This window comes from Pholis gunnellus (assembly GCF_910591455.1).
Source record: "Pholis gunnellus genome assembly, chromosome: 2".
NCBI classification, from domain to species: domain Eukaryota; kingdom Metazoa; phylum Chordata; class Actinopteri; order Perciformes; family Pholidae; genus Pholis; species Pholis gunnellus.
The window spans coordinates 18,474,841-18,546,929 of record NC_136536.1 but is presented as its reverse complement, the minus strand read 5'-3'; the positions used below and the strand labels follow the sequence as shown (position 1 = coordinate 18,546,929).

At 41.6% G+C, this 72,089-nt stretch overlaps 4 protein-coding genes across 4 annotated transcripts in view; 3 read left to right on the top strand and 1 right to left on the bottom strand.

Annotated features, from left to right (window-relative positions):
- The window catches only part of sema3h (sema domain, immunoglobulin domain (Ig), short basic domain, secreted, (semaphorin) 3H), a gene marked incomplete at its 3' end in the record, with an annotated part of 127,048 nt that extends 115,375 nt beyond the window's left edge, over positions 1–11,673 (top strand). Inside the window, exons 9-18 of the mRNA XM_079174071.1 lie at positions 3,530–3,599; positions 7,096–7,240; positions 7,398–7,487; positions 7,686–7,815; positions 7,951–8,039; positions 8,888–8,929; positions 9,660–9,817; positions 10,381–10,442; positions 10,723–10,865; positions 11,197–11,673. Coding sequence (XP_079030197.1) covers positions 3,530–3,599; positions 7,096–7,240; positions 7,398–7,487; positions 7,686–7,815; positions 7,951–8,039; positions 8,888–8,929; positions 9,660–9,817; positions 10,381–10,442; positions 10,723–10,865; positions 11,197–11,673 — 1,406 coding nt within the window. The remainder of the gene's footprint in view (positions 1–3,529; positions 3,600–7,095; positions 7,241–7,397; positions 7,488–7,685; positions 7,816–7,950; positions 8,040–8,887; positions 8,930–9,659; positions 9,818–10,380; positions 10,443–10,722; positions 10,866–11,196) is intronic.
- Positions 11,674–18,861: 7,188 nt separating this feature from the next.
- On the top strand, positions 18,862–19,338 carry LOC306709537 (small ribosomal subunit protein uS15-like). The gene has a single exon (XM_079177718.1). It carries the CDS (start codon positions 18,864–18,866, stop codon positions 19,317–19,319), a length of 456 nt encoding a protein of 151 aa, XP_079033844.1. The 5' UTR covers positions 18,862–18,863; the 3' UTR covers positions 19,320–19,338.
- A 3,334-nt stretch (positions 19,339–22,672) lies between these two features.
- On the top strand, positions 22,673–31,799 carry borcs6 (BLOC-1 related complex subunit 6). Its single transcript, XM_079180313.1, has 7 exons — positions 22,673–22,712; positions 23,935–24,569; positions 24,891–25,077; positions 25,314–25,496; positions 28,327–28,490; positions 28,645–28,728; positions 29,349–31,799. Exons 2-7 carry the CDS (start codon positions 23,946–23,948, stop codon positions 29,472–29,474), a joined length of 1,368 nt encoding a protein of 455 aa, XP_079036439.1. The 5' UTR covers positions 22,673–22,712; positions 23,935–23,945; the 3' UTR covers positions 29,475–31,799.
- A 1,234-nt stretch (positions 31,800–33,033) lies between these two features.
- Positions 33,034–38,266, bottom strand: LOC306707281 (hyaluronidase-2; the record flags this gene model as incomplete). The annotated part of the gene is made up of 6 exons (XM_079174675.1): positions 33,034–33,429; positions 34,723–34,917; positions 35,118–35,204; positions 35,537–35,683; positions 36,216–36,464; positions 37,661–38,266. 6 exons carry the CDS (start codon positions 38,264–38,266, stop codon positions 33,034–33,036), a joined length of 1,680 nt encoding a protein of 559 aa, XP_079030801.1.
- Between the last annotated feature and the right edge of the window lie 33,823 nt (positions 38,267–72,089).

Here is a 72,089-nt window from a genome sequence, read left to right as displayed (position 1 = left end):
CAGATTTATCTTTCCCTTGCCAGCAAGTGATGTACAGGTATTTACTTGCCATGCTGGCTGCGTGCATGGCAGTGTCAGTGGGTCGGTTGGTCCACCTTGTTTACATTTATTATACCTGCTGAACATCAGCATTATCACTGTGAGCAGGTTAGCATGCTGACATTTAGCTCAAAGCACCACTGTGCCCAAGTAAATACAGTCTATCATTATATTATATTAAGGTGTCAGGACAATATTCTATTATGTCATGTGCTTGTATTTCATGCTTAGTCTTATCTATAGATTTTGGGGTTTTTATAAACACTTAACTTTATTACTGAACGAGATTCAAGGAGGTTGTACCGGCATCCGGTTCAAAAGTATTTTAGCAGACTAACAGTCGGAGTCTCAAAGCAGCAAACCCCTGTTTCCAGTCATTTTTGTCATTTAGTCATTTTGAAACACCTGGTTTGTTAAAGATTATAGCCTGTTATGTTGTTATTCTACATTGCTCTGTTTAGATATAAAGGAGAAAACAAAATGCAGTGATTCAACTGACAAAATGTGAGTTGACTCTGGGGATTCTCAAATCCCTTCTTGTCTAGAAGTCTTTTTACCTGCAAATGATCAAATCAGGGCTCACTTAGTTGTAATGCACTTCTGGGAAATTAGTGTTCTTTAAATGTAAAGCCGTCTGTCCTGCTCGAATCCTTGTGTGAGCTTAGATCCCAGTTTACTGTAACAAATATATGTCTAAACTGGCTGCAACTTCTTTTCTTGTTTGCTTGTTCGACACCTCTGCACGTTTATTTACCATTCCACAACTCAAACATCATGCAGACACACTGCATCAACAGTTTGTTGTCAATGTGGCCAATTATGGCTCTGACCACCTCTGTAAATGTGATTTGGATGTTTAGACTTACAAATGGATTTTATCAGGGGGGGTTTTCAGACCCTAATCTGATCCCTTGCTACACATGCTGCCACCAGGTTTAACGGGAGTCTGTATTTCATCTGTACAGTAATGGCATCCACCAGGCTGACTGGCTATAAAACTCAGTCCTTATGGCTTTGATGTAAATCTTTCGATGACCTTCTCTTGACTCTGGCTCATCCTTTCCTTAAAAAAACGTTGAGGTGCTTTGGATGAAAGAGTTCACCAAAGAGCATATATATCATCCAGAGTAATAAAGCAAAACTGCCATAAAAAAAACAACCTTTAAGACAAGTAGAAGGAGAAGAAAGAAAATGGAGCGATGACAAAGGTTTTGATTCATGAAAGGAGATGAAGGAGGGGTGATACAGTATAAGTAAAATATGGAGCAAGGAACACAAGTAAAGAGAGAGATAACTGTACAAATGAGAGCTCTGCATGTCATTTAAAAGCAGGAGAAGCGCCAAAGAGAACTTAATAATGAAGGAGTGATACATTAAATAAGGGATGGAGGGAGTGAGCAATGTGTACGCTGCAGGCTGCAGACTACCCATTTATATTCCTCTCTGCTCTGCCCCAAGGGGCCTGCTGATTGTATGTGTGTCCATACGTACAGTATCAGCGTGTGTTCGACTATGTGTTTTGGTCCCTGCAGTTTGGTGTGTGTGTGTGTGTGTGTGTGCGTGTGTGCATGTGTCCATAGGTGCTGGTTTTTCTCTCTGTTTGATGCGTATGTGCTTCCGAATCTTTCGCTGTGTGTAGCAAGTGTGTGTGTGTGTGTGTGTGTGTGTGTGTGTCAGTGTGTGATGAGATGAGATTAGACTTCCTGCAGGGCTGTAGTTCCATGGAGGCCATCTGAAGCAACTAGGAACGTCAGGAATGTGGGAACAGTGATATGCTTTGCTTTCTCTGTCACCACAATAACATATTCGCCTCATCGTAGGAGAGGAAAGGAGAGGAAAGGAGAGGAGAGGAGCGGAAGAGAGGGGAGGAAACAAGGAGTTGAGAATAAAGGCAGAGACATGTCGAGCACATCCACACCTTGCTTTGAACATCCTTTTTCAACCTTTGTCACTGCAAAGGTTGTCAAACTCTTTGTATCTCAACATCAACCTGAGTACTTTCCGGTTAAAACCTTTTTATAGAGTTTCTAAGACTTTTAAAGTTATTTGTCCCACGTTACCCTGAGAGCCGAGTTAAGTCATATATTTATAGAATATCGCAGCATGCCACACAGAAAACAAAGAGCTCTGTTCTTCCACCAAGATGAAGAAAACATTCTCAACTCTTATCTGAGACAAAAGCACAAAATAACAGAACCTGGGATTTATTGTGATTTAAATAAACTGTGAAAGGCGAGACCTTGACTGTGCTGTGACAGCAGACAACTGAATTATACAACGATGAGCAACACTAGAAATAATAGGACAGAAATGTTAATAACAGGATTGACATTTCGAGACCATGCAGTACTGTAGTTTTTGTTTAATTCAGCACAATTTGTCAAAGTGTCTGACATGTCACACTGAGCTGTGCTGCGATTATAGGGCGTCTATTTAACCACTCAGTGTGTATTGTGAGGAAAAATGGATTTATGGACCAGTTTTTATGTCAATTTAACTTGAAGGAAAGGAGTTAGGCCAAAAGTCAGGAATACCGCACTCACACCACATGGAGTTTTGTAAACAAATACAGTTCTATATGTATGCTCGTTTGCAAGTTTGTTAGTTGGAGAGAAGACATTTACTGGTCTCCTGACTTCTGCCATCTGTTTTTTGTGTGTATTCCTGTCAATCTGTTCGTTCATATTTTCATCTATTTCTGACATACTTCATTTCCTCTGTAACTTGGGAAAATGAAAGTGATTAGCTCAAGGAGAGAAACTACAGGATACAGATTTTATGGAGCCGAAATTTGCTTTATTTGTTAAACATAATATCTTCGTCCAGAGTGTTGCTGTTATGCCAAGGTAACGAACTATAACGAGTGTAATTTATCAAAGTTGCATGCAAAGATTCATCATCTCTTTAAATTGGTCAAGATCAGACATTTAGTGTATGATACATCTTATTATGTATAAATATAAATATCAGCCATGGAGCCAATCGGTGTATTTTCTCAAATGTCAGGACACACTTTAAAAATCCATAATGCAAGTGGTGTCTGAAGACCGGCAGATGGAGAAAGCGAAAATCCTCTCTCCACCTGATAACGCTGTGTGAGGCACCGCAGTCGGAGTGAGAAAAATGGACCAAATGTCATTCGCTGTGTTGGAAATGGAGAGTGAAGACTGAGGTGTGGTGTTAGTGTGTGTGACAGCAGGTGATGCTCTCCTGTGGCGCTCTGCTCTCCCATTGTGGCTGGTAATTAATGGCTACAGGTTCATTACAAGCAGCTATAGTCAGCCATGCTGCCAGCATGCCTGACGCTATTAGTCACACAGTCAGACTGATAGATGCACAAACACACATGCAGTTACAACACTAACACAACTTTTCCAATAGCTCAGTCACTGCTATAGTTTTCACTCTGGCTCAAATAATGTGTTACCTTTTTGTTTCCCTCCCCTCCTTTTCCTGATTCCTCCCTCTTTTCCTTGTTCCCTCAATCCAGAAGACATCTTCATCCTCCAGGCGAAAGACAAGAAGAACCCTCTGATCTACGGCCTGTTTACCACCTCTAGGTATGTGCAGAAAACAAGGGAATACACTTTAGTAACTTTAAATGGCAATTTGAAATCTGTGCACACTTGTTTAAGAGTTAAAAGTAGCAGTATGACGATGGGCGGGAGGCACTGGGTGTGTCTTTAGTTTCCACTGGGTGGAGAGTTTTCATTCCTTAAGAGATCGCTCATAGTGTAAATAAATGAGCTGAGTCATTTGTATTGATTAACAACCCCTGCATATAGCAGCTTTTTTATGCAACAGTGCAGTACAGCAAGCACCTTCTTCCTTTGCGTGTAAAAGAAACAACTCTAGATTAAAGAGAAGAGAAGGCGTTTTATCTCCTACTAAAGGCCTCATAGGTTTAAATGTGACAACATTTATACTACATTCATTTTTTTTGTGTTCATTATGTTGAAAATCTATCTACTTGGTTAAAGCTGCATTAGGCAACTTTGCACTTTTGTGCCCCCAAGTAGCAGCGTTGGGTACTGTAGCTGTTTAAATATTGTTGTGTTATGTTATTGCTGTGTGACATCTCCTTCAAACAACTGTGTGTATTCAAGTTTCTTGCTAAAAAATATATTTTACAAGATTACATTTGAATATATCATGATAATGTTGTAATTTACCTTCACTCATTTTTATTGAATAGAACTTGAACACAACATAATGTGCAACCTCCATACATTAGCTCCGCTCTTCTATTAAGCAGGACTGCGCTGGCCACGCTGTTGACAGCCAACATTACGTAACTCTCTTCCTGACGATTTCAACACGGATTTGCCAACAATGTATTATTATCAGGGAAGAGATAGGGTGCACAAGAGTGTTAAACCACAGGTGTGTAGTACTAGTTTGCACATGTGCAGTACCGATCAGGCAGGATGTACGGATCGGGTAGCGAGCTAGCGAGAAACGTGTTGTTGTTTCTATGTAGCGTTAATGAGCTGATTATATTATAATAGAACTGGATGGTGCGTACACTCACGTACTCCCTGATACTCGATCCACCATTTCAGACTGTATCAGAGGCATTTCCAATTCTCTTATTAGAATAACTGGAATACCTTGGAATAACTCTACTAAAACAATTTCAAAGAGTTTTACATATGAAATAGAGAGGCAGTGGTTTTTATTTCCATATAAAACAGATGTATGTTATCATATGGAGAATTATTGCACCCAACAAAGTTGGAAGTTCTTCGAAATGTATCTTTTTCGATGAGACCACAAGAAACTTTGAAATTTAGAAGAAAAAAAAACATGAAGACAATTTGCTAAATCCAAAATGCATTGTCAAACGAGAACAACAGGCAAGAAACGTTATTGAAAAACAAGTCAAAGCATGGAAAACATGAAGCAGCACTGAGAAGGGTTTGAATAGAGTCCATAGACATTATGCATTGTGAGTATCTACAAAATGGTTATTTGCTCGCATGTTGTTGTGAGACAGACCAATGACACAAACAAAAAACTGCACGATAGAAGTCAGACGGACGGATGGATAGAAAAAAGGCTGACACTGAAAAAGAGAGGCTCTCACTAAGACTGACTCACTGAAAGACAGATAACAGGTGGACGGATACAATACATATACTGTAGTGAAATATTTTACTTTCCGATCTGAGGAGCCTGATTTGACTGACAATCTCACAGTCGAATCATCGCAGGGACGTGAAACTGTAGTAATGAAACAAAGGATCATTCATAAATAACATCACAGCTTTGTCAGAGATCTAGATTTATTTTAGATTCATGAACGATTCTCTAAAGTCAGCTGAGGGAGACAGGTAGAAACAGCTGTTTGCAGCTTGAGTCTCTTTCTCCTGTTGATTGTCCCTTTGCTTCCCTGTTGCTTCCCTTCTGGACTGATACAATGAAGAAAATGGATTAGGTACAACGGACTGCGTCTTAACTACACACATACACACACACACACACAGGACAAACCGTGCTGTCCATCATTATTCTGAAACAACAGCTAAGCAATAGTAACGTGTATCTCAGCCAATAATGGGGATCTAATAGCAAGGAAAAAACAATCAGTTGATTCTTTGTCGAGAGCACCAATAATATACTGAAAACTAAGCACGGGCTGTAATAAAGTGGGGGGAAATATAAAGCGAGAAAAAGCCAGAACAAATGACGAGGGAGCGACAAACTGCAGTTTCTCATTTCCTCCAAACTTACCGACGGCACCACACGCTCTTAAAATAACCCAGTTTCTGAGGCGGACGGCAGAGCTCTACAGTAGCAGCAGCTGTATGACGACATTTGGCACGGCGGAGCAGGGAGTTGGTCTCGTTCTGGGTTTTGGAAAGTGTCTGGAATCTCAGCGGGGAACGGACAGAAATCCAAAGCATCACCCAGGGTGGGGTCCCAACCACATAACTGCTGGGGGCAGAAAGGTCATTCCCTCTGAATGGAAACTTCTCTCTCACTGGTTCACTCACGAATCCACACACAGACGTTTTTGTCCCGTGTGATGAGGTCCAGAGTGTAGAATGTGGATCTGTCCGCTACTGTTTGCTTGTATCATTTTGTTTTTCATTTGATCATTTCTTCATTCAATTCATCATCTATCACATGCAATATAGATAAATAGGGAGAACTGCTTTGGTACGGTGCTGTTTTGGAGAAGCTGGTGTTTATTCATTCGTTCATTTGTTAACTTATCTGCTTATTCATTCATACATCCTTTCCGATATATGTTTGTTTGGGTATCTCATCTAAGATATCATAACCGGTCAAATAATTGACGTGAGGAATTGAAATTTAGATTTAACAGCTAAATTCTTTAACTTTTTCTGTCCACACGTTTGGATTCTCACCCATCACTTATGCCATCTCGGACACCAGTGATAATATTTCTTATTTCTTGAATTCGTTTTCTGGTTTCCTGTGTTAATTCACATACATACATACAAATTCGCCAAGGGCACCGGGGGTTTTAAGCTTATGTTGAAAGAATTTGTCCTTTCTGAGGTGCCATTTAGCAACACACTGACCTCCATCCCATCTACAGGTCCTCAGTGTGACCCTTTGACCTTAGTGGAGAAAAGAGAACTTCCCTCCAGAGAAAAATTAGACCAAACATGTGTATGTGTCATTTATCTGCGCTGAAGGAAACCTTTCTATTATTCTGTTTCTAGCCACTCTGCTCGTCAAACACAACTTGAATCTGTAACCCAGATACAGTTAGCCCAAACATGACCATGATCTTAACTGCAGAGGATGGGATGTGTTGTGGTGGGGATTGATGTGCTGAAACCAGCGAATTCATCCAAAGCTGGACTTTGGGTTGGACTACATTCAGTGAATTGATGCGTTCAAGCTGAAAAGCCACAATGACTCACAGCTCTTCATACTGTACATACATACAGCATATCACTTTCTTATTTAATTTACTGCTGTAAGACCATTGTAACTCATAAAAGCTCAGGTTATGTTTTGATTCATGCCTGCTGGAGGATGGAAAGATCAGACTCTCTTTTCTTTCTGGTCTCTCCATAGTGATATCCTGAACGGTTCAGCAGTGTGCGTTTACCGAATGGAAGATGTGGTTCGAGCTTTCAAGGGAAACTTCCTCCATAAGGAGGGACCTCAGTATAAGTGGGCAGAGTTCACCGGCAAGGTGCCCTACCCGCGACCAGGAACTGTGAGTTACTCTGGCAACTGTTTCAAAGTTCAATTACACCACATGTATTGAAAAATAAATTCCCAGTTTCTTCTAGACATTCTGATCCTTTACTTTCCCTCTCTTTCTCTCTCTCCCTCTCTCTCTCTCTCTCTCTCTCTCTCTCTCTCTCTCTCAGTGTCCCAGCAGCACGTATGGAAGTTACAGCTCGACCAGAGAATATCCTGACGACGTCATCTTCTTCAGCAGGACTCACCCGCTGCTGCAGGTTCAGCTGATATTTCAATTACATCAATCTAATTTAATTAGACTGTGGCCTACTTTACAGTGGGGTCAAGCATACTTTACCTCTATTTTTGTCCCAGTTCTTAAGTGAGATAAAGAAATTAAAGTAGCCGACAGTACTAGTGACAATAAAATAAATCACATTGTTCATAAACATGACACAACTGTCCCACTGTTTTAGGAAAATGTGCTGCCGCTGGGAGAGCGCCCCCTCCTGGTCAGAGTTGGTGTTCACTATAAATTCAGCAAACTGCTGGTGGACAGAGTGGAGGCTGTGGACAGCACCTACGATGTCCTGTTCATCGGCACAGGTAGAGTGTGTGCGCTGCACATTTTCACAACGTTTTAAAGGGCTTAGGATTGTGTGCTTTGCATTTTAACACCAATGGGTGTTTTGGGTGGGGGTTTTTCTCGCAATAAACGTTTCGTTTTTTTTAATTCTGTAGACTCAGGCCTCGTGCTGAAGGCCATTCATCTGCCCAGAGAACACGGGCAGAGTCAGGAGGTCACTCTGGAGCAGCTGCAGGTCTTTCAGGTACAGAAAACATTATGTAATCTACATACCAATGATTTTGCATGTTCCACCATATTTATTATATATTATTGACTACTGTGTACTGTGAGTTTCAATGGTCGGCCAACTGTTCAGACAATATGGAAATGAATGGAAACCAATAGCTTAAACAATCTGGAACACTACAGCATGCATTGCTGACATTGCAAATTTTCAGCAAAAATGTCAAGCATGCTATATTTAAAAAGATACATCTCGCAAAAACAACGCATGATCGAATCTCCTATTATACTGTATGTTGTGTTTTCCGAGCCATGAACCTAACACAAATATATATACGGTATACCATTCACTTTAAATGTAGCAAAGACTTTGATCCAAAATGCTCAAACACATTTTGCATAAATTGTACAGCTGCACATAGTTATCATGTCAGACTGTAAAAGACCACAGTTCACAATATTCACAGTTCATCTCAATATTAATTCCACTGGAGGCTCAAGTTCAAGTAAAAACTCTTGACAGATGTGGCTGAGATTTCTTTGTCTGAGCGAAGTTTGAGTTTGTTTTTCTGCTTTCCATTATATATGTATGTGCTTTGTAAAGCCCTATTAAAGTGATATGGATGATTACCAGACTATGAGATCAGTCCTCTAAATTATTTTACACGGTTTAGAATTATTGTGGTTTTCAGCCGCACCCAAAGAGTTTCAGACAAATTCCTTATTTTTTCCTTGGCAATTAATTAAATATGTTAGTTGACCTTTTGTTTTATCTAGCTGTCTGCCTGTGTCTCTATCTAGTGCAACAACTCCTTTTTTTTAGTTTGTCTCCATTTAAACTTGATTTCCTTTCTCTGTTTCTCGCAGCACAAATCACCTGTGACAGCCATGACACTCTCAAAGAAGAAGGTAACAAATGAGAGAGAGAAACAGAAACTCACTTTCAAACTTCCAAACTCTCCTACACACACACACACACACACACACACACACACTCACACGGACGTGCACAACATCACACGTATCACTCATCCCTCCACCTTGTATCTCCAAGGACAGCTTCATCACCAGTTGCTATGGTTACCCTACCTCAGTCGGTGCAGTAATGAAGGGAAGCCACACACACACACACACACACACACACACACACACACACACACACACACACACACACACACACACACACAAACACAGATATACACTTTGCATTATTAAAGTAGTCCAGGTTTCATGAAATAAAAATTTGAAGCTGGTATACACACATCGAGATTACAAAAAGCAAGCATCACTTTGTATCTCTCTCACACACACACACACACACACACACACACACACACACACACACACACACACACACACACACACACACACTCCCTGTAGTCACACAGTGAAATTGTTACAGTGTGAGTTGGATGTGTGAATCAGAGAGTGAAGACATATCTGGTTTAGTGGTTAACTGTCAATGCCTCTCACTGTTTTTCGGGAGCAAATAGAATGCCCTCTTTCTCTTTTGTCTCTCCTTCATTTATCACTCTTCCTCTTCCCCTAACATTCTTCACTCTGCCTCCTTCATCCCCCTGCTTTCTCTTGCATCTCTATTTCTATGTTTCATCCCCCTCCTCATTTCCTCCTCCTCCAGCAGTGGTTGTTTGTGGGCTCCAGGGAGGGTGTGTCCCAGCTGGCGCTATACCAGTGTGAGCTGTACGGTCAGGCCTGCGCTGAGTGCTGCCTGGCCAGAGACCCCTACTGCACCTGGGACGGACACGCCTGCAGCCCCTACATGCCCACCGTACGCAGGTAGGCATGATGAATTGGATCTGTTCATCCAAACAACACTAATCTGGCCGTGTTGGATATCTTTTACGAGTACATCTTTTTTCCCCTCTAAAGACTGAATAGCAAAGGAAAAACACATGGAATCGATCTTCACAAATCAGATCTAAACCACATTTGTTGATACTTTGAAATGTGGCTCAAATTAAATCTGAACTCAAATCAATCTGATTAGATTTTAAGCATTTTTTCCATTAGACCAACACGTGGTTCTTTTGCAAATTAGGACAAATACTAAATTTGCAAATGTTTATGGTGACGCCCTTCCCTTTCCTATAGTACCACCATCGTCACCATCAGCCAAAATGATCACTTTTCACACACAAAATCCAATAATGTGAAAGGCAGATTTGCCGAGCAAATGTATTCTCCCAAGTGGAGTTGACCGTATTATTCACATGTCTGTATTGTCAGTATATTGTTCGTCGAGTCAAACACTTCCACATCACAGGGTGTAATGAGCTTGGGCGAGTAGCAGGTTGCAATTCTTTGTGTCTTACTGTAATTCGATGTCTTCTTCCCCACAGAAGGAACGCTCGTCACTTAGGGGAGAATGAGGATCCACTTACTCAGTGTGTCAGACAAGGAGGTGAGGAGCTATTTATGTTTTAGTATGAGTTCATTCAGCAATACTTACAGATACAGTCACAGTGGTGTAACCTTTGGCAGGCAATTACTGTAACATTTGAGCTTTACAGTAATAATGCCTCAGCTACAGTAAGATACTAGTAACAGAATTTTAGTCAGATTTAATATATGGCCCAACATAACAAATACACAAACACATTGAAATACACAAACACACAGAATTCAAATGGAGCATAAAACAGATGTCTAAGCTGTCATGTCTTTCTTTCGATGTCATTCAGCCGGGCTGCAGGTGGAGGCGGAACAGAGGATGATGATGGTTGCCGAGGGCAACAGCACCTACCTGGAGTGTCTGCCCCGATCCAGACACGCTGCTGTTACCTGGTACAAACAGGCAGGAGAGAACAGTCCTGAACTCAACCAGGTACCCACACACACACACACACACACACACACACACACACACACACACACACACACACACACACACACACACACACACACACACATTTTACTCTAATACTGTTATTTAGTTTCTCATTTTTTGGGGATGAACTTGTCCAGTTTCCAATACCACCCATCTACTTTGATTAAGAATGCATGCACTTTCTTCAAATACAGCGTCTGCTAATAACTGCAAAGACAGAGCAGAGTACTTTGCAAGTGTATAACTTTGGTTTTATGATATTACCCAGACTGCCAAATACACAAAAAGCATTCATCTGCTCTCTCTCTCTCTTTCTCTCTCTCTCCAGGTGGTAACAGGTGACCGGCTAGTGGTGATCGAGCGGGGCGTCCTGATTCGTCAAGCTGAGCTGTCTCACGGCGGCGTCTACCACTGCCAGGTGGAGGAGCACGGCTACCACTGGACCGCCGTCACTGTCCGCCTCGCTGTCTGGAGCCCCTCAGCCAATCGCCTCCTTGCTTCCTGGTCCGCCTCCTCCTATCAGAGCGCCGGATCCCAGCCCTGGTACGAGGACGTGATGGCGCTGATTCACCCCGGAAACCTCGGCCAGCACTGTCGGGCCCTGGGATACCGCCCCCCACGCAACCAGCGTCGCCATGGTGATATCATGGCGGAGCCTAAGAAGGAGAAAGAGAGGGGGGAGAGGCACAAGCACGGGGGAGGAAGAGGAGGAGGGGGAGGAGGAGGAGGAGGAGGAGGAGGAGCAAGAGCAGCGGGGAGGAAGAGCAGGAGCAAGCCGCAGCAGAGGGCCCCGAGGAGCGCTTGAATGTGTCGCGGAACAGGAGGGCAAATTTTCAGTGACTTAAACACACGCACACATTTATGTTACCGTCCACATTAAGACACATACATGTACACGCACACACACTTAACTTATACACCGAGACACACACATACTGTATGTACAGAGACTATGACATGCGCATGCACTTATCTACAAACAAAAAAGGCATCCTTTCATTATAGTGACAAACTTTCAAACTAAGCTACACATAAACAAACTGAAGTATGTACAGGAGGATGTGAACAAAAACGACAAAAGACTTGTGAATAAAAAGGAACACCTCGGGCTGCGTAGTATGTTGAATGAAGGATGAACGGCACGTCCAGATCAGTTTAACTGACTCTGTGTCGTGGCAAGGACATGGGAAAGGATGCTTTGGATTCGTAGTTTCTACAGAGAGAGAGAGAGAGAGAGAGAGAGAGAGAAAAGTCCGAAAGTAGATATTCAGCTTTTGAAAAATCCTCCAACCCCTCTGAAATGAGTGCTGCCTTAAAGGACCATACTGGTGGCTTTGCATGTTTTTGCCCATTGATTCTAAAAACACATACACACTGCCCATTCTTCTCTAAAGCAGAACAGATGTGTTTAGATACATTTTCGTACCTTCCAGGCAGACACTGGTTTCCATTAAATCCAGTACTCTTTGAAAAACATCTTACAGAAACATCTAAAATGCTTCAGAGTTCAGAGTTATGTTATTGCAGTTGCAAGCCGCATTTTCCAAACTACTCTGTGTTGCTTTCAAATTTTAAGGACACCCCATCATTCCCTTTTATAGAATTGACGGTCCACTGCTCAGAAGATTTTGATTGACAAGCAATGTCAGTGGAAAGTCAAAGCATGAAGACAAACAAGCAAAGTTCACTGACTATCTTTGAACACATGAGCAGAGACTGTACTTAAAACAGCATAACAGCTAAACTAAAATGTAAAGTAGAAGGTAAAAGAGAATATTCTCTGTGTGTTCTTTAGAAAATAATCATCAGTGATAGTTAAAGGGTTTTGGGAAGGTAATGTTTACTGTAGGTTGTGAATAGCAGTAAATAGTACTGATGAGTATTGTACATCCTTTTCCCCTAATGGATATAAACCAACACTTCACCAACAGCGTGAGTTTTGCTGGTTTCTTAAGAAATGACTGACCGTGACCACAAAGATGAAAGGGAGAGAAAAGCAGAGCGACAGCTTTGATGAGGTTACAGATCTACTTTTCCCAGGATGCGGCAGATGTTTCCATTATGTTCTCCTCAAGGTTCAGAAATGTTAGCTGGTAATGTACACAGACAAATCTGGAACTGCCAAGCAACAGAGAGCTTAGTATAGGTGTGGGGGAAAGTGAACAGAAATGAAGCCACAGGCGATCTGGTGTGTAAGGTCAGAAAAAATCCTATTGTGAGTGTTGGTTTAGTTTGCCTGAAGTCCTACATAAATACAGTGTATAGATTTAGGTAATAATGTTTACGTATTGTTACGTAGGACAAAACAAACTTCTGCACATCAACTCTAATAAACAAATTTAGTTTTTGCTTCATAAGTTTCTGGGAAAATAAATGTTTAGCTGCTATTAGATGAGGTACAATCCAGTAACTACAAAACCAATTCTTCCTCCTGACATCAATATTGAGACTAAGCGTCATAACCATGGACATCATTACATTACGACATTTTGGCAAAACACAGATATTTGAATTGGTAATGTTTGTGGAGACTGACATGTTAGTGGCTCTGTATCTATTGAACAAACAATTTGTTTTTACTGTAACTTTGGTCATGTCTGTTAAATCAGCATACTGAACCATGTGGAATGTCAAGACGCTTTTAAAAAGATGTTTCCTGAGTGTTTGATAAGACATGGACAAGTATCGAAGTATGAACTGAACCAAGAGACTCTGTACAGATCATGCATGTTTTTCAACCTATGGTTCACCACCCTAAATGGGCCATTGGTGACATTGAGTAGGTTCCAACTCACCTAAAGAAGTGGAGTAATATATCGCTGGTCCCGCAGCTCCAACTGGTCATGAAATCTGGCTGTAAATTATGAAGCAGGCCCGATGTATAATAAAGAAGCCTTTATTCCACAAAGTTGGAACTTGAGAAAGTGCTAAACAGGACCGGTGTCGAGTGGACTCTGGCGTGTGGGATTTTAGCAACTTCAGCGACTTTGCAAGGCAGTAAATTGTGAATTGTTCTTAATGTTAAATCAACACAACTTGTTCCACCTCTATTTGACTTTCTTCTCAGTGGTATTTATTTGTTTAGTCTGGAGTAAAACTGCTTGTTTTAGAGGTTGGGAGGATAGATTTCCAACCTACTCAACCTTGATGTCTCAAAAACTGGATGCTTATTTAACGTTTGTGTTGATCTGTCTTTGTATGTATGTACTGTATGTTTGTGTGCCCTTACATTGAAGTCTGCACAGTACTTTTCCTTTTTTTTTGTTTTTCAAGATTTCCAATTGTTAACATCTGCTTCTGTTGATGCATCTTCCCACTCCCACCTGTTGAAGTTAGGATCAGTCGTGCCAGCCATCATGGTTATTTTTTTTTGAGAATCTGGCTCATTCCACAATTGTTTCGGCTCAAAGGAGCGTTACCTGAAATTTGATGGCTTGTCTTTCTGTTTCTCTGACAGTTTAAGTTGTTTCCCAGAACAACGGATACAAAACAAATGCTGAAACAGAACAGTGCTGTAGTTTACAGAGAGAATGGACAGGGGAAAGCCAGATAGATACACTAAATTAAAACATAGGTTTATTTGATATGGTTTACTAGACGATGCATATACATGCATGGATTAGTCCAATAATAACAGCCTCTCATATTTTCATATATGTAACTTCATCCCACAATGATGTTGCTGAGCATGCAATTCCGGCAATAGTAGAGTAAATATATCCTGCTGGGTCTTGTAGGATCCCAATCTCTTTGCATTGCTGGTTGTATGTATTTCTGCATTTTTGGATGTGTGTGCTTTTACAGTATGCATCTGTGCTGTGTGTGTGTGTGTGTGTGTGTGTGTGTGTGTGTGTGTGTGTGTGTGTGTGTGTGTGTGTGTGTGTGTGTGTGTGTGTGTGTGTGTGTGTTTGATATGAGTGGGATCACAGTGAGAGGAGCTCAGTCTAAGGTTCAGAGGCCAAGCCAGTAAATCTATCAAACGATTAACACAGCAATGGATGGTAGACCCTTTTGATGCTGTTAGAAAAATAAACCAGGCCGACACAGTGCAGAGGGAGCCCGCAGAAAATGAACATGGGCTTGGCTACATGGCTTTGGCCACATGAAAGAGCTAACCAGCACTGAGCTTCTGAATGTGTGTGTTTGAGTAGAGAGAGAGAGAGAGAGAGTTTATATGGGAGTGTGTTGAATGTTGAAAATGTACACATGTTCGGGACAGCCACTCCTCAAAAATGTAAAAGGGTGTGAGGGTGAATGTGACGTTGGCAGTATGATCCAAAGGAAATCAGGATTTGGTGTCTTCTCGAACCGAGTTAGTTTGTGAGCATTCACAAACAATATTGTCTGAGTCGTAGCCACTGACATACTGTCTGGGCTGTTGAATGCTAACACCATGATCATTGTTACATTTTTGTTGCCACATCTTGTTTCTCAAAATTTCAAGTACACAATTAATACACAATTGAGAACAGAGGATTAACGTCCTCCTCAAAACTCCCTCCCTGCTAGCTTCTGCTGCACACTAGCATCTTTAACTCAATGAGTTTCTTCATATCAGCCTTTCTGAAAAACACAATACTGGTGTTTTCTGTTCAAGATAAAAGGCTAGTGTATTTAAACATGAACACTGTGTTACTTTAACCAAGATAATGGCAGTTACTTTGTTACCACTCAAAACAACATATCCTATCAAGTAGCCATTAGCACATTGACAAAGCCTGAGAAAAGCAGTGTAGTAATAATACAATAATACACTAGCTAATGTACCATCCAGTTCAGCTGTAAATACAAATCTAGCCTCAAGGAATAGTTTAACCTTTTGGGAAATATAGTTTAAAAGAAGTAGATTGATGCCATTCTCATGTCAGCGAAGCTAGCACCAGCTGTTGGTTAGCTGAGCTTAGCACAAAGACTGATAACTGGAAATGCAGCTAGCTTGTTGTAACTTTTGAGAAAGACAGATAAAAGAAACCTTCTAGCTATTACATTACAGTGCTAACTGCAGAGGCTAGCAAGGAAAGACAGAGGGATTACTGTTCTCTATATGCGGCCATATGACTGACCAGCTTTCAGGCACCATCCTGTTGGCAAATGAAAAAAGCAGGCTGTGCAAAAATGTTGACACATTCTGCGAGCCAGAATGATCCCCCTCAGGCAAACATAGCCAAATGTGACGCTTGTTTTCGGGCGTAAAAGCAAATTTTGCTTGCGAGAAGATGACAACTTTGATTTCATTTTGAGTATGCTGCTTGAGTAATAGTTGCTAATTTGTCTGGGCTCTCACACAAATATGCATCAAATTCAACAACCTAAAAAATATGAAAATAATAAAGCTTGTAGGGTCTTCGGCTTGTGGATGTTGTGTGTGTATATGAGTGTGCAATGTGTGTATATGTGTGTCCAACACCACACGATTAGGAGGCAGAACTCCTACAAGACATTTTCAATGACGGAGCATTGCGACCATTGTGTTTCCCTCAAAGACATTGGTGCAGAGCTGCTCCTCGTTCATTACAACGGCCTCTTGTGTTTTACTCTTTATTACTGTAATTACATCTCAGTGTCAATATTCGTCCCCTGTGATTATCCTGAACGACTTCTTTGCAGACAGAATGAAATAGTCTTCAACTGATTTCCTCTCATGTGCCGGGACTTTGTTTTTCTCTTTTTGTAGATATGTATAAAGGTCTGCTTTCAATTGAGTATGTTTGTGTTTTGTGGTTTACTGTACCAATAAGAAATATATACAGATACTGAACAACACATAAACACGTATATACAGTAGATATAACATACAGGTGAAGATATACGGCCTATTTTAAGGTAACGGAAACACACTGGTTCTTATTTTCAGGTGTTTGTATACAAAAGAAAACACACTTATTAATGTGATGTTTCATTTCTGCCAATAGTTCTCCCTAAATGCTACAGACTGTTCCTTTAAATCTCGGTTGGATTATTTATGTATTGTCATCAAGGTTGAAAACCCATCAACAAACACCACTTTTTTGCGAACAAGCCTGAAAATGACCCTATGATCCTATCCCCTGAAGTGCTACTCTTTGGACTTTACTATCAGAATTAGTCTAAAAACTACTCAGCCAATATTCACAAATATTTCAATTACCTTTTTCATACATTTTCCTGTTCTGTTCTGTTGAGTCATGAGGCTTTATGCTTTTAAACAATGTAAAGTTTGTCAAGGTTGAACATTCAACTAATTTAATCCCATATAATGTAAACCCTCTCATCCTGTATTCAGGCCCCAAGGCTGCTCTGTTTATAAAAAGGCAACATCAGCAAAGTATACCAGCTCACATATTAAACGTTTATTTTTTAAGCCGCATATGCACAAACAGGTTTGGAAACAAATCCTTGCACAGTTATTTTACAGGGATTCATTCCATTTCAGCGGCGTTATTCCTCAGGCACACGGTCCGTCACTTTGTTCACTCCAAAACGGTAACATACCATACAACACCAAACACCATCCATGCCTGCCAAAGTAACCACATATAGCACTTTCACATTTAATGTTCAACAACTGGTATGTCCTGCTGAGCAATCTTCTGGGAGACAGATGCATTCCAATCGAGCTGGATAACAAACCTTCCCTTCAGTTGTTGAGCTGTTTCCAAACTCTTGTGGCGGTATCGAGGGGGTCAGCAGTACATCATTGTTTTCTGCTGTTTGTTTATAATGCCATCCATGCACGCTATACTTTTGAAACTTGACTGGCTCCGGTCAACTCTGTGCAACTGCGGCTTTCCATTTAATTTACTGCGGGGCTTCACTTTGTAAGCTTTTGAGTCATGGACAGGAATCTCCTTGAGGAAATTATTGGACTGAGCTCCAGTTTGAGAAACAGGATATCACAGCAAAACAGAAAACCATGCATTAAAGAGAAATTAGTGTATTGCAGTGCTGTATTTTGTTAGGAATGAGACATTCTTTCCTCACTGCATCTTACAAGCCTCTACCGTCTGACAAAGTATAGAAGTGATACCATAATTATCGTATCTTGTACAGACTTTCATCTGTATAGCCAAAGGATAACAGCTAGCCTTGCAAACATCCCATTTCAATAAATACACTTTTTAACTAATTGGTGTCAATTTACCCTTTGAGGCCATGATGAATAGGCTAGGAGAGGATTTTTAGAAAATGCTCTTTTTGTTTTGGTATGTGACAATGGAAACTGGTTAGTTGCCATTCATCTTTTCACATGTTTATCACAGACACTTTAACAGGAACATTTAGATGTTTGTGTTTGTACTGAGAGGTCATTTTGGTTTCTCTTCACTGACCCGGCCGCATACATGATCAGTACTGTGATAGTTTGTTTTCCTTCAGAGCTGCTACATTTTTCTTGACTCTAGGAACGGCAGTGTCGGTGGGACAGTTCGCCACCTTGGTCTAGAGTCTGAAATATCTGAACAAATGCTGGATCGATTGCCATGACATTTGGTACAGACATTCATAGTCTCCAGAGGATGAATTATGATGGCATTGGCGATACCTTGACCTTTACCTTTTCCTCCAGCTCCTTCATCAGGTCAACATTTTTCTTTGTCCATTACTTTAGTTTTCAATCAAATACCTTAAAGATCATGGCATTCCCATCAGCCTGTTACCGAATGTTAGCATGCTAGCACGTTAAACTAAGATGAGTAAGTGCTGCTTACTTAGTTAACATGTTAGCATGTTCACAATAGCCTCACAAAGCTGCTAGCGTGGTTGTATCACTTGACACAAGCAGAGCTCATCGTTTTTACAACAGAGGACTATGGTCAAACTGGGCAGAAATTGTTCCCAATCAGAATAAATCCTATCTACGTTATTATTAATCCTGCTGGGCCAGTCACACACGTGGTAAAAGTCTGAGGTAGGGGTGTTGCGATATACTGGTATTGACAATAACTGATTATTAAAAGTAAAATATTGAAAAATACCATTTTCTGTCGCGTGTGCGGCCTCTCTTCCTCTACCGCCATCATGGGTCTCATGCACACTCCCGGAAAGGGCTTGTCCCAGTCAGCTCTGCCTTACAGGTGCAGTGTTCCCACTTGGCTGAAGCTCACATCTGATGATGTCAAAGAGCAGATCTTCAAGCCGGCCAAAAAAGGCCTGACCCCCTCTCAGATCGGTGTGATTCTGAGGGACTCCCATGGTGTGGCCCAAGTACGTTTCGTCACTGGCAACAAGATCCTGAGGATCCTTAAGTCCAAGGGTCTGGCCCCGGACCTGCCCGAGGATCTCTACCACCTCATCAAGAAGGCTGTGGCAGTCAGGAAGCATCTGGAGAGAAAAAGAAAGGACAAGGATGCCAAGTTCCGCCTGATTCTCAGTGAGAGCAGGATCCACAGGCTGGCCCGCTATGACAAGACCAAGAGAGTACTGGCCCCCAACTGGAAGTATGAGTCCTCTACAGCTTCTGCTCTGGTGGCATAATCGCTACACTTTTTTTGATTAATAAAAAGATTTAAATTGAAAAAAAAAAAGTATTGATACCATGTTAATAATACACATGATAATATCCCTCACTACACTGCTATATTGAATGTAATGCATTGGCCAAAAAATAAACTAAATGCACAATAAACGAAAGATGAATTTGACTGACAGCATTATTATATTTTTTCAAATTTTCTATAGATATCACAATAATATCATCATTGTGAATTATTTTGGCCATGATGATCACGTAGTGATTACAGCCCTACTCTGACGACAGCCGCGGGGCATTAGGGCATACATGTAGCTGGGAACAATTACAAAGCAAAGCTTGTTCAACATTTCGACACCAATCTTGCACCTCATGAAAATGGTGAAGCAGTCATTCAAACCACAAATTGCTATAGCAAAAAAAACCAAGAGAGGTCTGGCAGTGTCAGTGATGATTTGACGGCAATCCACACCCACAGTTGCCTCCAGATGTGTATTCCTGTGACAAAATGATAGATTCACAACAACTAGATGTTACAGGCGCGGTGACTCAGAATTGATTTATATTTATTGGCTTTTTCCGTTCCCTCCAAGGGACTGAATAATAACCTACTGCATGGTTGGAATATGCACCAAACAACACTTCATCATAGGAAATAAGCAGTCAGGAGGAGACGCTTTTGGCATTTGTCACACAGAGTGACTCATTTACCCATATGACTTGTTTCCTCATTGCTCAGACGACCAGAAAGTCTCTTTTTCACCATTTTGCTCATAAAAGTGCTCTTTTGGTGTAATGAGAGTTGTGTGCACTTCACCACAGTATCCCTTTCAGTGTAGTTATCATGCTGGATGAAAGTGTCAGCTCATGCTTAAGATTTAATTTTACAGCTAACTGCCTCTGACGTTTTTCTGTGAATCTCAAACTAATTCCAGTGAACATTTAAGGACTTGGGTCCAGGAAATGGGCTGAATTTTTCCACAGACGTCTCTATTTGATGATGTCCTTTCCTCTGACTTGTAATCAATCTTCTGATTGAGCGTTCTTGATACATTTTCTCTTACACCAGCCCCGTCAACCTTTCAAAAAGTCATTGAAATTTCTTTTGAAAACCCACAATTTACCCCATGACACAATAATAATAAAATGTAATTATCTTAAAATATAAATGCTGAAGATTTTCGTGATTTTGGAAACCCCTGTGGTACACTGTCCTAGTGCTTACACCACGTAAATGTTCATGACACAGATCCCTGAGTGAAATTTTACCACCGATACTTTGTGTGACGAAAGCAAGTCACGCTGAAATGTTAACCTGTTGCATTTAAAACAAAAAAGATTGCTTTGGAGTTCAGAGTGGGGTCGCTTCTTTTTGCGTTATAACCCTTTGTCTGCAGTTTGAGGGAAACGTTCTGGTGTCACCAGTTAATGAGTAGCATGTGAATGCAGCACTAGTCCTGGTCTCGGTGAGGTTAATCTGTCTCATTTGGGGGGGGGGGGGGGGGGGGGGGGCAGGTTAATCTCAGGTTCATCTCCCCTGAATGGGGATACATTTAATATTTTCAATTTTCAGGAATATGATTTATGGGCCCTCACTGTCATTTAGGTTGCAAATGTGCAACATGCAGGGTCCAGCTTTCATTATGGAAAAAACACTCTGTTTGAAGACACGTGCTTTCAATTTGCTTTGTATGCCTCATTTTCCTAAATGTTGCCTTTCTTGTGGCAGTTACTTGTCAGTGATCTCTCATGAAGGTCATGGTGGTTATTGGGTGTTCTATTGGGGAGCTCTGGAAGCCATTGGCTTATTTCAGAGGTCTTAGGTAAATGTCTCAAGCTTTGAGGTTTGGCACAAAAGGAGAGGGAACAAATGGGATAAAACAGCCAAATCACCACCGAGACAGAGGGAACAGCTGGCCTGGATGGATGGGGCTGATTAGAAATGTTACAGGATCTTTAGATGTGGTGACAGTGTAGTCTCGAATCGTCTCTCCTCCTGTGTACCAGTGTTTGTCATTTCTGGCCACACTCAAGGGTTTAAATAGCCACAGATGCTGGCCCGACTTCCATTGTGGAGGGAAACAGGCGAAACCGAGGTCTTCTCATTATTTAAACCACCTCTCCAGTTTGTTCACCATCAATTTCAATAATTACAAACACATTTCTTAAATTCATTAATGGTTTATGAGGCAAAACAAGAAGCAGTTTTTCAGCTAACTCGAACAGACATTTGCCCTGATTGTCCTTTTGCAAACAGGAAACTTATTTTAATGAGGACTGGAAGTAATAAGACACTTGTAAGATGATACTGTGAGCATGATGTCACAAGAAGGGATAACAAGAACACCATTATGATTCCTAAAATAAAAAATTCTGAGAAATTGTTTGCTGCTAACAGAAATAATGTACGAGTCGTTCTATGCAGCTTTTGCTTTAAATTTAAATTCTGTTATCAGTGCATTTTTATTTTGAATGGTCATCATACATCCTAAAAATCATGTACCCGATCACTAAGCATTGGAGTTGAGCACAAGACTGCTATGTGTAGTGATATACCATATCATTAGTGAAACAATTAGTTGTCTGAGAAAGTGCTATACAGTATGCAATCAACACGTTGCTCTCTTGGTTTTACTACAAATTTACTACAAATGCAAAATGACTGTTGGTGGCCAGTAACTGCATATCACATAAGCACAAAGCAGGACACGCTGATTCTTGGGTATTATGACATGCTTTAAAAGCTTTACAAAAGATACAGCTTCTACTCAAATTGTGCTATATATCCTAAAGAGACACAGACTATCTCATCACGATCGACAAGCATTCATATTTCATTTTTTGTTTGAGAAAATGAATGTGTTGATTGTTTACTGCCCTCACCGGGAGGTCAGAGGTCAGACCATCAGGACGCTCTGCTTCGATACATTTTTTATTTTGAAATCACCAATATACTACTTCTGATCTTGAGGAAGGAATTTCCTGAGGGTTTGTGGTGTTTGTCTCCATCTGTAGGAGAACGGAAATACGTGCAGGATGAAGCGTGATGGTATGGATAGAGATAAACTCACAGCTACAACATACGGGAGTTAAATGTTGCTCAGCTTCACTGCTCCGGGAAAATTTTGGTCTTTTTTTACATACGAATTAACAACAATTTATTTATTTGACTTATTTCAATAAATATTTTAATCCGTGACATATACTGCTGTGTCAATCGAACAGCGCTGTCATCATTAACATCCAAAGAAGAAGATTGTATCTCTATTAGATTATCATTATTTTGATTGAAACGCTTTTATTTTTGCAAGGCGGAACTCTTCTGTTGAGATTCGTGGGGAAGGATTTTCTTATCGGACTCGGTTGTTACTTACATTTTTTGAACAGGAACTACACTGGTGAGTGTTTTCTTCATTAAATTAAGCTATGCAGTACTATTGTCTAGCTTTATCAATAGATAAGTAAATAAAATGTACATTCAATGACCATTTGTCGTGTAACAGTGCGAGACAATAAAAGACGAGCTGTGAAAGCATTGTGATTTAAAGGCCTGGACAGCTAACGTTAGCCGTGCTGCGCTAACGTCATTCAACAACATTACGTTAACAGCGAGCTAGCTGTGAGGCTAATGACTCGAGGACATCAACTTCCTCAACGTTGTCAGGCAGTTATTTGTGTCTTCATCATTTCTTTGTTCCTGTCTGTCTGTTATTCAACGTAGTAATTGTCCATTGACGTCTGATCAACCTCCACAGGCGTTGTTTGCTTAAAGTCACGAGAATGCTATGCAAGCTAGCACTAACACTAAGTTAGTTAAGTGTACTAGCTAATGCTAAGCAACCTAATATTACGTCATTTCACATTGAACCACATAGTGGGCCCAAATAACAGCTGCTGTTATGAATAAATACTCTTGGCCACGATTTAAATAATAGGATACAAAGGTGTATGATGATTACCGTCTTCACATAAACACAGCAAAGGCTGGGGTTAAGATATCTAGATAGCTTCCAGATATCTCTGGATGTCTGGCAGGATAAACCAGTGGCATGTCAAATCTTGCACTGCGGCATTTAAATGTTCAATCTGTTTAGCTCCCAGTCCTCACCTCAGTCCCTCCTCTGAATGTGTATTTATTATATTTAACACTTCCATTGCTACATGCAGGAGACCAAGAGACTTTGAATATAATTATGCGTCTGTAAGCAGAGGGGCTGGGAAGGCTTTATGATTAAACTGAGAGGTAATTAATGTCAACCATCATGTGGTAGCACTCCCTTTTTACATCTCTGATTGCATTTTCAGACCATAGTTTGCTATGTTGAAAATCAGAATCAGAAAATCAAAATGTGTCCGTACCATTTGAAGAATGAAAACTGTTCTGATCGGACTATATTTTATTTTGGTAAAGTCCTTATGTTAACACCTAAGCATCCTATTCCCCAATCAAAGGTATAAAAAAAAAAACATTGTATCGGTATTAAAATATGATATCGACACTGGTTAGTAATAATAATACCTATCCACAGCAAGTCATAATACATGATAGAACCCTGTAATTGAATCATAAATTAAATATGAATTTTAAAAAGTCTCTAACATCCTTTCTTTCTTCTTCAGCAGGTGGAGGGATGAGTCTCTCCCCTGTGATTGGCACAGAAGTGCCAGAAACAGCTAACGGGGTTGTGCCACCCGTCTCTTCAGTGAACCGCCCTTACGCTCCGGTCTCTGTGAAATGTGGGGGGAGCAGAGTGCCCTGTCCTGGGGCGGCATCGGAGGATAGAGCCCTTGGACACAGAGAGAACCACGTAGATGGGGAAAACAGAATTTACGATGGCGACGGCCACTTGGACACAGAGGCGTACAATAACGGGAGAACATCTACTAGTTTATCGCTGCGCACCTCTCGTGTGACAGGTGCCTCACTCCCCGCTGCCTCCTGCACGGGAGACTCTGAAGAGTGGGAATCGGGCTCCAAAGACACAGACATTCACGAGGCCTCTAACAATGTTGAGCCTGCTGATGCAGCTCTGTTGTGGGACCCAGCGCAGCAAGCACACTCCAAAGAGTCATCTCGGCGAGGAGGCCCTGCCGCTACAGGCAGACAGCAGACGGAGACAGAGACTTTAGACGGAGACACTGACAGTCGAGACGAGGAGGAAGATGGAGAGAAGGAGAAACAGGATGAGGAGGACGATGAGAAAAATGAAAAAAAGTGGATTAATCAGCGTGCAGGAGGGAGAACAGAGGTGGCGGTGAGTGGGCTGTAGGATTATATTCATCTTTATTTGATTATGTGTGATTATGCTTTTAAATAGACTCAACGCTGAGACTTCAGTGTGCTTCAAATGAACTACAACCAAACTTTTTCCAAATGGCCAAATTTGAGTGTGAGACGAGAAGTTAATCAATTAGGAGAGCGAGCCAATGAACAGGAAGACAAGTGTGTAGCTCTTGGGCTGGTTTCATAATGATTTTTGCCAGCGTGATTTTGATAAGCAGTAATTTAACTTCTCTTATTCACTTCCTCTTTTCTCCATTCTCTGTTCACTGCCTCACCCTTCTTTTTTTTTTAGTCTTCACGACACTACTCCTCCTCAGCCCCCGGTCCCAGCACCTCATCCTCTTCCTCTCCTCCACCTCCTCTTCTTCCCTCAGACGATATCCCCTGCCCTCCCCACGTCATGGCCCAGGTCTGGGTACGCAACGTCCGGGGGATGCAGGACAGCAAGAGCCTGGATGAAATCAGCCAAGCTTGTGGAGGTAGATATCCGTCCAACAGGTTTGATTTCATGTTCACTGCAGTTTGGCTCGTTCCCGATCTCTTCACTTGTATGTACGCATAAAGCTTGTTTGTCACTTGTATGTACGCAATAAACGAGCAGAGATATAGTGGAAATTGTGACGACATTAAGTAGGGCTTCCGTCTCTTGATGAGTCAGTAATTACTGGGAATACTTTATAACTTTATTCAGCTGATTTTGGTGGATTCTCCACAGGTGGTTCGGGGGCCCGGCTAGGGGGCAGAGGTGGCCAGTCAGAGGGCCGGAGGGCCACAATCTCCTCAGCTCTGGAGCTAGATGGGACAGTCAGCCAGGAGGGTGACCTGACTCACTTCATCACCAAGAACCTGGAGCAGAAAATCAAAATGAGCTCCAAGCCCAGTCTGGACTGCAGTGACTGTGAGTATGGAGCCGAAGCAACCGTCACAAGATTCTTATCAAACTGATAAAGGGAATTCTCCTCATTATTGTAATTCATAACCCAGTTCCACTTCAAGGAGCAGTATAAAACATTCAGAGCATTAATAGAGCAGCAAACCACTATAATCTATGTAACGATATAGTAGAGTAATGTCCGCCTGAGCAGACAATCTGAGCTGTTGACATGGCCAGGCCGCGTGCTTTTAGTGTACGTTCATGCATGTGTGTGCGCACCACTGGCTAGCTCACTGCTCTCATACGGCGGTTACAGCTGATTTGTAAGCATCAGAGAAAGTGTGACTATATTTCATATACAGTATGTCTGTGTTTATCTATCTATCTATCAGAAGAAACGTGTGCATACAGTGTATGTTCACATGTAGAGGCAACCCAGTGGCCCGACATTTTTTTTTGCATTGTATGCTTCTGGGAGATACATTGAATTTTGACGTTTCTGAACCAAAAACATGTTTCATAAATACGTTTCGTCATCGGTCTTGTATGAGATAGACCTTTCTCGAAAGTCCTGTGTTTATTTGACCCATCCACCACCCCCCCTCCCCCACTACCTTGTCACACTTGTTTTCATATCTAGCTTTCAATCGTCACTTGCTCCGCCCGAATTCAGCGTACTTCTTGGTTCGAGTCCAATGCCAACAGTTTTTCCTGCCGACTGGGCTGATAGAGGAAGTGCGTAGTGCAGGTTACTTTCATAACTGCGACGTGTGTGAGGGTCAGGAGGCCCTAACAGAGGATGTGTTTGTGTTTTCCTCTGCACAGAGAGGTGTCAGAAATTGCATTTCAGCAGGTTAATAACATTTTTACGAGCAGCGGTGCTGGTGCTGGATGTCTGACTTGAAGTCAGATTCACGGCCAGCTTTTCCCCCGCACAGGCTAACAGGCGCAGTCAGCCCCCGCTCATCATTTATGCATCACTCTGGTCATGTCTAAACCATAATAAGTAATGGAGAATCGATGCACTGTCTTAAGCAAATGAATTGCTGTATCTGATGTCTTATGATGGCGGTTTACATGAAGCTGTGTTATGTTACCTTGTTCTGGGCAAATTGTACTTATTTAGTGATTTGAGACTGATATGTCTCATTTTGTAGCAATCCATCCTATTTCTGTTTTTTTTTTTTCATTTAACAGCTGATATTCTTGATCATACAGTGCAGGGTTTCCTATTAATTACCTGGACTGGCAGGCTTTATTTTGCTCCAACCGTGGCTCATGGTAGCATGCGGAAGCTCCTAAAACATGACTACGTATAACGTGTGTAATTGTGGTACAACTACAAGTCAAGTTTAGCATTTATGCGTCAGTTAATTATTTGATGTGCTGGCTGATGAAATTCAAGAAAAATGACTGTGAAAGTGTTAAGACTGAGATGTGTCTATTCTACAAAGCGTTCCGCTGTCAACTCGGGACAGCTTTGTTTGAAGAATAGTGAAGAAAAGTGTTGACATTGCAGAAACTGCACAGGTGCAATACTCCCGTCTTTATCAGTCAATATCTTAAGGTTTCTTGTTCAGAGAGAGAAGTCGGCTTGTTGGTTAGACTGGTTGAAAAATGTAATTATGACCGTTGTGAAATGGGGTTTCGTGGTGAGAGTGTGAACTTAATGCAACCAATAATTTCAACACTAGTAAATAGTGAATATAGGACACACATGGCATGTAAACACCTTTTTGCTATCTGCAAAAGCATCACAATGTTGCAACGTGTTCAATAGCTATCAGACGGGTCGTCACGCCATGTTTGTACATTGTGACGGTCATTTTTCAATGCAGCTGGTTGTCCTGTGTACAATTGGTGAGAGAGACATTCTCTCAGGTTTGAATCCCAGCCAGCTTTATCATTTTTCGATTTCTCTCGAGTACAATGTGACGGACACTCGCTCTGTCCTTTTCCTTACTTGTAAATCAGCCTCGCCGCGTGTTTTAACGAGCAGCAGAGACTCAACCCCACAGAGATTGAAACGGATAGTTTTCCAAATGGTCACTCAGAAATGAAATCATCTCTATAACATCGGCAGGTTGACAAAGTCAAGCCTGTCCATTAGCGGCCGTCTGTCTTGTCAAATCTTCCAGGAAAAAGAGGCGTGAACCGCTGCCCTTCACCCGGAGGGAAAAACCCATCTGTATTCGAGTGTCTGCTGAACTGGCCACTCAATTTAAACACGGGAACACAGTCGATACGCCCTCGGTGGCAGCTCATTCCCTCTACCTGCTGATTCAATTAGGATAGATGACTCAGACTTCGTTTAGACTGGAGGGATTTATAACTGAGGTCCTGCTGCAGCCTGACAGGAATCAATTTCAGAGATGGAAACCTGCTCATTTGTTTTACTTCACGATTCAGAGCGTACGTGTTCTTTTAATTATGTGCCGCGATGTGTCTGAATCTGTGCTGGCAGTCTTTTTGTAAGAGCGACTGTTCCGTCAAATGACAATAATTCTTCAGTTGCTCTTGCGTGTAATTTGTGTGATGTTTTGTCTTATTTTTCGCTTGGGAAACGATTTCCTTCAGGTCGTCGTTATTAGCTTGTGCGTTATTAGTTTGCATCACTCGCTGCCTTTCTCTGACTGCGTGTTTGTCCTGAAAGAAAAGTAATATAAAAAATGTTTACAATCAATGAATCATTTATTAAGCAAAAATGTTAACATTAGCTGGCTCCAGCTTCTCAAATGGGAGGATCTTTTTTATTCGATTATACTATTTATCGAAAAATCAAATGAACACAAGCATTAGTTACAGCCCTACTTGTGTATATTATTCATCACATTTCATAATTCTTTCTTACCAGCGGACTGCTCGGGTCCCATCTACCGCAGCCGGGGTTTGTCACGTAGACCAGCAGACATCCCGCCCATTGATCCAGCCGTCCTATTGGACCTTCAGAGACACACCCAGGAAGTGGCGCACAGTGTGGAGATGATGATGCGGAGCCTCAACGGAACAATCCAGAATGTGAGTCTGACACTCTGTCCGTTCATGGTGCATAGTGTGTTTAGCTCCGTCATTCTGTTTCATGCTCTGGTATCGCCTCTCACACTCACATACTGTATGTTTCTCATATCTGTTTTTGTCATTGATTGGTCTCTCTTTTCCATGATTCTTCCAGATGACAGCTCTGAGTGTGGGCTACATCCAGACCTACAGAGACTCAGTTGACAGCTTGGGAGAGTCTGTGGATATGAGTATAAAGGTGACAGTGTGTGTGTGTGTGTGTGTGTGTGTGTGTGTGTGTGTGTGTGTGTGTGTGTGTGTGTGTCTGTATCTTTGTGTGTGTGTGTGTGTGTGTGTGTGTGTGTGTGTGTGTGTGTGTGTGTGTGTGTGTGTTACTTTGACAGAAACATGTTCTCTGGGAGTTGTTGTAATTCTGGGAAATGTAGGAAATTATAAGTTAAGGGTCCACCAGAATGTGAATTGCAAATGTTCACTACAAAAGGAGTTATAGATTGATGATAGCTGAGTTTTTTTCTTTCACCAAATTTGAATTGTGCTGTCTTTTCTACACCCTCTTGGACACGTACAGTATATTACCTTCATTTGTTGGATAACCTGTCAAAATAATCAATGTCATTTAAGAGGAGCAATGTAGTTTGTTGTCTTGAAACCTGACTGTTAAACTTTGTAGGAAAAAAAAGCATTTTTCAGTGACAAAAGCAAATCAGCTTTGTTATAAAAAGAAGCGACAGTGTGCAGCGCTATCATAGTTTTTATTCTTTTCACGTTCCCCTCATTTTCTCCACTTCTGATTCGGCTGAGGTTTGTATTAAAGCATCAGCTTTTTCATTGGCTGTCTTGTGTTTTTTGCTCCCACAGGGCATGTACACACTGATGGCTCGCTGCGAGGAGTTGGATCGTTCCATGCAGCCCATACACACCCTGGCGGCCCAGATCCGTGACATCAAACGCACCCTCGACGCTCTGGAGGCGATCTGCAAGTAGGCCCCCCCCCCACCTGTCCGATATGAATACACGCCTCCCAGCTGCAAAGATCCGACATCAAGCACATCCTGAACGAGGCTGTCTGCAAGTAAACCCACCTTTCTGCAGGTAGCGCACACACACTGCAGCCAAGATTAAGTGCACCTCTGGATTCCAGGAACCATTGCTACTAGGCATGCTGGAGGATTGGCTGTCATAGTCCCGCCGCTTGTTCATAATTTGAAGATGATGTTTGTTTTGTGAGATTCCAAATGAATTTGCGATTGATTTGCTCTCGGGGTCGAGCTTTCTCTTATCTTCTTTTTTGTTTTTTTAAAGCCTCTAATGAAGTTGTCGTGAAACGAAATCTCAGAAATGAACCCGTTTTGGAGACACTCGGTCAAGTGCCCTGAACACACACACACACACACACACACACATGTGCGCACACACACACACACACACACACATGTGCGCACACACACACATACAAACAGATCCTTGAAGATGTGTTTACAGCGTGAGGAGGAATATTGTGTCACTATCCGTCCAGCCCGCTTTGTTCAGATTGCACTAACCTTTCCTCTCCACATGGGGGCGATGTTTCTCTCTCTGTGTGTCTCTTCGCTGATGGAGAGGCCAGTATGAACTGCTCAGAAGACAGTGACTTTTGCACAGGAACAGAATACTTTTTAATCTTATGCAACAAAGATCCGATTCTTTTCACTGCAGGCTTAATGAGGGGAGGGGAGCATCATTTCTCATGTCTCTCTGTCTGTCTGTCTGTCTGTCTGTCTGTCTTATTTTAATGTTTATTTATTAAGTGTTCTCAGCATGCTTGCTTATTCGACTACACTGCTACTCGGTGTCACTGGGAACTAACCAGTACAGCCAGAGTTTTGTCCCACTGAACGGTCCCTCTGGAGCATTTGGAGTTTGAGCTCAAGTGCTGCTTGAGGGTAGTTGCCCAAGGTAATGAAAGTGTTTCACTTTTTCTACTCAGATTATGTCATGTTGTTTATCAATTAAAAACTTGCAAACTTTATAAATCACAGGTCTGCTTCTGTAATTTAAAGCCACCCCCTGCCAGGTGTCCTACAACCTCACTTTCCTCCTCCTTTAGTGCAATCCAAGATGTTTTCGTGCATATCACAACATTCCCGATGGCATTGCATATTTTAAAGGCTTTGTACTTATTTGACTTTTAAATGTCATCAAACAGAAGAAACATTTGATACATATTGCCAACCTGAAGACTTTCATGAAATCTGAACCTATTGAAAATGTCATTTAAATTCCAGACATGCAAGTAGCCAACAAACTGCTGAGTGTCATTGGTTCTGTAAATTAAATTCAAACCAGTTATGGTTTGCTTCTGCCCGTACTGACCAATCACGAAGAAGAAGAAGCAGCTACGTTTCTGCGCAGCACGTCCTCGCTTTTGTTTTCTTCAACATTGAAAGGATTGGACAACTTGTTTCAACAAAGAGTCAACGTCACTGGAGTCGGGATTCAGTCTTCGCATGTGAACTAACGTGGACTTGTGTCACATTTAATAGAAGTGAGTATGTATTAATTTACTCAAAGATGAAAGCTACTGAACGAGTGCAGTGTCGCTTGGACTGTTACTTTACCGACCTAAAGCCATTTGCTCTCACGGAGCGTTATACTTGATTTAATGAAGAGACTGTGGTACGTCTGTCATTGCACTGGTGGGTGGCCTTGTAGTAGATCATTGTACTATTACTTTTACATATACCCGTTACTGATGGCAGCAAACATGTCATTTGGTGGATTTTGGGATATTCATCTAACAACTCTTATCAAAGCAATATTGGAAGCAAAGTAGGTACTTATTTTAGCCGTGGTTCTGCATCGTAACCTGTTCATGTTAACCACAAAAAGCTCAGACTGCATTCTTTGTAAAATCTTTGTCTCATTGTCGCTTTCCTCAACCTTGTTGGCAAAGAGCTTCAAAAAGCTTACATTAAAGAATGTAATGATCCTGCTTCCCCTGATTATACTGAAATGTACTCCAACATGTCTGTGGTTGTAAAGATGTTGATGCTCTTTTGCAGATGAAGGTTAATGTCCAGAGAGTGGACATTTGGGAGTCTTAGTAGATTTCCAGGGTGAGAAAGGATCCTTGAAATGGGAAATATGAGAGAAAATGCCCTTGTTCATAATGTAAATGTATGATTAATTCATTTTCTGTTGTACAATCAGATGATGCACCTGTGTAGATATGATCTCTTTCTGTAACTAAAAAAAAACAATTTAGATACCCTTTCGTCTTGAGTGTATATTTTAATGAAAAATAACAAATAAATTTACATGAGCTGCAAGAACAAATGTTTCCATCTTTTTCAAAGTGTACTGCCTCAAGGAGCACTGAATGTATGTGAAAGAAACGGATACAAACAACTCTGTCTTGAGTTAACAGTTACTGCATTTACAACATTCTAACCACATTAAGAGTTAAAAAGGCCTGAACTACATGCTGGGGAGACCAATAGGTGTTTTTCCACTGCAGATATTTTGACTTGTCACAGCGGCATTAATAACGGTAACGACGGCTCTGTTTTGTTGTCACTAAGCTGTGACAGTGAGCCAGCATGCTCAATACCAGGACCCTGAAACGTAAGCAGCTAAATGGGATTCAGCCATCATTCATTTTATTATTCATACTTGTGCTTTTCCCCTCTGTGATATTTGAAAAAGGCCCGTGTTACATGTTGCAGAGTTTTGCCAGAACTGAGGCAGAGGATGCTATAGAGCTGCAGTTCAGCAGATGCGCCTCTTGAAGACGTCAACAATCCACAGCGTGAAACCTGGATGTTTGAAGGCCAACGTTGACACATTCTGTTTTGTCTGAAATTGCATTAAACATGTGACTCTCAAACTGCTGCTTAACAAACTACTAAAAGATTTATGAAAATGACAATCTCTGTCAGGCAGATTAAATGACGGGTTCACTCAATTTACAAAACACACAAAAGGTCTCCCTGACCTTTCTACTATCCAGCACAGCAGATTGTTTCGGTTTCATTTGAAGGATTTAAAATATTAGCCTCTCACCTTTCTGCTGTCACTCCAGCAACTCAAGAGTTTTAATTATTTCGGGTGAACCGGCCTTTTAACCCAGCACGTCTACTTGATGGAAAGAGAAACTCATAATCACCATTTAACACAGGACTTAAATGTATCAACAAAATGTGCAAAGAAAATGAAACCTTGCGCAGGTTTTACAGACAGCTTTGATGTATCGGTGGTGACGGTGTAACGACTGTCTGGCTGATTTTGATCGGACAATAAGTCTATCTTGTATGTCGCATCACTTTTCTCCTGAAAGGTTTAAATTCAGCCTGTATGAACGGGAAAAAAAGTGACATGTTTGTACCACTACTGTCTCTTGGCACATTCAGTGATAGGTTTGAAGTTCCAGCTGTGAACATCGTTTAAACAAAGCAGCACTCCTGCAGCTAGCAGAGAATCAGTGTTTTGCTCAAGGGCACTTTAGAAGGGCTCATGTTGCAGTTATAGCCCGGACTTTCCAGGTGAAGGATGGTTTGTTCTTGTTTTAAGGTTCCAGGCAAAGACTTCCAGCCACCAGCAACAGCAGAACAGTCAGGTTTGGGGCACTCAGTGAATTTGTTCCACCGTCTGTAGTTACTTCCAGTGAAGGCGTTGGGCTTCCGGTTCCAGGTGGACTGCTTCCTCTCAACTCAATCACAGAGGCACCTTTTGTTGTAGAAGCTACAGTAGAAGTTGCTGTAATCCCCAATGCATCTCCAGTATTTTGTTTTACTGTACCCCCAACAGATGCTCCGTCTTTGGGGGACTGCTGGTCTGAGACGTCTCCGTCCACAGTCTTGTACCACTGGCATTGGAAGTCCTTCTTCCAGATCTCGGCTGGGTCAGGTTCTGCTGCTTTGGTGTTAGTCTCCGGCTGAGCCGTGGCTTTTGCTGCCTCTTCCTGGTGGATAGAAAAATAATGTCAAGATTAGCAAACGTTGCTGCTGTGATATTCACAGGGAACAGTGAAGGCTTTATGATATCAGTCTGAAAACTAAAGATTAAAAGAGTACGGCTCAAATTCAGATGGAAATAACAAACTTTTCATAATGTTCTGCAGTCGCAGCAATGTTCACACTTGTGTCTTACATTTGATGACAACTGAATAGTGATGAGTGCTCCCAGAGAACACAATGTTCTTGTGTTCAGTGTTCCAGCATATCTTTCTCTGTTGTGTCTCAGCTCTTGTATCCCCCTCTGCTTTCTTACTGTCTAAAGACAGAAGATCCTCAGGCAACCGGACTCCCTGCTGTTGTCTTGGTTATCTTTATCAGTCGTGACTCAAAATCAGTTGTTCGGCTTCCAGCTCCACACAGAAAGAACATAAGTTGAGAAGTTGTGTCTCTTTTGACAATTGCCTTTCAACATGTGCGCACAGGCTTCAGTGAATCAACTCTTGAGGGTCAGCAAAGGGAGGAAGTCAAAGAGGCAATCAGAGCTTTGTTTTTAGGAGCTTTCATCTTTTGAAGACATTGTAGTAGAATCTTATATCTCACCATCACGTGTGTTTGTTAACCTTTCTACGGGCATGATTTGCTCAAATAGCAAAGTAAGTAAGACACGCTGTACTTTACGCCCGGTTGTTTATTGCAGACAGATATCAATGCTTCGTGTTAACACGCGTATCAACCAACGACAACATCAAGATGCATGACTTTGCACATGGTATCACGTGATTTCATGTGTCACTTCTCAAATGTGTTTTTCGCGACAAAACGTGGTTTGGACCAGACATACTCATCGGGGATTCCTCCTGGTGAAGGATCTTGTAGCGTTTGACTGTCGCCGGTCAGTCATGTAGTGTGGAAAACACAACGACTTCCAGACTCCAAATTACAAGTCAACAAGCTGTGTAGTGAGGACAGTTCGGGGGATGCTGACAACTTTGAGAGTTGTGTCGTGTGAACTTTGCTTCAGGCTGCAGTAGTTCTAGCTTTGTGTAGCTAATTAACTGGAAACTGAACCAGCTTCATCTGTCATAAGTCCATAAGGTCACCAGGAACGGAACAAGTCTGTTTTACATCTGAACAATATGTCTCATGTCATCATCTATTTTTGGCTCATTGTAGGAGTGGGATTCAAGCTTGTGCTTGTGAACAGGATTAATGACATCTGGAGCACAATACATGAACGGAGCTTTATAAATCCAGCACAGATACGTCTTGGAAAGCTGCTTCAAATGACATTCCCTTACCTTTTCCGTCACCTTCTCCACCACTTCGGTCGGCAGTGGGAGGTGGAGGTAGACGGAGCTCTCTGGATTTTGACGGACGCATCGGCCCTTTCCCTGGCACAGAGAGGCTGAGCAGAGTCGAGTTGCAGCGGTTACGTTGACGGAGTAGGGTCCCAGCACCTTGCGGACAAACTCTGCCAGGTCTTGACACTCTCTCTGTGAGTAGACAGGTTTGGGAAGAAAATGTTTGCCAACACAAAAGCCCTCTTTGAAGTTTTCATTAGTGAGATGGAAAAGGTTAAATGGTAAAAATGTGTGTTTATAAACTGAACTCTTGAAATGTAGAAGTGTCTGTGTATAAATGTGCAGACATATTCGTGGGTGGATGCACTTTATGTAAATGAATGGCCGTATACCTCCGTCTTCGTCTCACTCTTCCCCCAGATGACAACTCCAGCTGTTCCCATGGCAGCACTCTCTCCTATGGTGCTAACCAGGTCTGCCTGTTAACAAGACATTATACAAAGAGGGTTTTCTTTTTGTCTTTGTACCCGTCATAGTACGATACATTATAAACACCATTATACTTGTCATATGAGGCCTCTGTTTATTTGAACAAATCCAACACCTGATGATAAAAGTGTGGACCAAATACACCTTTTAGCTTTCTAATTATTCTCTTTTTCATACAATACTGTCAGACTTCAGAAGCAGGAAATAACTGGTGCTTTGATTCAACATGAATCTACTTCTGTCCTCCGTCTCCATTTGTTCTGCTTTATCATTGATGCCTTTGCAAGGCGCTTGGATCAATCACCAGACGTTGACATCTCACCTGTGACAGGAAAGTGTTAGTTGATGCATAGACACTCTTGACCAATGGGAATACAGGAAGATCAGACACAGTCCCAGTCAGAGATGATACTCGTAGTGCTTCTCTGATTTGACTGGACAAGTGAAGCCTGGCTCCAGAGGTCCCACACTATTAAAAAAAAAAAAGGGGGACAGGTTGTACACATTTTTACCTGTAAACCAGCTACATCACATGTATTCATTATTTGCATTATATCAATACTCAGATTGGTTTGTAGTGAAGTGCCTTCTCTGGGCTCACAGAAATGTTGCTATGCACTGGTTTTGACAAGGAGAGGTTTTTTTAAGTTTTTACAAAACCTCTCTGATACAACAGACATTTTTCATTTCATTTATTTTTTGGGTGTTACACTGGGAGTTGTCTTTCTGTAGTTGAACAGACATCATTATCTGCTCATGGGATAAGCTTGAGTAGTTTTCACAACTTTGTGTGACTGGATCTCTCTCTCCTCCCCACTGTGTTGTTGCTGTTTGTATCCTGCCAAGTTGAAGTAATTATGTGAACGTAGGCTGTGAAAAATACATTTTATCTCAGAGTTAAGATTTGGTTTAGTTTACCTGCAATCATGATTGTAATCTGTCTCAATCTCCCCAAAAATTTGAAAAGATACGCAAAAGTACAACACCGTAGTGTTACCCACCTGCAGCTTCTCCAGGGTGAGGAGAGGGTAGAGGGCGGAGCATCGTTTCCATAGCCACAGAAGCTCGTCGTTGAGGGCCATCTCCGTAGCAGGGCACTGGCCGGTGTAGTTGGCCAACATGGTTTGGGCGGGATCGCCATTGTAGCAGCTGGGGTAAGGAGAGACGCCCCATAATGCTTTGGGCCTTAACCTTTTGACCTCCCGTAGAGTTTCCATCATTACTGACTGGGCTGCTGCCTCGAAGTCCACCTGTGACAAGATCAATACATCCTCTCTCAGTCTCTTCCAGACATTTTCTATTTTTCTGGGTTTTTGTGAATAGTGAATATGAAATGCCAAATCATCAAACCTAACCAAAAGCGGTGTGGGATGTATAACCGTATTTACCGTGAGATGATAAAAATGTGTCAACTGTTATTGCAGCTATCAGTTAATCATTTAAATAATTCTGGACAATTTGCAAATCAGTAAGCAGAACAGCTGTATGGCAGTGTTGGCCTGCCATCATTTTGCGGATATTAAAAGGAACAGTTTGACGCTGTAGAAAAACACACTTTTTTGCTTTCTTGTTAAGAGTTAGATGTGAAGATCGATAACCACTCTCATGTCTTTCAATTAGATTTGAAGCTGGAGGCCGCTGGGGACAGTTCTCGTCGATTAGCATTTTTGAGGCTCACTAATTTCTACTCTTCATCTTGTTTGTTTAATCCGTCACCGTCGGTTGCCTGGCAACGTCACGGTGAATAGAAGACTCCCTGTATTTTTTTACGGATTAAACAAATATATACCATGTTAATTAGCTTAACTTTGGTTACCTTTTAGTCTGGATTTGGCTTATAGTGGCCGCTACTTTAGTATAAAATGTTCCAGTCAAACCTCAAATCAACAGCCTCTGTCTACCTTCTTATCACATGATTTCCAATTCGGCTTTATTCACATTTACTCAGGGCTTTTGTTTGCATACTATTCTAATCTTTCCAAACAGACTGAATGTAGTTCACAGAATCAGAGTTAAGTTGTTTTTACCCTTCATTGTAACTTTGTCAGGTCATCACAGCAAGTAATTACATACTGAAACTCTTCTTCCATCTCTTCCTCACTCGCTGCTGTGGTGCTCCATTATCCGCTCCGTCCTCCCTGCGCCCTCTTTAAAATGTGCTCGCATCGTAACACCATAATAAAATATAATTGCTAACATGATAGCAATACCAAATACCAAATGGTGCCATAATGATGTTGTTAGTGTTCAAGGCCCACTGAATATTTACATTAAAGATTTCTTTACTACAGAAGAAACACTTTTGGAAGCATTCCTCCCCATCAGTATCTTGCACTCTCCAACATCTGCCAACCACTTTGAAAGTTTCCTCTCCACTTCCACTCATGATCCCTGATCCATTTTCTTATCAGTTATCACCCTTTCCTCAATCTTTATCTTTTCTTACCTGCGACCACTTTTCCACCTCCTCCGGGGTCCAGTTAGGAAAGAAGTTCTTCAGCAGGTTTCTCGATGCCTCCAGATACATCGCCTGTCTCTCTTGGTTCCTTGACCACTGGGGGACCCACTCTGCCCAGCGCAGCACCCCCAGCCCAAGGTACCTCGGGGCAGGTAAAGCTGCCTCCAAGTCCTGCTGTGTCTTCTGGAGGTGGTTGTCCAGCCGTGTGTGCTGTGGTAGCCCCCCATTGACCGGTGTGTCTTTGTCTATAAAATAAGGGTAGTTCCCCAGCGTGTCCTCATAAAAGACGGCCACACGGCCCTCCCGTTCCATCCCGAAAGATCTAGGATCTGGTCGACCGGAGCAGGAAGAGTCAGGGATGCCCCAGAAGATGATGAAAGGTTGTCCAGACAGGAGAGGGGGGCAAGCTGGCTGCGGTGGACCAGCAATACCCAGGTCAGCAAAGGCAGCAAGCAGAAGAAGGAGGGGCAGTAAAACTGGAGGCTGAACTTGAAGGATAGCTGATGAAAAAGTGTCCCGAGTCTTTAGATTGTGAGGTGTGTGTTTTGGTTCAGGCTTTGGGTCTGGACGGGACCGTGGCTCGGCCCACGCCATTGGAGCATCCACCTCTCAGGCCGTCACCCCTTCAGGCCCTCACAGCCAATCATGTTCCTGTTAAACACAAAGCAGAAGTCAAACCTTCTTCAGTCTGTCGGCTGATATGGTTATGATCAAATAACGAGCAGAAGGCGATGAAGGACAGCAGAATTATTCCTGCATGACTTTATTTTTATCATCACATATATATACTATAAAATTCGACCTCTACATTCAACCCATCCTAAGCATTTAGGAGCAGTCGACTACTTTGAAGCGCCTGGGGAGCAACTTGGGGTTCAGAGTCAGAACCTTCACATAACCGAAGGAGCCGGGGATCATAACGGCAACCCAAAGACGACCCGCTCAACCCCCCTGAGCCACAGCTGCCCCAAAACTCTTAACAATGTAAACAAAGTTAACATTAAGAGATCCGCACATACAAATCACAAAAAAACACATATTCTATCCTGCGTAATTGGGAGATTGTATCTTGACAGACAGACACACAGACGGCCCAGGATTTTGTCTGCTATTGCTTTACCATAATCATGCCTAGAATCTCCAGAAATTTCTTTTGATCTATTTAGCTGCACTCTATTTTGACATTTATGTCTTATTTTAAAGGCTTAAATTGTCCCTGTTCTTATATTCTGTTCTTATATTCTCTAAACTGTTCTTATATTCTCTACCATCCTACATTTCCCCCATTTCAAGTAGGTGTAGTAAACTTTGTGACAGATTATAATATCCTCATGGGCTCGCTCAGTCACACATGTCATGGAGAAAGCTGTTGTATTTAATATTTCATACACTCAGTGATGCAGTCGCTACACACTCAGTTGGGGTCCAGATTTTAAAACGGTTACAGATTTTGTGCAAGGCTGTGCACAAAAGTAAAGAAGGAGAAACGCTGTCCTTACATCTAACGCAGATACACATTGTTTCATACGTTGCCAAAGAAAGAAAAGTTCCTACAGCAACTCATCTATATTCTCCACCTTGATTTTTTTGTTTTCACACTGATCTGCTGAGACACCAGTGACTGCCTTGCAATTTTTCATGTTGCCCAAAACCATAGTGAGACAATGAAGAAATTACCACTTTAATCAGAATTATTTATTTTTTTGCCTCAGACAGCTGAAATACAAAATCTATGCTTGCAGAAAACACAGTACAAAAACATGCACCATACTTAAATTATTAAGTATAAAACTGAGATTTTAAATGTGAATAATGAAAGAATCATGCTCAGCATTTGGCCCATCACACGTGTGATTACAAGACACAAAACCTGAGGAAAAAGGGGATACTGATTAATTTAGAAACTATTATTGTTCTGGATTAATGTACGACATAAAAAATGCTCGGTTGCTGCTGATATTTGCCATTATTCTACCATTTAAAGTCAGTGGCTGGATAGAATAGTTTTGGCTTGACAAGCCCCCATGTGAGGATAGTCCCACGCTTGCGAAGTCAAGTACTCAGAGTGTTGGAAATGTGTCCCCATAAACAATGTGGATTATCTTCTCCATCATGAATTTCAAAGTCTGCGTTTTGGGGAAAAATGTCAGATTAAACACGTCGGCGCCTATCAACCGTGTGATGTTGTTATTGACCAAAACCCTGGTAAAAATAAGCAGATTTAGGATCATCAAACATGAAAGCGGCAGGACAACATGCTGTATTATCCAGGTGTCTTTTTAACATATAACATTATAGGAGAAAAGAAGGTGACAATTTCATCTCTTGTAGCCTCTTGTTAAATCGGAAAAACTTGAAACCGTTTTTTTCCAGGATGCAAGCTTTCTTGCCTGTCTTGTGATGTGGCTTGATATTTTGCTGTCAAATTAAACAATGTAACAGTAGAAGTGTTATATGAAATATAGTTCTGCTAATGCAACAGACGGGCATTGGAGGAATCCCTTCCATATAACAGACAGGTAGTTGTCAATAATGGGCCTGATTAGCGAAACATTTGGCCAACTGTGAGAAATATAGTGTGTTGTTCCACTGAAGGCTCTTGTTCAACAGGCAGCACAAGATATAAGATAATGAGAACTGGAAGCAGCACGAAACATTACTCTTTTTAAATGATATCTGGCAGAGTGGCAGCTTTGCGTAGGCAGTATAATCCAAAAAAAAGTGTGAAAGATAACAACAGCGAGGCATATTTAACCAACGAACAGTGTCCCAATTTGGTGTAAAATCGTATAACCTTGTGCAACATGTATAACTTATCCTGCTGTACGTGTGTCACACACACATAGACACAATCTACTGGTATAAGTTATGAAATTGAGACAACTGACTTTTGGAACTAGTTAACTAAATGTGTGGGCCGTGGATATGAACAGGAACTGTACTGTAATGTTGCCATGGATTCAGTTGGGTACACTGTGTACAACTTGTGCCCCGTTTTTTTTTAGCCTACATTTGTTGTCAGTTTGACAAATTGGCACCATTAAGTTCCCTCTGGAGCGGGTGGTATGAGGATGGAAGGCTGGGTCACCGTTAATATATCACAAATATATATATATATATATATAACTGACTGATAAGCCCCCACAAAAGAACAGGCCCCCTCCTCAAATGATCTGGGGGCGTCCCAAAGCTGGACCGATCAGTCTTTTAAAAAAAACAAGCAACAAAAACAATAAATAAATAAAATAATTAAATTATATTTAACTGACTGATCCTACTGTCCTGTTCCTGGTCGTTGTTTGCTGCCAGTGGACGTGGGCGATACTGCCCCTGACTTTGTTTACGTTAAAAGCATTTTTTAAGACGTTATTTTGTAATTTATGTAATTTGCTCTCATTTATGTACTTTCTTATGTTTTTTTCTTTCATATCAAAAGGCTCAGACACACACACACACACACACACACACACACACACACACACACACACACACACCGTTCTCCCATACACTGACTACTGTATCTGATGTAGCTGGCTTGTAACTCACTGTTCTTGTCGTCCTCTTGTTATGTCTATGTATTGTCTCTTGTCTTGCAATAAAAAAAAAAATTAAACATATGCTGAATTAGATATTAAATACGTCTGTTTACGTTTGACTTTGTCACAGCTGCAAAAACTACAATAACTGACTGTTTTCAGAGCACCAGCATGCACCTGCGTCTCATTCTCACTCACAACTCGTCAACTGGTCAGTGCCCCTCGGTGTTTAACTCCAATGTAAATCCGTCTGCATCCCTCACAAGCGACACAGCAACATTCTACCAACTGATGCCCGGCCTTTTGTTGCTGTGTGACGGGTTTGACACGCTACAAATCAAAGTTGAGTTGCTCTCAACTTTTTTCAACAAATCATATGGTTTTGTTTTGCCCTGTTCTGCTCCATCTAAATGCCAGTTCCCAGTGCTATTTAACGACATAACTATGCCAATGAGCGCTTGAGCAATACTCCAAATGCAACTTGGCTGCTGTGTTGCTTTTGTCGCTCATAGTGTGAACCGAGCGCCAGACGTTCAGAGCAACTGACGTAGTATAAAGAGTAGAGTTGTTCTGAGACAGATATCAGTGTTGGAAATGGCTCCAATACAGCCTAAAATGCTGCAGCGGGTATCGCAAGATGCACCAATCCAATATCGTATCGTTTATCTGCTCATTTATTCTACTCAGGAACAACAACAACATGTCACTCGCTTCTCAATCCGTACATCCTGCCTGATCGGTCTGGGTCTTGGATCAGTGTCGGTAAAAGATCAGGTTACGGAATGGGGAAGGAATGAGCTGTAGTGAGCTGTTTCTGTCCCGTGTGAAATCAAGTCAACTTTGACTTCTTTTACGTAGCTTACGTAGCCAACTCAACACCTAACCAAGTACTTTTGTTGCCTCATTCGGTATTCTGATGATGATGATGATGATGATGGGGAAGAGTGCTGTCTAACACTGAGCTCCATAATGTCCCATAGGCGTTCAATTGAGTTGAGACCAGACTGCAAAGGCCATAGCATATGATTCACATTGTTTTCATATAAATTAAGCTATTCAGTGATCCCTAGTGCCCTGTTTGGAAGCGTTGTGTTATGTCTCTCCACTCATTTAGTCAGGTTTCAGTGTGTTTGGTTTGAGTACAGTAATGATGAACACCACTGTATTATACTGTGTCCCATTCCTCTGCTGTTAACAAAGGGCTGTAGCATCTTCCCGCTCTCCAGCTTACTTTTCTTCACCGGTAACTTGTCACATTTTGGTGAAAAAGGTCAAGCAATTGCTTGTTAGCAGTGGAAACCCGTCTCTACCGCCCAGATAGCTGCACGCTCTCTACCAAGCCATTAAAACGGTAAAATATAAACACTTTGTGACGAATGTCTGGTGGAGAGAAATTGCCAAAAGACTCTTGTCACATTAAATATTCTACATGCAAATAAATGCGCACGCTTTAAAGGTGGCAAAAGAAGAGAATATATATCTGCACCATTACAGGTGTTTTTTATTAGACCTCTAGTCAGGTGGTGCTATGCTGGAAATAATGTGATGTCACCAAACTCGGTCTCCATGGACTAACAAGAAATGTAAAGGTGTCCCACGAAGGCGTAAAGGATTTGTCAAATTAAGTGACGTCTGTACATGCGCCCACACAGTCCTGCGACTAATCAGGCTCAAGTGAAAACACCTGTCTGCAGGGCCATTACATTTTACGCGTAAACGTGACATTTAATTTCAGCATTCGGGAATGTTTAACATATTCAAGAAGAAAATACTATTTTCTACATCAACATTGAAGTTTTAATAATCTTCGTGATTTCTTTTTTTAGTTGAAGGTTAAAGTAATCCATCAGATCCCCACCTCGGTCCAATTTAAGCATTTTGCGTAAGCTCTGATCCACACAGCCCTCCAAAGAGCCGTTGAATAACCTCCCGGATCACCAACATTATAAGCCACTAATACTAAGCGGGTCAAAGTTCACAGAATGCACAGTGTACTGCTAGTCTCCCAGTGTTTCTAAATCCATCACGTAAAAAATGTGCATAGAAATATGAATAAATGCATTTTGTATTGTTTTATCTCTTCCAAATCAATGAAATATCAAGTAAGCTGATTTAGTAATGCTTTCTAATTGTTTTTATTTATTTGTCATTGGCTTTAAGGAGAGATTCTAGAACTCACTGTTCCACTTGATTAAGATTATCATTTGAAGTTATTATAATCATTACCTGTCAGTTATCTGGTCTCAAACTGCTACCTCATTCTATTCTGGTAGCTGCGACCCTGTTCTACTGGAATAGTGGTGAAGGTGAAAGCTGACTAATCTATTCAGACAAAGCCTCTGGTCTGTGTTTACTCGTCTGTCTGGGCTGAGCTGATCCTGAGCCCACCGCCTCCGCAGCTCAAAGCAAACACCTTCAGCCAAAGTGGTTATACATTGTGTCAGCTTATATATTACACATTAGTTCAGAGGTTCACTTTTAAAAAAATCAATTCATGGAACTAAACATTGTAAACAAAACAAACCCACATTTAGTTTATTGTTAATACACTTTTTAAATTATGAAACACATCTATAATTTATGTCAGTATTATGATTTGGCAACCAGAGGCTGCTATTTAGTGAAACTCATTGATCTATTTCAAACAATTGAGGAAAAAAGATAGGGAACACTGTCATGTTTTTATATATATATAAATATTTATTTTTATATATATATATATATGAAGCCTTTAAGGGAAAGAGTAGATTCTCCTAGTTGGCCCTTCTCAGCAGCCTTCTCATGTCATTGCACATTAAACCGAGGTAAAATGAATTATGCTGCCATTCTATTCAGTGTGTCACAGCTTTTCCAGTGAGCCAACATGCACAATACCTGGGCACACCTAAATGGAACAGGGCCATAATTATTGTAAATGATTACAGTTGTTTACTCTGCAGTGACATTTAAAAATGGCTGCTGTGAGAAGTGCCTACTGGGGTAAATCACTGGTATTCTACTTCCCTGTGTTCTCTGGCCGCGCTGTTTGTGCTGCTGCTCAATGAACCGAGCGCAAACGCCGGGAGGATCCAATCAAGACGGGAAATCAGCGAGATTAGGAAGATATATGCGTCACTCCGATCTAATTCCCAGAAAAGAACCAGTGCAGCCATGCCACAGCAAGTCAACATAGAGTTGTTTTCAGTGTTTAGCGGTTACGCTGCATTTGATTGTAGACGAGACGTCCTCACAGCCTCAAGATTTTGTACCTTTTATATAATTTATATTATAAGTTGTTGATTTGATGCAGCAGTTTTCTCGAACAGTGTATGTCGAGTATATATGTAGTGTATGTTCGTGTTAACTGCGTTGTTAGACTGCTTGGATTTAGTTAGGAAAGTGATAGTTGCTTCTGTTTGATCAGAAAATGGATGGTTGGATATCAAAACTTCTCAAAGAATTCCAAACGCTAGGAGCCACCGGTTGGTGACATTTTTTCTCACTGAAACTACATTTTAACACTGAGGAGTCTAAGGATGGAGATTTCTATCCAGCATTAGTCACTTCACTGCCATAAAATCAAGTTATGATTATATAATAATAATAATATATAATACTTAAAACATGACTTCAACACGTTCAAAGAAAGTCTACAATATTAACAATATTAGAGACCCCTCTGTGATAATTCTTTCCTTTAATAGAAACAATTATTTTTTATGCATTTTTTTTTTAATGGCAGCTATTTTCAGACATCTTGGTCTTTTAGGACCACAGATTTTATTTCAACTATTTAATATTATTTTTAGTTGTGTAGCTTTTTTGAAACAGTGAACATTTAGTGTAGCAAGTAAACCCAATGATATGCGGTAGTTATTTATGTAAAATCAAACAAACAAACTTCTTGCCTTTGAATTTGAGGGGAATAGTTTAAAAGAGACAAATAAATCTTTATTCTTGTAACCTCAGTTTAATTTAGAGCCATGCAGGTTGTCGGAACGATGGGTGCAAATTAGCTGATACATTTAACATTGATGTTGTTAAATGTTGAACGTGACACCAATTTAAGTTCTTTTTTTCTCTTTTTGATAGACACAATAATGTCTTGAGGCCATTGATTAAAAGACAAAACATTAAAATGTGTGCCCCCCCCCCTTAGAAATACAAAAAACAAACAAAAGAACATGTTCACTTCCCTGACAAGCCTGGCTCTCGACCTCTAAATGGCTGCCCACATCTCAGATTTGTATTCAGTGATTCAAACAGAATAATGGCTCGAAACTAAATGGTAATTCAGTTTATTATGAGGCTCGTCCCTGACCAGATGTCATGAATTTAATTGCGTAGATCTGTGCTGTTGTGTTTTCATGTAGTCCAACATCTTAGTTTGAATTTGGCTTTTTGTAATCTATACTTTGCTGAATACACAATATGTCAAAACCACTGGCTTTATTACTTTACTCAAATTATCATTATCATTTAGAAGTAAACGACCACAAAAAGACCACTAAAATGAGATAAATGGTGTAATGTTTACCCCCATAGAAAGTCAAGACAAACTCACCGAGGCCAAGGTGGTTCCTGTATTTACTCCTCACAGAACATGATCTGAGTTATTGCTTCTGATTCCGCAAAGTTTCAGTCCTCTTTCTTCTATTTTATTCGTTATTCTTCCAGACAGAAACAACGAGGCATCCTGCCGGATTCGTGAGGGCATGGATAAGATGTGCATGTATAACATGCACCAAAAAGAAGCCTGACATCTGGAAGACAGAGATAAAGAACGCGCGGGAGGGAGATAAAAAGACAGAAATAGACGAGATAATTAAAAAAAAAAGAAATGAAAGTGTCAGGAGGGGAAGAGGGGAGGTAAATGAAGAAAGAAATGACAGAAAAGTGGTAAAAGACAAGAGAGGTAGAGAAGGAGTTGAGTGTCTGAGCAGGAGATAAAATGATGGGTGGGCATGTGTCTGTGTCTGTGTTTGTGAGTGTGTGTGTGTGTGTGAGACCTCACCTTCACAGCCAGGCTAAGCTTCCTCACTGAAAGAAGGTAAGCAGGTCAGTGTCGACCACGGCACCTCACATGACTAACGACACTGTCCGTAATCCCATAATCCTCTGCTCTCCGCTACCGCTCTTGGCTAAAGAAACACCTGAGCTATGGAGGATCACACCTGTCCTCCGCTCCTTCCTCCTCCTCCCCCCTCACTCCCTTCCCTCTGCTTCTTCATCTTCTACCTCTCCTCATCTTCCTCTACCTCACAGTGGCCCTCCACCCCCTCTCTCACCTCTGTTCATTTTCGATTACCTGGATTTTTTTTTTCCCTCCTTCTTTTCTTCGTTCTCCTCCCCCTCCGGCTCCTTCCCACCCTCCGTCCTAAATCCCTCTCTTCCTAATCTCTTTTCTTCCACGCTTGACACTCTGTTGTTTTAAATTGAACTTGTCTTTCAAGGATTCAGCAGCTACAAAAAAGAAACACAAGCACCGTCTGGGTTGGTGTGACACAGCAATAAACCACAGCTCCCTCTTTCTCCTGACTCTTTCCTCCTCCTCCACTTTCAATCTCATCTATCCTTCTCTTTTTACCTTCTGTCTTTGTTGAATCACTAACATTATTTTCGTCCCTAGTTTCCTGTCATGCTGCATTATTGTCTTTCACATTTGCATACACATTGTATTGGCCTTGAAAAAGCACTTTGGCGTACAAAAGACTTGAGCCACCCTGGCCCCCCCGTGAGGATTGAAATGAGTGTTGATGTGTTGACCTGTTGGTGGTGCTTGATTTAAAAAGTCAGGATGAAATCTCAGAGTACCATAAATGTAAGTGAAAAGTTATTTTGAATGTGTTAGATGTTATTCTCAGTGGCAGGTTGTAGTTGTTGGTTGTTTTGGATTTAATCCGACACTCTACCCTTTGACCTCTTCTGGTGGTAATATTTTAAGCTCTGGTATTTTAGATGTTCTACTATATAGAGTTCACAATCAGTGTTACCTAAGAAAAAAGACCATGTAGCATCTGTTGTGTGATGTATTTCTGACTGACACGGATTGTCTCTATAATAAAATATATGATATGTATCAAATCCTTAAGATTTGATTGGATTGCTTGAAGTGGGTGTGGCTGAATGGATACAGCACAGGATACGGAGCTGTAAAGCAATCTGTGCTGAGTCGTTTCTAAAATGCAAAACATTGCATTGTGTGATTGCTAGCAGACAGTAGCGTACATGCTATGGAAACGCTAATACCCAGCAGCTAGCGGCCAAGGGCAGTTTTATGGTTAGCTATAGTCACACCAAATCACATCTGACTGAATAAATTCATGTATACACCCCTAAGTTCATGATAGGCCATGGAAAACTATTTCATGTTTTAATTGAAAACAAAAAAAATGATTTTGTTGTAAGAAAAAAATGACTACCCCAAAAAATTTCCTTTTTTTACTTTTCATTGTCATATAATAGACAACTGAACAATTAAAACAGGGACACAGGATTAGAATGTTTGAGAACTTATTTTGTCTTCAATCCTGTTCCATGATACATACGTACATATGTTTTGTTTTGTTTTGCCATTTGTAAAGTTAATTGCAAGCTGACATTATAAGTTATTATTTTCTTTATTTCTGTCATGCATGCTTATCACTCAGGATTATGCATGGCGCAGTGTTAATGAAGCACTGGGCCAATCTCAGATATTTTATATGGATTATATTTATGTTGGAGACACAAAATATAGAATAATGCAGCTCCACCATGTCTGGCTTCTGTGCGACAAATCACATACTTATTTTCTCCATCTACCGGCCTCATTTCTGCTCATATTCTATGCCTCACGACATCATCTTTTCCTTCATTGTTTTTGTCTTTGTTCATTTTGCCTCTTATATTTCCATCCCAGTCCTTTATTTAGGCTCCATACCTTTCGCATTCCATCTCTCTCTTCCTAGTTACCTGTCATTTTTCCCATTAGAGCTGTCAGTGCACACAATAGCTAATAACCTGGTCAAAGAATCGCACCTGTGCTCTCATGCTTTTTCTATAAATGTCCCTTTTTTTTCTTCCTCGTCTCACTGCTGGTCTTTTCTTTGAATTTCTACCCTGTAAACTGTCCCAGTTTCTGATTCTCTAGGTGCTGCATTTATTATTTTTTGTTTGTTAAATACAAAATAAAAAAATTCCAAACTAATTTGTTCATATCCAATTAAATGTGGCAATGATTTATTACACTTAAAGTATGGCATATAAACTCTTTATACATTAGTATCCTTCACATGTCTCCTGTGCGTGTCGTCTGTGCATATTAACGTGTGCATGTGTGTGGAGTTCAGTGCATTCCACACAGTATCTGCATCTAGCTAATGCTCATGGATCTTACATTTTCCAACCTTGTATTTTATTCCCACTGAGGTTTCCTGCCCTAAAATACATGCTTTGCTTCAAAGGGAATTCTGGATAAAAGCATCCACCACATGCCGAGCAGCAGGCTGGATGCAGCGTATCTTAATATCAGAATTTGTGTTGTGCATCAGTGCTTTTGTATTTGTTGCATTGCACTCCATCTATATTGTTGTATCTCTTTCTTATGTGTACATCTGGTTTATTAGCAGTTATATCTATTTCTATGCAAAACAACCAGGAAGAGGAGTGTAAATGACTGTAAACACCCTGCTACATATTATATCTATATCTATCTAATATCTGATCCTTTCCCCCACTAAGCAGCTCCACTGGAGCAGTTGGAGGGAATGTGTCTTGCTCAATGGCACCTCAGCAATATTAATGAGGGAGGGCCATTCATTCCGTCAGTCTTTAGATTCAAAAAGCACATCTATAATTCAAGTTTTTACATGTGAAAATGAAGTTGAATTACTTTACGTTTGTGAGGATGACACATTGGAGTGTTTTGTGAGTAAGTCGTTGTGTGTGCTGTGGGAGTTATTTAGTGCCTTTCATGTCGCGCCAGTCTTTGTTTTAGGTCCAACTGACTCTGATTGCATTGCGTGTTGAGGAAGAAGTGTTTTTACTTGTACCGCATGTTGTGTAATGTTGGCAGGCAGCGGTTTTCGTCCCTCTTCATGGTGGAGCAGACGGAGCACACGGGTTATACGAAGGTAACCAACAGTGCTTTAAGGTTAAACACACATGGACCATCATAGGCACACAAACATGCCTGCACATGAGCCAGATTAAATGTATTCAATACCCTAAGGTCATCCGCTTTTCCCTGAGGCCATGTTTCCCTGGGAGCTGATCAGCACAGGGATCATGGTGATGATGGTGATCTCAAAAGCCGGCACATACGGATTGAAATAGGACACACAGTGGGAGCAGATAAGGAGACAGGAAGCAGATAAGGACGCAGGAAACAGATCAAATGGAGGAGGTAGATAAGGAGCTGAGGCGTAGACCAGCCAGGAGGACGGATTAATTTGCAGGTTTTTGTACTAAATGTAATTAAATCAATTCACATATTGCCGGATGATTACATATCAGCATTTAAGATCCTATCCTGATGTTTGATTCAGTTATTAATAGTAACATTTAGGCTGCACAGATGCTGCTTAGCTGCAACCTGCTCGCCAAGACATTTCATGTGGAATTTAGTCACTCCTGAAAGGAAGCAGGACTCAGGCTCGTGGATTGAGGGGATGGAAGGCATGTAATACTGGTTTTATGGCATACTGTTTACTTCCCAGCCCAAGCCAGAGTGCAAAGCGTCCTACGTTATGAAACGCGCTCGTTGGCTGTGACCTGCTTCCTAAACCATGCTGTTGATTGGGCGAGTCTGCCACAGTTTACGTACATCATGATCATAAAGAAAGTCTATACTAGCTAATTTGTATTTTGTGCATATTATTGACCTTTTTACAAGTTTCCATCCTTTTGAAGAATGCAGCCATGTCTTTATTTATTGTCAGCTATTCTGGTTTACATGTCTCCTTAATTCATGGTATCACCATTGTGGATCATAAAACCGTCATACCACCTATCGCAGTGGATGGCTGTCAGGGTGAACCTGATCATTTCGGTCACTTAGACATTCATAAATGATGGAGAGATTGTTGAACCTCCCCTATGTTCTCGTCAAAGTTAGTCTGGGTAGTTGTAATAGTTGGTGAAATCCCAACAGATGTTGGAACTGGCATGCAGTACAAACAGCGTTTACAGAAATAGCAAGTAATGGAGAAACATCAGCCTTTGTGTATGTCGTCATTTTGAATGATTCAACTGGGATTTTCACTCATTCATTACAGCTCACTTCCAAACTGACGAGTGTGTTCAATTTTCTGCAGGCACTTCAAGTGTAGTGATTGTGGAAGGTGATTGCAGGGCTTGATTCCAGATGTTCCACCTCATTCTTGGCTGAGCCATTATTGGATCGTTGGCTCAACACTTCCCTTCCTTACAGTATAAAATAAGACACAGACTGTACATCGTAGAGAAGATCAATAAATTTGCTTTTCATTTAATTAGTCTCCCTATTGAGCACTTTGGCCGGGACATACTGTACATTCATACATTACGCAGAACTGACAGTAAAGACACGCAAGATTTATAATGAGAAATAACATTTAGGTGAGATGTGGCTGCATGAGAGCCCCCCCTGATGGCCAAGGAGGGAATGAGTGACAGAGTGAGCAAGTGAAAGAGCAGGGACACACACACACACACACACACACACACAGACACACACACACACACACACCCACACACCTAAACACACACCAGAGTGAGTGGTATTACAGTTTGGCTGACGTTGCGGCTCTGAACGAAAAGATTTGCAGTGTGAAAGCACCTCTATTGTGCTTTTTAGTGTGACAGTATCCAGTAGGAATGTGAAGCTAAATGGTCCTTTTTACACACAATAGATAGCATAGAGTTCAGCGGGGACACCAGCCGCACAGTTTAGAGCTGACGTACAAAAAAAAACGAGAAAAGAGAGAAACCGGAGGGGAGGGGGGGGGGGACTGTAGCTTGTGTGTTGTCATCTCAAACTACCAAGAAAAACTACTTGTAGCGACAACAGTTAAATGGCAACATGTCTTACTTCAAAATGAGATACTTGCACAATTTATTCTGCTTTAACGGAGCTTTTGTTGAATTAAAAAAAAGCAAGGTTGGTTTACAGGGGAAAAGGAAGCTTTCCTTTTTAATATAACTTGAATTAAAGCTGCAAATCATAATTGCAAGAAGATCAACATTCATGATTGCAGCCTTAAAGGTGAGAGTTTGAAGGTAAATTCCTGACACTCTTAATCCCAGATGAGCTTAATTTTCTGTTGGAGATAATTTTGCAACAGAGCATCTCACTTTGTTAAGTCTAATTTTGGAGGCAAACTCCTAAAATCCAATGATGTGTGTGTGTGTGTGGGGGGGGGGGGGGGTTACAGGGGAGTTGGAGAGAAAAAGCTCTTGACGCTCTTTGAACTGGTCCGTTAATCCTCAACTCTTCAGGTGGCTCGTCCCCATGGAAGCAGTGTGTGTGTGGATATGGGAGAGAGAAGTGGGGATGGTGGGTAGTGTTTGAAAGAAGTGTGTGTGTGTGTGTGTCTGTGTGTGTGTGTGTGTGTGTGGCTGTGTGTGTGTGTGTGTGTGTGTCTGGAGCTGAATGACAATGGAGGCGGATGTGGACACGACATGAAACCGGAACACGGCTCTTCAAAAAGAAAGAAGAAACCAAAAGAAAGGAAAGAGGAATACAAATAAGGAAAAGCTTGCAATTGAAGGACAGATGCAGTGTTACAGAAAAAGAGAGGAAAGAGAAAATAAGAGGTGAAAGAAAAAAGAGGAAGGAAGGGGAAAGAGGATGGAGGAAGGAAGAACATTGAGGTACATTGACTGATTTGGAGGACGGAAAGCAAGATGGAGGGAGGGAACAGAGGAGGAGTCAGTGAAATAGTCTTTGATCTCTGTCTCATTTAAGGGGAAGGAAAGGAATAACAATGTGTGTGTGTTGTGTGTGTGTGTGGTTTATTAAATCTTCAGCTGAAATAAAGTGTGGAGTTTGAGTGTGTTTGTTCTTACATGTACTGTATGTGTGTGAACCTATAAGTGCGTATGTGTGTGTGTGTGTGTGTGTGTTGAGGCCTTGGCGGATGTTTTCTGAGCTCAGCAGCCGTGTCGGGGTAAGGACGGAGAGAGAGGGAGAGAGAGAGAGAGAGAGAGAGAGAGAGAGAGAGAGATGGAGGGAGAGAGAGAGGTAGGTGTAAAAGGGAAAAAAGAGGCTGGAGAAAAAAAAAAGTGTGTCCCAGGAATTTACAAATGAAAAGAGAAGGTTTTTCTCTTAATGCGATTACAGTTTTCCATTTCACCGCCTCCCCGGCCGACAGTTTCAGCTCTTTAGGAGCACAGAGCCGCAACGCAACGCTGTCTTCAAGACGGGACGGTGGGGGGAGCTGGCAGGGGGTAAAAGGGAGGGTGAGGAGAAATGACGAGAGAAAGGAAGGCTGGCAGAAATTCTACATTTTGTAAACCACTTTGGCAGTGTTTCGTCTGGTTAACAGTCGTGCCAGTGCAGTGATTCAAGCTGAGGAATTAAATTGGGAAACTGAAAGACAGAGAGAGACACAGACAGAAAGGGAGGGAATAATGCAAAAGGATTAGCACCGGATAGACCGAGCATGTTTAGGGTGAATGTGAAGGGGATTATTCAACTTTAGACCGTTTAAATCAGCAGTTTAATTCATTAAACCAGGCATGGACAATACAGTTTGAATTTGAGGAATTACATTTTTATTTAGTTTCTTTGAGAAATGTATTTTTTCAGAAATGTGACACTGTTGCAGATCCACTTTAGGTTTGATGTCAACGATATGAAAATACATTTTCTGACATGTTTCCACTCTTTCCTACCATAGATAGGTAGCGAGCACCATAATCTAAGGTTGATGGAAATGTCATTAGATTTTAATGTATAAACCGAAGCAATGGACAAATTCAAATTTTGACTTGATGATGAAAAGTCAGGATCATCAAAGTGATTAGAATTCACCCTGAGGCAACGTGAATATTTGTACCAAATTTCATGATAATCCATCCTGTAATTGTTGAGATATTTCACGCAAAACCAAAAATCTCAACCTCATGGAGGCACTAGAGTCAGGAGGGTCCATCCTCTGGGGAACATGAATGTCTTTACAAAATGTCACGGTAAAATGTGTCATTAAAGGCAGCAGCTTCTGTCATTCACTCAAGCAACACCCTAACATTACATTAATGTGATGTGACCATTTAAACGCCACCACTAATACTGTAAAAAAAAAACTTTGTCGGTCACATCAAACAAAACAATGTCATGTCAGAGCGTCCTGAGCTGGTGTGTGCCTACTGTTACGTATACAGTGGAAATGAAATAAAACAGAAATAACATTTATTTACATCATACAAAAAATATTTTAAAAAAGCTGTTAGATTATGTTTAACAATTCAACAGATCCAAACCACCTATTAGAAACAACACCAGAACACAAGTGGTGAAGAAGATCAGGAACTGCATGTTTCACATCTTCTCATAGATGATGTTGATGATGATAAAAATTAGCCTGAGATAAAACAAAATAAGGATATAATGTGCGGTTGTTACGTTTTTTTAATACTTGCAGTTGTGTGCACAACATCTTCGACTTCTCAGAGAACCTTGAAAAGTTCAAATGTTTGCTCTGATGGTGTAAAATGTGCTTCATGCATAAGTCGCCGCTGGGAACACTGTCGTGTTTCCGTACATCGCTGCTCTGTTGGGTTTCACAGTTTCACTCCCACTGAACAGGAGTCAATAGGCTGTTGCTAAATGTTGTGTACCACACATTTCACTGGAAAAGTATTTTCTCGTTGAGAACACCCCCGGGTGGATTGCATTTGTCTAACTGGGCCTAAACAAACTAAGTACACAAATGCAATAACGTGAGCTGATCCACAGTGATTGTGACCAAAGAAGACAAACTGTCTGTGTGTGTGTGATTGCACCAAGATGAGACCAATGAGGCGTCACATGGAAAGAAGTTACCACTTATACTTTCCCGTGTTAACGCCACAGATCTGAGACACTTTGCAATGAGATGGGGTGTCTGAAATGTACTCCTTCAAATTCACTCACGCCAAACACGAAAAAGCTGTTTCACAGAGAAAGATTGAAGAAGAGAAGAGCCGACGAGAGAAATACCAGTTTCGACAGCAGCCAATCCGTGAGATTTGCGAGAGGTCGATTTAGCTTTTTAAGAAACAAGCACTTGAAGACGGAGGCGAGCGATGCCCCATCTGTGTGTTTCATGGAGAGGCTCAGCTGCAGCAGCAGACAATAAACAGACACGACACGACTTTCTGACAGATGCTTCTTGCTAGCAGCGCTTCAATGTTATTTAATGAAGTGTTCTTATATTGATGTATGCTGAGTGGATGACACATTTCAGAAGGATACCAGGGGACCATCCCTCCAACTCATTTACAGTGAAGGATACAAAGATACGTTTGGCTAAGATTTGTCATTAAAGGCAACCACACTCATGTTATTTTTAGCTGGCAACAATATTTAGCACAAAGTGGTTTCCTCCACTGTGAAATAAACAATTTGAAGCTCCACTCACAGTGAGAAGCATGAAGCCTGGGCAGCGCTCCGCTCCAAAGTGCCTGTCTGGCGAGCCTCCCTTCCTCTGCTGCTATTTGCAGTTTTGGTCACAGTGCTCATCTCTGTTGTCAGACAGAAACCACTTATCTGTGAAAAATACAACAGTCTTTTATGTGGTTTAAAGCACCCAAAAGGTCACACAGGGAAACCTTGGTCGAGGTTCCGCAGGTCAGTTCTGCATCTGTTACGCTGCCAGCTGCCTTAGAAATGTAGCTCACTTCCCCACACATCCTGAGTGCACTCTCACTCTTCATATGTTTTTTTTTTTCTTCCTCCTGTCCTCATGCAGAATTATTCAAAGCCTCTTTCACACATAGTTCCCAGTAAATTATTAGGATAACCTTTCAGGCACTGCTAGTGATTTTACCCTTTTGACACATGCACTACATTCAGGAACATTTACATCTTTACACCTTTTCACACAAGCGTGGCAATGCTGTTATATAGACGGGGCAAGAGACAGTCCAGCAGATGAGGATGGTGCCAGGCCGGACGTACTTGTACGCGGCAGAAGACGTCTGGTATTGTTTTCAGGAACATGGCGGGCGAGAAGGTGTTTTTGTCCGGTGCCAATGTTCTTGTAAAACATTTAATATTCAGAAATTTGCGAGACAAGTCGAATCACCCACTAAACTGTAAAACAAGTTGCGGATTCAATTACATCATATGGCGGAGTCTTGTGATTGGTTTGTCGCTCTACTTAAATTCTTTACATGTTTGTCCCTGCAAAATGACTGCTTTTAATGACAATTATGAGTAATACGAGTGAGTAATATAAAAATCCACTCGTCAATACAGTTATAGCGACCAAAACCATTTTTTGTACCGGGCTGTAAACATTGTTTGTTTCTGCTGTTAAGTCGGGCACATGGATTGACGATGTGGATTGACTCACTTTTGGATCCAGTCTCAAGTGGCCATTTGAGATACTGCAGTTGTCCGCATTGGCTTCATTTCTCCAAAGTGGGAAATGGGCACAGATTCCCCTGAATATCGACCACTGCTCCCATTCACACAGGAACACAGGAAATGTTCCTGAACATTTCAGAGATAGACTGCATGTGTGAAAAGGACCCACGGTTCCACTTGTGATGGCAATCCTATTGACCAAAGTTGCCTTGAGGCTCCACTTACAATGTATGCAGGTTAGAGACGCTCAGGATTGCAGTCCAAACAAAGATTATAGTTTATAATTTGAAAGCAAAGTATGTTTTGTACAACAGCCTTAACATACTGGGGTGCATGGAGCAAAACAAGCAAATATTGATGTGATTCCAGTGTGTAGCAGGCTCTGAGTATCAGTGCAGCAGGCTATAATCATATTTTTGTATTACCAATGGATCAAATAAGTACTTGTATGGACAAGGATCGTTAGGACTGATGAACCGACAGCGATCACTCAGCTCTGCAGTTCATCTCATCTTTCAGCGTTACTTGTTCTAGAAGTTACAGTAGATAAACATTTTCCCAAGTTATGCATAGACACTTGGCTGCAGCGGTTTGAAAGCAGGGCTATAAAACCCTCCCAAATACATAAAATATACTCTGTCAACATCAAATAATTACTGGCCTGTTCCCTGCTGTGTGTGTTAGTGAGTAATAACAACCTGCTCTGCCTCGATTAAACAAAATGGACGGACGGAAAAGTGAGTGCAGGAGTAACGGAGCCCTTTATGAACAGTTTGGACAGATATGAAGAGGTGAAGATGAAATGTGTCAAATTGCTTGAAGCCACTTGTTGGCGAGTAAACAGAGAAGCTGCACACAAGAAGACGAGTCGTTTTCATCCTGGTGTGGAAGCAGCAAAAGGGACTTTGCAAAATGCTTTGTTGCTCTTTACTGTTTGGCCCAGAGCACCTGGTGTCCACTCTGAGCCACAATTCTGTCATTACAAACAGTCCTGTTTGCTGCCAGAATGCGGATTGGCACTCACCATGCCAGTCAGTGTAAAGCGCCCACACTTTGGCCTTTGTAGTAGTACGCGGCAGCCATCTTAGCTCCAAAGTCCTGCTCTGTGGATGTTGCTCAGTAACTTGTGTCTCTGTGCCAGCTGGCTAGCTGGCTGGAACGCCACACATTTAACCATGGAGATGTTACGGAGGAAAGTGCCGTGAGTCTGCAGCCAAAAACTTGTTGAGTCCAGAGAGGAGGCTGCACCAGGTGAACCCAGCAGTGTGTAGTAGAGGGGGAAATTGCTCTCTGTGCTTCCTCTGAAATAGATTTATCCTTGTGCATCAATTAAAACGAAAGGATTAAGACCAATCAGTGTTTTTCCTCTCTGGCTCACCATCAGTCAATCCACACTATGATTAGATTAGTCTTTCATTTCTACTTCATTCGAGAGAAAACAGAAAACAGGTAACGTAGCAGCACACAGCCTCTCGGTCAGTAACACACACATCCATACATCTAAAACTATTGCACTGAGGCCCTGCACTAAGAATTTGTATATTTCCCCCAATAAAAGCCCTGGCATGACTGACTTTTTCATCATTACACAACAATGAAATGTTTACCTCTAGACTTAAAAATCACATTGTCTTTGCTTGTTTTAATCCTGCTCATCTCTGCCTCTCTAGCACATTACCTTGAAATATTACACTTCTTCCACCAGTTGGTGAAAGAAATCCAATTTATTTGGCTCTCATAATGCAGCCAAGGACACGTTGTGTGTGTGTGTGTGTGTGTGTGTGTGTGTGTGTGTGTGACAAATATGAAACAAACAGAATGTCCTTGCAATGTAATGCAATATTTTCTTTTTCACTGAAGTGTAAGAAATAATAATGCAGTATTCAAAGTATAGCACAGCTTTCAGACTTTTCATCTTCACATCTTTGAGTGATTCGTGGAGCTCAAATGCGTAACGCACGAGTCCTTACGTCCTTTAGACAAACCAAACTTTGTGGCGTTATTGTGTGCAGCAGGATATTTCAGACAAAACTGGAAAAACTCACAATTGCATTTAAATTACAAGGTCGCTTCTTTGTACCATTTGTTATTCTCTGGCCCCCTGAGGCTTTCCTATGCCCACTTTTTTGGCATCTCTGTGCACCAGAGTGTAACAGCCAGCCATCCAGCCAATGAAGCAGGAAGCAGGAAGCCTGCTATCCTGCCTGCCTGCCAGCTCTCTCCTCTCAGGCCGAGAGACAGTGGAGGAATGGGCTCTGCTTCTGGAAGCTAATGGTTCATGCCCTCCTCCCAGGGCTGAAAATGGACTGGAATGTTGTTTACCTCAAACACACCAGGCACAGAAGAAAAAAATGTTTCATACAGAAACTCCAGTCTGTCATTTTCTTGTATGCTGAGACATGCTGGTGTTAGTCCATCTAATTGATACCTTCGGATAAGATATATGAAATAGTTATTTATTTTGACAGACAAAACAAAAGAAAAAACTAAGCGTGACAGCTTGAGAGTAGAGACAAATTTAACTCTGGGCAGACAGCGCTGGTGTTGTCATCAACAACTGAGCCAAACAGTGTGAGAATGAAAAGATCAATCCCATTAAATGAACACTCAGAACAGTGGAGTGGTTTTGGTGCTGCAAAAATGTGAAAGGGATCATTAAGATATACTTCCCTTTTGCATTTTTATTGACTTTAAATAAATGTCCTCAAGTATTTTCTTTTTTTTGTGTGTTTTATTTAAGGACATCTTGGTGCCACAACATTTGACATTTGAAAAAAATGTTTTTTTAAAGAATGTGGACGTCTATCTTGACGTTTTTTAACGCTTTACAATATCTGTCACTGAAGACAGGCGGTGTGACCCTACAAACACAAGAAAGCTGGCAGAGGGGCCTATATCGGCGCCACACGGGACATTAGATTTGAGTTCCTTGTCCAAAACGTAATTGAAGGAGTGGCATTGTACACCAACTGGGACATTCAGTCATTCAGAAAGACTGTTGATGTCTATGTTGATGTATTTAATGCCTTTCAGTGTCTATCATGCGGTGTGGTCCAAGGTATTCACAGATGGGGCCCGACGCACCATTGAGAGTCCAGATGAAGACTGAATAGAGTGACAATAAAGGTGAAGTGGGAGGTCCATTCAGGCTCAATCAAAGGACTTTCACAACACACACACACATACAAAGGTTTGAGTTTGATGATGAATGATGTCACAAAGGTCAAAGGTTGTTCGTAGGGTCACAGAGTCGCGTGTCAGAGCAGGGTCAAGATCAAGTGTTCAGGTTTATGTGTAACTTTGTTGTCGGTGAAGGATTATAGAACATGAACATTAATAAAGAAAGAGTCTTGTGTGAGACCGTTTATTATTAGAAGTCTGACCCTCACAGCTACAAAGTTAGGGAACGTATTATTTGTGCTTTAGGGATTTGGATTTATCACACATTGTACAAATGGATTTCAATTTGTTGCTCTTCACAGTTTTCTTGTTTTCAGTGAATGCCTTCAGACATTGTCTCGGGTTGAAATCTAGCCAAGGCAAAAACAAAAAAGCCTTCGATGGGAATTGAAAGAAAAAGATATATCGTTCTCAATGCATTGAAAAGAGTGGCTTTTAAGAGAATACAAGACAAATGGCCGTTTTAAGCAATGATGATTTCTGCACTAAAATATTTTTTCCTGAAGGAGTTGAGGCAGACAAAACTCACATATCTCACTGTAGCAACAACAGCTACATTGTTCACTTATTAACACAATTTCCTCACGTCCGTTGACTCTTTTGAAGTCTGATGTGTGAAAATGAGGTGGAAGTGAGTGAACAATGCAACACTTGCTGGAGTAGAAACCCCTCCTGAATGTTCAGTCGGCGCTGTAAAGGACAGCAGGTTGAATACTAGTAGTACTCTGGCTAAACCAGGCATGCTGTGTATCGTCAGTGACCTTCAACAAACCTCGGACTAACACAAGACTATCCAGGAACTGGGAAACCTGCTCCACACTGCTTGTTGATGCCCGTGAATGTGTGACTTTTCACAAAAGCCTTTTGATAGGTTTGCCCGTGGTTCAGATAGTAGATGTAATTGCTGCAGTGTTGATAACAAAGCTGACATTCTGCTGCTGCTATAACTGTGGCTTCCTAGTCCTATAGACACTAAATGTGTATAAATCTCTACGCTATATCAGCCCCATTAGTCTGCTGTGATCATTACACACACAACAAAACAAACAGGATGGGAGCGATGACCCTGTTGTGTCCTGAGTGTTAGAGGAACGGCCAAGTTGTGACCAAATTCAGTAATGTTAAAACAGTTTACCCCGTGTACCTGGCCCATTTTAGGACACCTCAGACTGAGCTTATCGTCTTATTTCTACAGCTTTTATCAGTCCAAGAAAATGCGAAGGCTGTTATCAAACGAACTTATCAATGCAAATGTGCTGGTGGTAATGGTACCATGGTAATATTAGCAAGCTACCACTGACATTAGCAAGTTAACAAGTCTATAATTAGCAACCTGTGACGTATTTTCTTTTACCAGTGCCACTGAAATGATTAGGCATGAGCACATTTATCATACACTTATCTTTACAATTACTCCAGTGTGGGATTTGTTAATATTACAGGTTTTAATAGACGTAATGTTTTGGGGAATTAAATCCTCCACTATTTCAGCCGTGTGTGTTTTAAGATGGCTCCACAGAGCAGGTGGGGTTAGAATTAGGAGGACCGGTGGCACGCAGGTTGAAATGGGCGGCACGTCAGAAAGAAACAGTCACATGCATCCAAACACATTAGAGCGCGTTAGAGCAGTGTGGTGTGGCGTGTTTGTGGCGGGCCTGCATGTCATGGTAACCATGTGAATCGCAGTTGAAACCTAAATGTAGTGGAAAGACGCTGGGAAAATAGTGAGTGAATTTCTTGCTTGAACTTCTGATTTTTTTGCTCGGGTGAGCATGTCTGGAGGCGGAGACGGGTGTGTGTGTGTGTGTGTGTGTGTGTGTGTGTGTGTGTGTGTGTGTCTGTGTGTGTGTCTGTGTGTGTGTGTGTGTGTGTGTGTGTGTGTGTGTGTGTGTGTGTGTGTGTCTGTGTGTGTGTGTGTGTGTGTGCGCTAAACCGCCGCACAAAAAGATTTGGATGTTTTTTGATACAGAAATGGCAGCACAGCAGTGTTTGTTGGTTAACTCTCGCTCCTTGCTGTGTTAAACACACACACACACCATCAGCCAGGCGCCAGCATGTGGTAGCTTCAGTTGAGTCACAGTTGTCTTGTCACCCCTCCTTGCTATGAACCTATTTGACCCGGTCACACACACACACACGTACACAAACAAAAGACGCAACACACACCAGATGCAAACATGTGTTTGGATCCCCAAAAGTAAATCAAAAAAGATGAAATAACACACACTCAATGCCTCTTTTTCATTTTGACCCACACAATAAAAGCACCCACCTCTTCCTTACCTCCTGAAGTGTAGACATTCACACCCCTCTGAGACTCTGACAACAGGACTCATCTGTCATCACACACACACACACACCTACACACACACACAGACACACACCTGCACACACACACACACACACACACACACACACACACACACACACACACACATATATAACAGAGGGGGAGAAAATAATGACCAGTGTGTGTGTGTGAGAGAGAGAGCGTGTGTGCAAACAGCATGCACATTCCTGGAGCCGCTGACCCGGGCTCTGTGGGTAACCATGACGACCACTGCTTCACCATGGAGACGACCGTTACTCCCTTTACTCGCCCTCCTCTCCTCCTCCTCTCTTGCTCCCTACTCCCCCCCCCCCCTGTTCCCTGTTCTCCGTTCTCCTCCCTCCGTGTGTCTCTCCGTTCACCAATGATATCAGTCGATCCTCAACACACCAGCCAGGTGGACTCTCCATCACTCTGTTTCTCTCACTGTCCGTCTCTCCTGGTCCTCCCTGTATTTCTGCTTTTCTTTCACGTTCCTTTCTTTCCTCTCGATAAAAGGATAAAGATATATTCTATATTGTTGTTATTGTCCAACAGTAACAACAAAAAGACCACGGGTGTTTTCATATGCGGCATGATGGATTCGTTCTGCGCCCGAGTGCGATGGCCCCCCCTCCTCTCCAGTCCCCTGCAGCTCAGCCTTCACATTAGTCATGTAGTTCAATATCCAAGTCCTCTTTATGTTGTTGCTACAGTGTAGATACCAAGATACCAAGCCCATACGAGTCGATCTTTGCTTTTGTTTATATTTTGGACAGCCGTGGCATTGAGAACAGCCTGCCCTCTCAAAACCACCCGCTGTCTGCTTCTCGTGTTAAATATCACTCCACCTCCGTGTTTTGGTACACTGGTTTTTTCGCACCTGATGCGAATTCTACCCGAGTTCACGTGAAGCGTACTCGAGATTCCCTTTCAAGTGGAACGAAGCAGGCCAGAGCTCACAGAGCGTTCACACTCATCACACAAGCTGGACTTTGGGGTGGAGTGCACTGGAATCCAGGCCCCCGGGTCGCTGACGTGAAAACGTCCTGAAACTGGCAATGAATTGATCCCTCTAATGAGTATTGTCTGTGAGGCTGAAGCCTGATCTAACTTTTTCCTCTGTGCTATAGAGCTCCATTGTTAAAAACACTGGGGGACCTGACTCCTTATTACCATGAACACACACACTGTAGTTATTTTAAGCTGATCCGACATTCACCATCAAGCTAATTAAAAGTACTTACTAGAGCACGAAAATGTGTATTGATGCGCCATTGAGAACATTTGCTAAAAACTACATTACCCAGCTGTTTGAGGAAGTAGTTCAGCCTTTTTAATCTGTACCTATCTGTTGTATGTTGCTATAATGTATTTAAATGTTATGTTTTGGTGCTGAATGCACAGACAGAGTAGGGACGTTGATAAGTTATGCTAGAGAAACTAACGCACTGTTGGTTTCGTTAATTTCATGGGATTTGCTGACAATGAGAGGAACACCATATAGACTAACACTGGGCTTATTCTTTCAGGTGTTTAAATGGTTTACATACTAACCAAACTTTTTAATAACCTTGGATTTGGATACATGGATTTCAGGTCAGCCAAACCTTTTCTTCTCTTTTTACTTTCACCAACAACTGTTGTTTCTCCGTTTCTCAGCAAGACTTTTATCAAAACGGATACTGGAATTTAGTGTGTGGATGAAAGCAACCCGGTTTGCTCAAATTCAAAGGCAGCTCTGAGCATTGGCAGCCCCAAATAGCAACACCAGGTAACAGTCGGAGGTGACATTTGCATAGAACAAACAACACTTTCATGCTTACCAATCTGGCGGGTCGGTGATTGTTTATTCCAAAGGAAACCAAAGGGACTCGCTCAAAGGTAAAAGATCTTACACTGGTGGGTCCAGCTTTCCTTTTTTTTTTGAAGAAGAAGAAGGCTGTTTTGTCACTTCCTGTGTTTCTTTCCCACCAGTGATCATAACTGACATCTCGGGTGAATCTACAGCTTCTTCGTCAACGCCGTTGTTCTCTTTTACAGCCACAGCTCATGATTTAGGTCTAGAAATGTGTCCGGTTTTGAGATGTTATATGATGTGATAAATCAATTGTCCTCCTCGTATTGAGCTGCACTCACGCCACAAAGTGACGTTTGCAAGTCCACGTGACATTGGTGGAAGCTTGGAAGACGTAGCGACTCCTTGCTGGGCTAGTTCTGGTTCTGAACTAATTAGCTTTCCCTGTGGATACGTCGTTTCCAACAAAAATAATCTCTGAACACGTTTTTTTGAGATGACCCGATAACTGACAAACGGCACTATAAACATTGCCTTCGTGACAGAGGCAAGTATCAGGCACATTGCTAAAGGGCATCGCGTGGATTTGTTTTGCTACTTCTTTGCCTGTGCACGTACACAACCAGTCCACCCACACTTTGCTGTCACTACGTCTTGAATCACTACTTCCCGGCCTCCACACATTAATGTGACTGATCTGATTTTTGTGGGTGGTAAAGTCTGACCTTCACTCGGTGACGTTTCAGACAGGATGTCCTGGAGATATGTTACAGCGCAGACAGGGCAGACTGTCGAGGGTGGCTCATGATCATATAGTTATCAGCCGAATTCATCCCTAGAAAATGTTAAATAAATGGGCCGTAAGAGAACCCTTTCCTCAGCTGTACCCTAAATTGAATTGGGAGGAAGAGTGATGAGCTACTCCTTTGTGTGTCTGCAGAGGTGAACACCTTCTCTCCTCACCTGCTGTTCGCTGTGCTTTCAAAAAGTCAATTTTTCTGGAATTTAGAAAGGCAGGCTCATTTTAAGATAGATGACTATGGATCTTTGAAATCTTATTAAGGATACTGAATGGATTTTGTGGGCCTCAGGGTCAGAAAACTTGCACGACCAATAAAATATCACATAATAAAACTCTCCAGATCGAAGAAAAACCTGAAAATGTGAGATGTGAGCAGCAACCTTTTTCCACCCGCTAAAGGCAGAATCAACAGCTCTTTATTAAACCTGTTGTTTACCTTAATGTTGTATCACTTTTCAAGTAATGTTGCAGCTATTAACATGTACCGGCATGTCAACAGCAGTTCATTGAGGAAGTTTTGTGTCTAATTAAAAAACGTAGGTGTCAACTGTTCAGCTTTTCCTGGCACACACTGCGTTAATATCGGACACATCCTTCACACCTTTGCGATGGTGTGATGTGGAAATGAAACTGAATGTGTCAAAAAGTGAACAAGCCTCGCAAGTATTATTATTATTAGTATTAGTGGTTGAAGGCCGGTGCCATTGTTGTCCCACTTCTTTCGTCTCATCTCATTTTTCTGCTCAACTTTGTTGCTTTTCATCTGCATTTTGTTTCTTTTCCTTCCTGTTATTTTTCTCTTATAATGTTTGGGGTTATTGATTGACAGGTGTCTCAGCCTTGGCAGTTGGTGTTTGCTTGTGCCACCTCATTTCGGCTCAGGCTCTGCTCCGTTGCCCAAGTGATAGATTTTCTGTCTCCCAACATTTAACGTGGTAAACCCAAACTCCAGGCTTAAAAAGAATGCTCCTCGAGACTCTCCAACTCTCAACTTCATTGCTCTTGTCAAGGTTTGTTTGTATGCTTTTGTTATTTACTCTACTTGAGAGGATGCTTGAAGTGATTTTTCAATTTCCACGTAACAAGCTCCAAGGTTTGCCCGTCTGAACGACCTCTGTCTTTTGTTTCATAAAACACTCACAGGGTCAGATTTGGAGGAAAATGTATCACAAAATTTAAAATGCAGCGTAGAAGCCATTAGAAGCTTGCTGTTGATGATTTCATATGGTAATTACTGTAATCTCTCCAAAGGAATATGCCTTATTGATGATAGAAATGCAGCACATGGCACCACTGAATATCGTAGTAGGAGGAGATGTCGACTAAACCCTGTAATCAGAGTCTTGTCACGCCAGTTTTGTTGCTCACTTTTCTTTCGCTTTCTTCCTTTCCCTGCCTCCTTCTCTGCACTAAAACTGAGCATCTAATAAAGCAGAAACAACACGAAAAACAAAACCCCATATGTCTAAAGATAGTACAGGTGAAATTGTAGGCAGCCGGCGCTGTCTCCATACATATTATTGCAGAGCGGTGGCGTCATGCACCAACAAAGGTGACACCATAGCTAAGTCTGCCGTCGCTGTTTTTAGTTTTTTTTTTCTTCCTCCTGTCTTTCTTTTATCTCACCACCTCCACTCCTCCCCTACATTCATCTCTCCTGTCTGTTCATCAGAAGCCTTTCGCTCCTCATCACCTCCTTTTTTCATCTCTTGTCAAATGATCTTGGAGACCGGTTTGATCCCCAGACCAACTCCCTTCTCCACCCCTCCCGTCAATCTGTCAGCCTCGCTCTATTCCTGATTGTCTGCCTTTTTTCTCCCCGCTCATTCGTATGCACATCTGGCTTCCTTTTTCTCACTCTGTCTTTCTCTTTTGTTGCTCTTCTGTTGTCACTTTACATGTCTTTTTATCCTCTTCTAACCTTTCTATTCTTTTTTTGTCCATTCCATCTTGTCTCCTATTCCGTCTCTCTTATTTTCCCTTCGTTGACCTTCTACTTTTCTCTCTGTCATCCTCTTCATCTTCTGTATTTCCATCTGACTTTCTCCATTACGCTATGTTGAACTTTTCTGCCTCTCATCAGAGGCTACAGAAATTTGTCTTCTGAACATTGCTGGCCCAAAAACACACAAAGGCCATTAAGGGTTTATCACACAACAATCATCTGCCAGAATTTTCCAAATGCTCAGTTTGTCCTGCGAAGATCACCAGCATTGTCCTATTTAACCACCTCGGAACATTGTTGCTGGTTGAAAATGTTGTTGCGCTGTTGTGAACGCAGTCTTCAAGCCCCCATCGTCTGACTTTTCTTCTGCGACCTTCAAACCATTTTTGTCTCATAGCTTGTAATTCTCTCCCTCACTCTCTCCCTTCTCTTGAATGCCAGCCCTATTTCTTTACCTCTTATCTATCATTTCCTTTTGTCTCTCCTGTATTGTCTTCTGCCATTAGCTTACCAGTCTGTCTCTCCACTCCTCAGTCAGTTTTTCCTGAAGGCTTTTGACCCTCCTTCCCCTCCTCCCTCTACATTATTTTCTGTTTCCACTCTGTTCCTTTTCTCCTCGCGCCCTCCTCTCATTGACATTTCTCTATCTCTCTCTCTCTCGACGGCTCTTTCTTTCACTCCACAGGTCTCTCCACCGCCATTCGCTCTCCTTGCCCGCCATCCCACCGCCACTCTCACACACACACACACACACACACACACACACACACACTCACACACACACGCACACACATGCACTCTTTCCTCATTCATATTCCACCTGTGTCAGCCTCCTTGGAGTTGTCTGAGGGAATCAAATCCACCTTCAAATTCATCTTTTTATTCTTCCTATTCCCTCTCCGACTCAAGGTCTTATTCTTTTCTCTATTCTTCTCCTCTCTGTAGTGTGTGTTTGAGTGAGTGAGTGAGTGAGTAAGTATAATGGTGGGTGTAGATTTTGTTGTTAACACCGACGCAAAATATATGAAAAAATACTCACAAATCAGTAGACGTAAGTTCAGTATCTACACATTGACATAAAATTGCATTGTCGGAATTCATCCTGCATACCTTTCCCTAAAAGTAGAAGATAAAACAGACAAGGACACGGTGAAATACAAAAAGAAACGGGGTGAAAAAGAGGAGAGTCTCTGTCTAGTCTCTGTAGAGGACAGTCAAGGATGCTTGCAGCTTTGAAAGGTATTTCCAGTTTTATTAGATGTTTTTTTTTTTTAATGAGGAAGCACTGTAACACACTTCTGTTGGCAGTTCGAGGCTAAACACAACTTAAAGGAATTCTTTTTGCAGAAAATAAGCTTTATGGATAACACAAGTTTATGATACTAAACATTTTGTTCAGCCAGATAATCTTCACAAAGCAACACCGCTTTTTTGATTTTAGTAGTAAAAAGCTCACATCAGGCTACGAACGAACTACACAGCGGTCGCATGAGCATGAGTCCACACAAGGTGAAGGTGGACTCGTCGACGTGATGAGGTTTTGTACTGTCATTGAGCAACTTGTTAGCAACCACCTATTTTAAGACAATAAAATGCTTCAAAATTCACAAGTGGGTCATTTACCAAATGCTATATTGTAGAAGAAAATATTGAAACATGTCAAGCTTGTGTTAACCACAGACCTTATTTCAGACGTCGAACCAAAACCCATTCAAAAAACCCATCGGCCTCAAGATAGGTCAGGGAACCGGAAGTGCAAACCTGCTCACTGATTGGTTTTAGGACTCGTCTCTGCAGCACTATATCGACGTACAGTATCCGTAATCACAGAGAGCAGAAAGAAACCGAACAGAGCTTCTTCCATTTGAGAAGCCGTCTTCTGAGGCTGTCTGCTTTTCTTCACCACATGTTGGCTGCGATGCACCGCTCTGTTGTTTGTGAATCAACCGGGCAAAAAAGAAGAGATTAAGCATATTTCCTCTTCTTTAATCGTTTCTGTGTCATGGGAGATCTTTCTGATCTTTCTGTCATATTCACACGGAAATGGCGTCGGCCCAGCATGGCCTGTGCATTATTCCTCCCCCTTCTCTCTCTCTCTCTCTCTCTCTCTCTCTCTCTCTCTCACTCTCTGACAGGCTGGTGGGTCTCCTCTGAGAGCTGACCTTTCTCCTGAAGGAGAGAGAGGGGAAGCGAACGAAGCGAGAGAGGTAGTGATGTGTGTAAATGAGTGAATGATAATTTACTGTCATAGGAAGATAAGATGCTTGTGTGTTGTCTGACAGAGTTGTGCATACAATGTATAGTCTGTTAGGATGGATGGTGAAGTGAATGATGAGTTTGTGTGTTTGTGTGTTTTTAATCATATGTCTGAAAATGATTGCTTGTTTACGTGTTGTGTGTCACACTTGGTCAAGTGTGTAAGTGAGAAAATAGATAAAAAGGGGCGTGTGATTGTGCGCGTGTGTGTATACCATATGCTCATGGCTTTTGTATATGTGTGTGTGTGTGCGTGTGTGTGTGTGTGTGTGGTTAACTGATAGTAAATGGAGATATTTGCAGCATTGTGCATGCCTTCATGTGGTAACCATGACGACGTCACAGTAGGAGAGGCTGAGGCTGTCTAAATGCATTATGTTATCAATGTTTAACCCCCAAAACACAAACACACACACACACACACACGCACACACACACACACACACACACACACACACACACACGCACACACACACACACACACACACATGCTATATACAGCAAATATACTCTCACTGTTTGTGAATACAGCTGGTAAACACACACACACACACACACACACACACACACACACACACACACAGTGGCTGCTTGGCTACTCACACACAACCCATCCATTTACATGAAAATACACTCATGATGCCAAGCTGCGGGTGTGTGGCACTCCAGCCTCGAAGTGGAGAAACCTCACACACACACTCTCTCACACACACACACACACACACATAAACACACAAACAGATGCGTACACACTCAAATGGAGCGAGAAGAAAACCTGTTAACACTCAGAGGGAAGCATGCAGGTCTCTGAAGTACTTTGAGAACACAATGTTGAGTGGTTTTTTTTATACGTATTTTACGTACTTCACTAACTAGAAACCACCAATTTATATAAAGAATATAATACACATATAAATATAAAATACACATAATGACAAACAAGCAAGAAATACATGTTGGGTTTTAAAAAATTCTCGTAAAGACATTTAAATCCAATCTATCAAACAGGGGGCTTGTTGACAACCTGTCTGATCGTCTTTGCGATCATGTTTCTGTTAGATAGAAATAATGGCCAATACTACGAAATTAAGATCCAAGTTGAAAGAAACTGAAATTACTCTCATTCGAGGTCAGCAGCGGCAATCAGACACTGTATTCAGGGAGAAATCCACCACACAAGAGGTAAATCTACACTTTCTGCACCAATAGTTGCCTGAATGAACCAGAAGGTGATGCAGCACATGTTTAAATCAGAGGAAGCACAGCTATCACCCTGAAAACAAATCCCCATTCATCCTCTTTCTCTGGTATTGTCGCTTACTGTTGCTCTTTCCACCTGTTGTGAAAGCAGTTGGATGCGATTTCAATGCATCTTGGGAAATGTAGGAGCTGAATTAGAGGTAGGGAAAGCAGCTTTTCTTATAAATAAATACATCACAACACTTAATCTAAAAGTATCTCCTGGCGTACTGTGAACATCTCAGACTGATGATATCTAACAATGTAAAAGGATCTGAAGGAGGGTTTTCTCTTCTGATGATATTGAGGTAAAGACGTGTTTCCAAATACTATCCATCACCTCGCTGTGTGTGTGTGTGTGTGTGTGTGTGTGTGTGTGTGTGTGACAGATACTGCAGGTGTGTGGGTGGTGGAGACAAGAATTGGATGGAGAAAGAGAGAATGAGAAAGTGAACAAGAGAGAGAGAAAGAGAGAGAGTGAATCATTCCCTGAACAGACCACCTCGACAGCGTGATATCAGATGCATTATTTGATGATTGGATCGCTGGCTACAAAAGCTGATAGATCTCCGCCTGAAATTGATTTCTGTCTGGATGTGACTCGCACACACACACACGCACACGCACACGCACACACACACACACACACACACACACACACATACACACACACACACACAGAGGCTATGAGACAGAAAGCCAGGGGAAACTAATTACCAGTTTACGGAGTGTCTGAGAAACCTGAACCTGAAGGAAAACACCTGAAGGACTGGCAGGCTGGCAACGAGAGACAAAATAAATTGGGAAATTAATGTTCTATTATTGGACTGAGAGTGTGTGCGGGCTGTTATTTTAAAGGGTATGATGATTTGATCGCCTTTAGGGTGACTCTTGGTCCTTCTCAGGGGCAGTTTTATTGGACTATGAAAAAATAATACAGTTTGCATATTGGCAAATACAAGCTGAGTGTGAGAGGCTAAGATTTCTTTCATTTTAAATTAGCATGCACCCAATTGTAATCGGCACAGAGCAAATGATTTTTCTGCTGCTCCAGGCTGGGCAAGTTCATTTGTACCCCCATGTTCTCAGATTATCCAGGATTGTATTATTGTTAAAGAGCATCATGCCTTTTTTTTCTGGCCTCACTTGTGTTCATGAATGTGGTTTTCTAGGTAGATGTGCATGTCTGTTTGAACTTCAATTAGAAATGGTGCATTCTCTTGTTGCACAGGCGATAACAGTGGTGTGTGCATGTGAAGGACGGTGGATAAAGTATAGTCAGTGTTCACTATAAGACAAACTATCCCTAAGAATCAAAGTCATTTTCAGACTGCCGACTGCGAGCCGGGCCTTATCGCCCGACTTTAGTGACTGACTCCTAATGCTCTTGTGGCTGAATGGGAACAAATCCCTGCAGCCAGGTTACCAAATCCTGTGAAAAGCCTCCCAGAGGAGCTGTGGTAGCAACATATAAATGCCCATGGATTTTGAATGAGCTCTTCAACAATGTCACAGCACAGGTAATACTGATCAAATGATTTGTTGTTATGTGTAGGGGATTTCATTCCCACTAAGCCTTTTAGCTGTACCAGCCACAGGCCACAACAGCAGTTCAAAAGAAGGCCCTGGGTGTCCACACTAGAAAGGATGCAGGCCTTACTTAAACCTTGGTGAGCTCCACTAACTTCAAATCTTTGAGTTTGGGTGACGTATTCCTTTATTACAATGGTCTCACTCCCAGGGCGACGCTTGGGCAGTAACCCCGCAGCTTCTTAATACCGACACACAAGGCACCCTTTAGTGTCTGAATGAGATGCGCCAGGTTTTCAACTGACTCCAATGTAAACCCACCTGCATCATTATTCATTTTCACTTTCAGTTTCCGTCAGAGCTATTAGATTTGCTGAAGAGAAGAAGAGCTGGTGAAAAGCTGGCTCTGTAATATTTAGCAGCATATGTATCAGTCTGACTTGCTTGATTTATGGCTGTACTATTGTAGCTGTGTTATGAGTTGACTTACCTTGGTTATGAGTTATGTGTTGGCCTGTATTATTGTTTAAGCACAATGCTGCAGACAGTTTACAGGATTATGTTTTTTTTTCCTATTTTGGCTGAGTATGCTCTAATTAAATGGAGATATTCTAATTATATATTTCAAGGGAATAACTAAATAAGAACGTTTCTAGTTTAATGAACGCATGTCTTTGTTTGGAAGGTAATGGCATTTGTGTAAATTCTTTCTGGGAAGGTTTTCAACCTGACTCTACTGCCAATCACAATAACTCTTAGTGCTCTCATTACTTTTACTAAAGCAAAACTGGGCTGTAACGAAGAAAACAAACCAAAGGGAGTTTAGAATAATAATAGAGTAAAAGAGTGAGTTGTAAATGTAATATGTTATGCAGTAATGCAATATAACAAAAATAATTGTAAGAAATGAATCTGAATTGTATTATGTTTGGCATAGGCCTATATTATTAGATATTTAACTTTTAATGGACTAACGTTATGGGTTCCAGTCTGTTACATTTCTGTGCGCTCACGTGTGAAAGTCAATGCTCTGCGTAAGCCTCTACGTGATACAGTTCAAAGTGGTCTGAGACTGATTTGATGTGCTGTGTTAATTGGCTTTATGGCAAACTTGGCACTATTGTCTTTTGGTACTGAATGCGACACGTCACGCAATAGCTGGACTGTGTACTGATGTGAGTTATGTAAACACGTGTTTACCACCAAGGTCGCAGAAAACACGTGGTTAATGTTGAGAATTCAAACAAAACCACTTGCTTAGGTTTAGGCAACAAAACCACTCGAGGTTTAGGAAAAACATCATTACCTACA

What these genes read in the sequence shown, in the direction of transcription:
- LOC306709537 (XM_079177718.1), top strand. Translation starts at nt 18,864, where the DNA reads ATGGGTCTCATGCACACTCCCGGAAAGGGCTTGTCCCAGTCAGCTCTG.
- borcs6 (XM_079180313.1), top strand. Translation starts at nt 23,946, where the DNA reads ATGAGTCTCTCCCCTGTGATTGGCACAGAAGTGCCAGAAACAGCTAAC. An exon ending in AATCAGCCAAGCTTGTGGAG is followed by an intron (nt 25,078 to 25,313) that starts GTAGATATCCGT and finishes GATTCTCCACAG; the next exon opens with GTGGTTCGGGGGCCCGGCTA. An exon ending in TCAACGGAACAATCCAGAAT is followed by an intron (nt 28,491 to 28,644) that starts GTGAGTCTGACA and finishes TGATTCTTCCAG; the next exon opens with ATGACAGCTCTGAGTGTGGG.